This window comes from Columba livia, chromosome 3 (assembly GCF_036013475.1).
Source record: "Columba livia isolate bColLiv1 breed racing homer chromosome 3, bColLiv1.pat.W.v2, whole genome shotgun sequence".
Classification (NCBI taxonomy): Eukaryota; Metazoa; Chordata; class Aves; order Columbiformes; family Columbidae; genus Columba; species Columba livia.
Genome location: NC_088604.1, coordinates 84,847,547 through 84,919,635, shown reverse-complemented (window position 1 = coordinate 84,919,635; position 72,089 = coordinate 84,847,547). Strand labels below are relative to the sequence as shown.

Below are 72,089 nucleotides of genomic sequence, written 5' to 3'. Positions count from 1 at the left end.
ATAAAACAGGATTACTTAAAAATGTAATGGGATCAGAAAACAAAAATTATAGCAAGAGGTGTATGTAATTAAGTGTAGTACATCATAGGAATTATTTTATTTCTATAAGGAAAAGATTGATATAATAGTCTTAATGGAGAAAATTACTTAAGATGTGTTTGATTTATTTACCTTTAATATTGATATAAATGCTTGATTGGAAAGCTACTTCAAAAAGAAAAAAGGCGGCTGAAGGAAGATTGTGTAGAAAGAAAATAAAATGATTCTACAAATACAAATCTTTATTTAAAGATTATGAAAAACAGCAACAGTTTTATGTTTTTCATGTTTTGTTTAAATCTTTTTTCAAGGACCTTGAAAAGTTAAATATTGCTTTAAAAATGAATAATGTTTTCATTGGTTTAAATATTTTGTTTTATTCAGCTTACCATTTTCTGGCTGTTTTTTTTCTCCTATATGTGTAATAGTAGTGCAAAGATGCTGTAAAAAGCTATAAAAACAAAACAGAAAACATAAAAAAAGTTTTATTAGGTATTTTGAATTGTAGAAGATGCATATTACTATAGAAAAAAAACGTTGTTCCACCATGCCTTCCTTTTTTGTGCCATCAGGGGGCCTACATCCCTGAAATTTGTATTATCTGTAACTTTTGCACATTGATCAGCTGCTTCCAGAAAATGTTTGCTTATACAGCTTAGAATGATACTTTTTTATTGCTTTTAATGCAGCCTAGCATAATAACCTGTTACTTGTTATAACTCCATCAGACCAATTCTTCATCTATTACTGATGCTAATATAATTCCTACCTTTTGTACATTTCTTTGCACTTCTTTAGAACATGAATGAATATTTGCCTAACTTGCAATACTACAAACAAATTATTATGTAATATTAGGTAATATCAATAGGTGATATTAGTGCTGCCATAATGCTCTGGTTTAAGATACAGAAATAGAAACTGCAACACTTGGCTTCTAATGATAATTACAAATCAGAAAATTAACTTTACTGCTACTCCCGAAAACTCACACTAATCTGTCTGAAAGACACTTGATGACATGGAATTTTGATTATACTCCTTAATCTCTTTTTACTGGAGTTATTGAAGTAAATCTGTGATCTCCTTCTGGCATCATTGTATAAAGATTGCCCACGAAGACAGACAGATTTTAACTATCATTTTTGTAGAGTAGGGGAAGGAAACTCCACATAAACAACTTTTACCAAAAATTTAATTGACTACACAAAGTTTTCCATTTTATTTTACTTATCAACTGACTTGTGTTTAAAAACATATCTAACAATCTTTTATTTAGTCCTGTTTGTGGAAATGTTAGGCTGACTCATTTATACATGTGAAATCAAATACTTCAAAATACTGCTACATCAAATTAGTTTCCTTCATCTCTTTTGAGATTCTGTATAATGAAAGGGACATTTTTCTAAGAAAGATTTTGCATTGCTAGAGTATCTTTGTGACTATATCCTGCACAGGTCAAATATGCAGTTGCTAATGGTGACAAAAGGAATGCCTGGTGGCACAGTGTATAGTTTTATTATTAGAAAAAATATAGAGAAAACTATTCTCTGCAGGAAGGTACTTTGCTTTTTCCCTGTACTATATTACAAATATATGAATCTAATATATGAATATATGAATATAATATAATACAAATATATGAATATAATTCTCATCATGGAGAATTCCTCCTTGAAGGTGATTGCACTGTATACTTAAATCTCTACTCTTTGTTCAGAGAAATTGATAATACCTTTCTATATACCACAGGACAAATACTTAAATTCATCAGTCAGCTTTTGTTCAGTTCTTGCTCAGACATATCTCCTATTTAAGTTGATTTTGTTGTGTGAGTGACTAGAATTGACAGTAGAATTCAAGACATTTCTATCACAGAGCAAATTTCAGATTGTAATGTTGCTAAATTAAAGAGAAACTGATTAAATGACATCATAGACTATGAGATTTCAAAATCATTGATGTAAAATGGATGAAAGTATTCATGGATGTGAGGTAAAAGAAAAGGCAGTTCCATGTGACTGAGTTACATGGAAAGATTTCTTCACCAAAAGGAAAGTACCCTGGATCAACATAAACAACAATATAAAATCCCCCTCTTGCCTGCTCCTACTGAGTAAATGTCAATACCCAATTAATCTGTCACCCCTTATATATTTCCATTCTTACTGTAATGACAGGTGAAGGCTAAGACTAAACAAATCTAGGTACTGATGAAACAAGATGTTAGAATTTCTATTAAAATGAAAGGTAAAAGAAATTCAAAACAAAACAAAACAAAACAAAACGACCAAAATCTCCAAACCAAAACCATGATCTTTTTCTTTATTTCAGTGATGCTCTGCCTATTTGTGCTGATGTTATAAAAGTTCATCATTATGCAGCCTGTTAATGGGATGTGCTGGAATTTTAATCATTCTAACTGCCATTTTTGTAGAGGATTCAGCAGATGAAGAATGAATGGATAAAATGAATTATTATAAAATAATAGCCTCGATAGTCTCACATTAACAAGCTTTAGTATTAGAACAAATAACATTGATGACACTCTTCCTAACTTTTCATTTCAGCTACCGTTCAACCCCCAAACCATTCAAGACAGTAACATCAAAATACAGTGTAATATGCTCCTGCAAATGCAACTTCAAAGAGAATCTACTGGTGGTGTTCAAAGCAAGTGAACACTTCGAGCAAGTGAGCCTGGGGAGCCTGTTCAGTGCTCCACCACCCTCTGGGTGAAGAACCTTTTCTTAATGTCCAATCTAAACCTCCCCTGACACATCTTCCTGCCATTCCCCCAGGTTATGTTATTGGTCACCAAAGAGAAGAGATCAGCACTTACCCTTCCTCCACCCCTTGTGAGGAAGCTGTAGACCATGATGAGGTCTACAGTCAGTTTCCTCTTCTCCAGGCTGAACAAACCAAGTGACTTTAACAGCTCCTCATATGGATTCCTCTCCAAACCCTTTACCAACTTTATGGTCCTCTCTGGACACCCTCCAGTACCTTTACATCCTTTTTATCCTGTGGCACCCAGAACTACACACAGTGCTCCAGGTGAGGCCGCACCAGTGCAGAGCAGGACAATCACCTCCCTCACCCGGCTGGCAATGCTGTGCTGGATGCACCCAGGACACAGTTGCCCTCTTGGCTGCCAGGGCACACCGTTGGCTCACGTTCAACTTGCTGTCAACCAGAACCCCTAGATCCCTCTCCACAGAGCTACTCTCCAGCCTCTCGTTCCCCGGTCTGTTTGTACAGCCAGGGTTGCCATGTCCCAGGTGCAAAATCCAGCACTTGCCCTTGTTAAACTTTGTGCAGTTGGTGAGTCTTAAACTTCATGCTTAAAGAAGAAAACAATATGGTACATCCGATCAAATTGTTAAAACACTGGAAAAGTTACCTTTCACAGTAGCACTTTGAGATAAAACTGATACTTCAGAAGTTCCTAAGCAGATCAAAATTTTCAAAACCAAGCAGGATTTTCTTTCATCAACTGGAGAAAGACTTTACTTGTGTTTTACAAGTGTTTTTCATGTGTTATTACCCTATGATATAGCTTTATGACTTTATTTTTATTTACATCAAACATTTGCTTAAATAATATAGATTGCAATAAAATATTGATATTAAATGGATTTTTCAGCACGACAATTCTGGTTTTTGCTTGATCTATTTTTACAGGAAAAAGCTATGACATATGACCTTATTTGATGGAAACGCTCTAGATAAGCTTATACATAAGTTCTAACATTGGTCTGTTTAAAGCTCTGGATTTGAACTGAGATGTGACCTGTGTATTTTGCAAAAGCGATAGGCCTACTCACTTTAGGATTGCTTGTGAATGTTCTGTCTCCTAGCAATCTGAGATGTTCAGCCTTTGTTTTAACTGAAAAATGCAAAAGACATATATTTGGCTCTGCATAACACACAGCTAACCCATACTGACCTCAGAGAAGGTAATGCTCATAAATTAAACATTCATGTTTACACTAGCAAGGAGTGTGTCATAGTAACATTGGTGTGAAGTAGATAGCATAAATCTAACTCCATGTAAATATCTGACAGAGAGATTTTAACTGAATGTATGTGACAAACCAAAATCATAGTTATCAGGCTTCTCTTACAAAAGTCCAGTATAACTGCTCTGTGCATGTACCTTCAAGGAACAAGAAATTTAATCCAACATTCAGTTAGACAGTGTATGCAGTGTAGTCAGGAATGTTAAAATTGATTCAGTCAGGTGTAATGAAAGAGAAAAACTGCACAAAATAAAGCAGTTGGCCAAATAATCAGGTCTGCTTTGCAGACTGAATCAAAAGTAAGTGTCATTCTACACTAGAAAGGGACAAAATCTTAAAAAAAGTATGCTGCTGGACTAAGTATGTGGCATACCAGTGCATGATCATGAGCTGCAGCTGTCTGCCAGATTACATTGCAGAAAGGTAGGCACATAAATGTCTGTATGTAAAAACACCTTTTATTTGCCATTTCTGTATCATACAGTATTAAATAAGCAACACTCAGGATTAGTCTACCCAGTTGTCTCATTTGAAATGGGAAATAGCAACTGGAACAAATGTTCTTTATTGCTCTTAACATCTGATTGCTGGTTAATAAAAGTTTCATATTAAAAAAATAATCAAGGAAAAAATGCTTCTATGCACAGAGTCCTGTTACCTGACTGCTGAAATGATACCACAATGATGATAATATTGCACCTATTACAACTGAGAACAGCACTTGTGTTTTGGTAATGTTTACTTTTAAGTATATTGGCAAAGCTATACAAGACTGAGAGGTGTAGGCAGGCTTGTCAAGGGCACATTAATTTTTAGGACACATTAAGTTTTACATGTTTGTGGAGGTGGAGGGGAAAATAAATAAAAAAATAAAAATCCAGAAAACTTTTATTGAGGTGAACATACATATTCCCCTTGGCTTTAAGCTGGACTAAATACTTCAAGCTCTACAGGGTGTCTAAGGCAGACTTGGTCCATTATTCATACTTGATTGAAGACTAAGAAGCAATTCAGAACTCACCACTGAACTAAGTAAAGAATCTATCCATTATGCATCTAGGACTCAAAATGGGAGAAGAATCAGCTAGACATCAAAGAGGAAAAAGAATCCAGCTATCTAATAATCTAAAAGATGAATCTGTGTCTTGCATGTCAAGCATGTTAGAGAGATGTCCCTGAAGTAGCTCAGAAGTGCACTTTTTGCTTTGTTCTCATGTGACGTTGCCTGAAATATTACTGAAATGTGAAATATGAATGAAGTTACCTTCATGATGTCCACGTTGGACAAGATTAAAAGAGAGAGATAGAATTCATTATTCTAGTATTTTTAATCAGGAATTTAAGAGCAGCTATTGTACATGTTTCTTCAGCCCAGCATAATGTCCTCTGTGGATTTTTTAGTATTTTGGCTTGAGAACAGTCCGTGATTAATTGTTTGTTACTCATAAGCAGAAGGAATAACCTGAAGACAGTCTCTTTCCCAGTTCTCCATACAGATCCCTAGCAAACTGGATTCCTTTGCAACAACGACATCTGTGTGGCCATTGCCTCTGTCTGTGCTGATGTTTGTGGCTGGGAGAGATTTAATATAGAGACATGGGGACAGGATAACCCGAATGCCTGGGGATAGAAAGGACCACAAACTTTACTCTCTTTAAAGCTAATGCTCTGGCTCTGTATCTTAAGAGATTGGGAAAACCCTGTTTTTTAAGACTGTACTGAGTCTAATATAAGAATATTGAAGAAAAGTGTTTTCACAGAGCTTAAAGCTTATTTAAAGTTTTCAACCACTCACATAGACTTGTCACTCAGACTTCTGCAAAGCATGTAAAAATGCCAGCTTAATATCCTTCCACCCATTTTCAGTAGTTTCAAAACATTTTTATTTTCTTCAGTGCTTTTTCCCCATGCCTAGTGAAAAGGCATCTAAAACGCCTTAGCACAACAGCCTTCTGTATTCCAGGTGATGTTGTTTAATTCCATGGAAATTTTCCACAGAAATTACAGTAGGTGTCACTTTAATTATCTTCCCCTAACTTTCATTGCAGTCAGTTTCCCAAAGCACCATTTCATACATAGTGAATTGAAGTGATCCAGTAGATTTTTGGGTCTTCCAGCCTATAACCTTACCATCCCTGGGTTTTTACACATCTAACTCTTTCACTCTAGTCCTGAAGGATGTACCTCTTTTGCCTTGAATCTGTGCAGTTCTCTGCAAGCAGGCAATCATATTGCACAAATGGGTGAAATTGCAGGTTAGTGGCAGGCAGGCAGAGGAAATAAGACTAACAGAGAATGAAGCCGAGATTAAAGCCCTGCAGGGTAGCAACTTGGAAAGATTGCTAAATGCCTCATTATCTCCCATAGTTCTAGCTAACCAGTTGATTAGAAACAGTCTCCATGGTGGCTTAAAACCAAGAGAATAGGGTAGGCTGGTAATGAGGATGGAGAATATTGCAGGGCAATTTCAGGCCTATAGAAGCAGTAATGTTGGTGGTCATCAGAAAGCAGCTTGTGGTGACCAGAGAGGAATGTATTCTGAAAACAGGAGAAAGTGAGCACCATTTCACCAAAAGCACTCAAGGCTCAGAGAAAAGCAACAGAGACGCTGGCTGAGCCCCTTTGGCAGAGTAGCTGTCAGTACAGGGTCCTCCTGAAGGAGTTTGTCCAAGGGGTGGACAAGGAAAGATATGGAAGGAACCCATGACAGTGTAGATAAATGAAGATGGAAAGGATCGGCATTAATATGTCATATGTCCTTCAGGAGTCTGTCATCAGATTTTTTTTCTGCAATTGCAGGACATCTATAAGCCAGCTGTTCTGCACAAGGCAGATCCTATTTTCTCACTGGGACACTTATAATAACTTCAAACTATAATTTCTGCCTAACTTTTACCTCACAGAGGTTTTCACAGAGGTTTTTCTACTTTAAATTTCTTTTTTTTTTTTTTTTCTCCAGTGTACATTTTAACATTTCCTGCTTTCTGAATTCCAACGCTCTGATCATCCAGGTCTATTTAGTGAGGAGAGCTACTGCCAACAGATGGAACACAAAAGCTTATGTGCCTTCTAATGAAACGAATCTTTCTAATTTACTTTTCCCTGCAGAAGGTTTTTATGCTTTCCTCATTTCTTTAGAGTGCAACTCTCACAATCATCTGTTTGACCATGTTCCCAGGGTGGTATTTGTGATATAATAAAATATACACATAAAAAAAATATAGCTATGCTTATTTGAAAAGTCAGACAGGTTTCACAGGTGTTGCTGAAGAGCCTTTAATTATTTAGAAGTGACACAGTAGCATCACAATTACTGTTACCTTGGATGAATATTCATGAACGCACTGTATATTGTAGGTTTGCTGACTGAACTTCAAAAGGTTTAGAGTTAAGTTCTGATGCAGAGAAACATTCAAAGTTTGGATGCTTATCTGAAACAGGTAACTTGCCTCCAGGTATGACTCAGGCATTAATCTGAGAGATCTGAAATCTGTGCAAGTTAGACCTCTGACACAAAATCTAAGGCTAAGTCACTGACTAACTAATGAAAAAAAAAAAAAAAAAAAAAAAGTCTGCAAAGATTAAGTACCCTAAAATAATAAATACCTTTGAAATACACTACACCAATTTCAGTCATTAAAAGCCATGTGTACACCATTCAAGTTTAATGAAATGTTTCCCACCATGAGGATGATACATCTTTGTGGACCTCCTCTCTCTGATCTCAGGAACTTTTGGGTATGTTCCTTCTCTGTCGTCTTGAATAAACAAGGCAATAACCCACATTTCTTCATCTATAGGCAGCATTGAATGGCTTGTCTGGACTTGGTGGTGCCGAAGACCTGTTTTATCCAGAAAAATGAGTTCATGAAAATAGCTCCAATAGGATAACTAAAAATAAAGTAATTCAAATTACATCTTTTTGATGTAACTTAATTGCAATGTCAAAGGCCAGCTTTGATTTATCCTTGAAGCAACAGCGATAAAGGTGTAATCCTCTTTAAATATCTTCACCTCAGACTCAGGAAGTATTGTGGAATGAGTCTTGGCTGTGGTCAGTGCATCTGAATGTCAATCAGGTCAAGTAGGATGTCATATTCCTCTTCAATGCAAGTCATCTTCAGGGCAAATAGGAAAGTAGATGTGCTTCCACTGAAAGCACGTCACTTTGTAGATTTAACAATGGGAAGCTCTAAGAGATACCATAGTTCGGTAGAGCTAAGTCCTTGCTGATATTTCCATTAGTAACAAACCTTGGGCCATGCTAGGCTGTCTTGAACCTATTTAATTAATTTAGTAAAGTATGGTGACTGAACATTAGCCAAAGGTTTTTATCTCTGCTCTTTGATTGAAGTCCTATTTCTTTGGTTGTGCCCACATTTTTTCCAGAAGTTGTCAGGTCTTCCTTATGTACCCTGGATGGATATTAAAGAGACATCAACCTATTCTAATACTATTTTTTTTTTTTTAATTAAAGAAAGAACAGATTTATTTTGTCAGGCAGGACTTCACCGTTTGACCTCTTATTTCCATTTTACTACCAGTGGTGTTGCTGCCCTGTTTCTGAGGATGGCTAGGAATTGATTCTTCTTCAAAAAGCTGTGGAACAATAAAAAATTGCAATGATCTCAGTTTTGCAGCTTGAAAAAGGAGAAAGTTCAGAACTCTTTCTTGTATTTAAATAATCGACTAGCATCCTAAAAAACTATTTAGATTTTTAGTCTCAAAAGTACCATCCCAAATCTCTTCTGGCTATATGTAGGATTAGCCATGTAAAGAGGAGTTCACTGCTAAAAGGAGTGCCTTAGACTTTCCAAAAACACAATGAAGGAATGGGGAACTGTTTATGGCTTTTTTTTTTTTTTTTTTTTTTCCATGTGAATACTCAAACGCATTCACTGAGCAACAAGAAACATCAAATTACCACTCTTGTGGCGATAATGTCTTCTCAGTCTTTTAATCTATGAGAAAGAAAATCAAAGGTAAAATAAAAGGTCAGGCTTTTGTTCATGCACCGGCAGGCAAAAGAAAATCTGTGCAAGCTCTAGAGGATAGAATCTGAATTTTCTTCCAGTATCACAGTGTCACAGAGGCTTCACCACAGTCAAAGGAAGAGCTCTGAACTGACAAACAAGGAAAGCAAGATCAGGATCTTACCCATGATGAATGATGCATTTTCAAGCTGGAGAGCTGCAATATGAACTGACAACATTTTTCCCAGATGAAAATAGATAAACTCATTGAACCTTCTGGCAAGGCTCCACTGTTTCATCAGTTACGCAAATCATTGTGTTATTCATTGGAAAACAAGTAGATGAACCAAAATGAAAAAATGCCAGCTCCCCAATGAAAATTTAATATGCTACACATGTATCCATAAGCAGTAGAATCATGATCAGGCGTTAGGTTTATTTTCCAATGTTTTTTGCTGTTTTGATGAGGTGCAAGCCTGACACAGACTCTCTGAGGTTTATACACCACAAGTCCGGTGAGGAATTTGAGCCTTATGTCCCTTGTGGGAATTCCTCAGCTAAGAAGGGGCTCATATGTGACTCCCTTATGCATCTTGACCTAAAGCCACTTCCTCCTAATTTCCAGTTGGGATAACACTCTTTCCACTGAATCTTTTCTTCAAATAAGAGCCTTGACTTTTTTGTGCCCTGCCCTGACTTCATTTTGCAGCTATATATGTCATCTGAATGCTTGATTTTATGGTCCTTGGACACAACAATGTTCTGATTTCTACACGCTTACAGTGTTTTACTTTTTTTTTTTAACCCCAGGAATAGACACATCTCTGCTATTCACCTTTTTCATTGCAGTCTCTCTCAAGCTGTTTCCTACTGTCCTTTACCTTTCACCATATTTCTGCATCCTGTCTTGGGCATTGCATGTGTGGCACAGCACTGCCAGAGTGCCTGGGAAATTCAGAGATTCTCCTGTGGGATGTAAAAGGCCCCTCTCTTCCAGGGCTGAGGGAGAAACCTCACAGTGCGCATTTCTGCACTGCATTCACTGGAGTCACCATGACAGGGCTCAGTTTGGAAGCTATTGATGTTTCACAAGATATTGAAGGGGGGGTGTGAAAAAGATTTGTGAGGTGGAGGCCATTCCAGGCAGAGGCAGAGGAAAAAAGGGAATGTTAACGGTTTCAGTTGAAAATAAAATAACTGGAAACTAAAGATGAAATGACAGTACCATCTAAGCCAGAGAATAAGAGAGAAAATACTTTGCATATAATCTTTAAGAAATAGGATCCAGTGTTTGGTTTACAGGCATTATTTTCATTTGCAAACCATTTTCTTTGGCTGCAAGAGGTTCATGAGCTACTTCTAAGAAACAATGAAGGAAGAGCTAAGTTTAAGTTTACTATAAAGATGTCTGCCATTTCACTGCACTTTTTTTTGGAGGCAAACTGAAGACTGAAAATCTCTATTTCATTGATACCTTTTTGAGCGTCAAAGCCATGGTGTTATGGTGGTTTAGTACTACATTACCCTGAGGAGAAACTGTTGTGACGGTTCAGTTGTGTTAGACAGCTGTATACCTCAGAGTCCCCACCCTGAACACTTTGCATCTCATGGAGAAAAGTCCCTTTGGTCTTCCTCCAGTAAGAATAAGAAAGTGTATTCTTTCAGAGGAATGAAAAGTGGAAGGCAAATCACAAATCACAAGGGAGAAACTGGTGGTGTGTTTTTTGTGAGGTTGTTTCTTCTGTTTTGTTTTTTTTTGTGGGTTTTTGTTTTGCTTTGTTTTGTTTTGTTTTGTTTTGTTTTGTTTTGTTTTGTTTTGTTTTCCCTGAACAGTTTATTAGGTATGTGGGGATACTCTTTGGCTGAGTTCATGGTTGTCTGAGAATAAGGAGAAGTAACCATCAAAAAAGTCACTAGAGACATGCCTGTTTGTTGTATTTCACCTGAAGTAATTTTAAAGTGATTTATAGGTACTTTGAACCTGAAACTTCTTGGTAAAATCACAGATCTTTCTGCACTGATTAGCAATGTGTGCACTTTGGATCTCAGGCTGAGGGCTTCACATCTTCTGAGTTAAAGGCGAATTACTCATCTAACCTCAGATGAAGGTACTACAGAGCATTGAAATGTTATTAAATAACACTGATCAGATTTAGAATAGACCTGTACATGCATGCAGCAATTCTGCAGAAAAAATACTAACTGGATTTTATGATGTTGGGTTTAGGTTTATTTTTGGTGGTATTGTTGCTGTTTGTGGGGTTTTTGGTTGTTTGTTGTTGTTGTTTTGTTTTGTTTTGCTTGTTTGTTTGTTTTTCTTTAAAAATGAACAGGAATCAAGGCAACATAAAATATTTCCTAACTTGAAGTTTACCTAACTAGGTGGACTCAAGTCCAGAATTCTGTATATGTATTCCTAACTTTGTCTTTCTTGGATCCTTTCTTACATTTGTGCCACTGAAAATCCATGTGAAGAGGAAAATGGAGCTGTCTTGCAACCCTTGTGGTCCTGTGTGTTTATCACACAGTAATAGTTTGGTTTGTACATTCTACATACAGGGTTGTTTTCTTTGTACAACAAAAGTCACATATTTGCTTTCTGAAGAAAATATCTAAGTAAAGAGAATTTCTTGACTAATATTATGCACACAGTGCATAAAGATGTTTAAAGCAACCATATCTTCAAGGAAAATCTCGCTTATGTATCAGTGCAAGTAAACCTAAGACAGACATACACAGTCCTTCTTTTGCATGCAAAATCCTGCTGAAAATCCCAGTTTTGATGAAGCAGTAAGCGAGGAACTCAAGGGTTTTCTGGAGCACAGGTCTTACCTATGGGCATCCAGCATTATTATCCAGAGAACCAGCCTTGCTGTCAAGAGCTGCAGAGACAGTCAGACACCAACTGAAATTTGCAGAGAACAGCAGTAAACAGGTAATTAGGTGTTCCTAAGAGCAGGCAACGTGTACAGATCCATATATGCACATTTAGAGCACCAGAACAGGCAGCCCTGTGATCATGTCATTCCCCAAGGAAAGTCTACTCGCATGCATAATGCTTTTGGCTGTCCACTCATTGCTCTATGCAGTTTCTTGTATATCTTAACCTCACAAAGCAAACTCCTCCATACCTCCCTAACAATGGGCAAAATGTTTCTTCTTCAAGAGGAGAAAAATGCTGATCCACAGCTGAAATACCCTCTCCATATGTCAGGGAGATTGGGAAGGTGGGCTGCTCTTCCTACTAAAAGATACACTGTTAGAGAAGACAGGGGAGTAGGAAGACAGTGGTACGATGCCTAGATCTCCACAGGCTTCATATCTTTTTTCCATCTAAAGTAAAATGGGGACCTCCAGATCCATATGTCCAAACCACACATCATAATTTCCAAGCTAGTGGTGAGAGTACAGTGACTGTCTTCTCTCCCTTCAGAAACTCTGTTGTGATCTCAGGAATTCAGTTAATGAAATTCCTGTTAAAAAAAAAAAAAAAAAAAAAAGGGGGAAAAGCTGATTTACTTTGATATAGTCCCAAGAGAAGTCAGCATGGTAAAACCAAACCAAACCAATCAATCAACCACAACAACAACAACAAAACAAACCACAAAACCAAAATCAAACAAACAAACCAAAACAACAACAACAGCAAAACACCTCAAGCTCAGAACAGACGCAATAGTAGGAAACTGGTTGGAAAGACTGTGTTTAATGCAGCCTCACAGAAAAGGAGGGCTACCATTTCCAGAGCAGTTATTTAGGTTTCTCAGTTCCCGGTCATATTCAGCAGAGAACAAAAAATATGACAAAACAGTTGTGTTTGTACACATGCAAATGCAGCTTCTGGATCTTCAAGAAGAGGAAAGGATGCAACACCAAGGACATAGCTCAACGTGACTCCAAAGAGAAGCCTAGGCAATTCCCTGTCACTTCAGGAAACAGCTCTTCAAAGTGCAGCTTTGAGGTGAGCTCATGTCACCAGCCACCACCCAGCACTTCATAGCTCTTGATTCTAACAAGGGACTGAAGAGCATTGAAAAATGAAGAGCAATGGAAAAAAGAGAATCAACTAATAATGAGCCTCCAACCTCGATGTTAAATATCCTTTTTCTGTTCAAGAGAGAGAAGAACAAATATGGGCTTTTATATTTCAATATTTGTCTCTGTACTTCTGTATCCTCAGCCTGGCACTGTTACGGAATGCTTATGCAAGTACATTAAATTTTAATGGTAATTGAACACTATTTTTCCTAGGTTACATGTTTTAAATTAATGTGTAATTCCACTGGAGGCTAAGAAAAACTGTCTCTTCATGTACCTTGGTGCACACAGGCTGAGAGGTAGGGCACACTAAACAGTAGCTGGGACAAATTTTCAGGAAATTAATCTAGTCTCTTAATCAGAGTCTGTTACAGATGCAATAAAAGTTAATTTTTACTGATAAATATCACCATTCTCACAGAATTAAATCAGGATAGAAACTGGTTTTGCATAGTAATAAGTATGTTTTCTGCATTTAGTATTTAAAAAAAAAAATCCATTTCCAAACACATTGCTATGCTTTCACATGTGTAACTCCTGTCTTAGGAAGAGTAAACATCGTTATAAATTTCTGAAAGAGGAATGCCAGAATAATTCCCAGCAGACACAGAGGGCAGGGCAGGGAAGGGAAGGGCAAAAAATCGTTATGGTTGGGGGATTTTACAAGGCTTGGAATCAGGGACAGGGGAAATGTCAGGGAAGAAGAGGCTCTTGGGAGCACTTCCCCTCAGGTAAAACTCAAATACAGAAACTCATTAATACTTCATGTTTATGCTGTTTGTTTGCTTGCAATAGCCATGCAATACTCATATAAAATTGTGGTTTTGTGCTTATACTTGGCTAAATCTTAAAAAAAATGTTGCTTAGATCATCCAGGGGGAGCACAATGTTGATCTTTATGGGATCTGATGGGAAGGAAGATGGTTAACTAAGGTTGGGGCAGAGTTAAGAGTACAGAATCATTTCTAACATTAGTATCTACTGACTTCTCAAATAGTCTTTAAACTTTGAATATCTCCTGGGCCTGTTTTCCTTTTTCTCAGAGCAGAAGGGAAAATAAATTCGTGTTTAAAACTTAGCAATACTTTGTAGGCATAAATCAAAATATTTGTGATGGGTTAATGAAGTCTCTTCTCATTAGGTCCCTTCTCATTTGCAACCCATTTTCTTCAGATATACCTATATCTGGAAATACAGCATCTATATTTATAATGAAACGGACATCTGTTTTGACACTGATTAAACACCTTGTTGCTAATTTTTGAGGGCAAGCATTGCCTAATAAGGTATTGTCACTTCTTCTATAGGGATACGAAATTCTCCTAACAGATGGACAGAGTTCAATCTGTCAGGGACTTGATTACATACAATATAATAGTTTAACAGCTAGTTTAACAGCTGTGTAGTGGCTTATGTGCATTATTTGCATGAACAGTTTTTCAACAAGGTAGCCTACAAGCTTTACTGAAACTTCTCATAGTAATGTTCAAGAAAGTTGTGTTATTAATTGCAAGAGTTTTTAATTAATAATGCTTGCTTTTCTCACAATTTTCTGACACAAGCAATAAATTGGACTGTAATTATATCACATATTTATACAGCTATTCTTTAACAACATCTTGACAAAAAAAAGCCTGTCAGGAAAAGGCTGTCTGTCTTTTAGGCTGCTCTGTGGAAGGGTATCCCTGAAAGACACCAGTTCAGGAAGCTACTTCTGGCTTCCTGAGAAGCAGCTCCTCAAGATATAAGAACTTAAATCATTGCTCCATTTAAATAAATTTTAATATTTCCATTGATAGCAGTGCACTTAGAATTTCACTCAAAACACTTTCTCATGGATACAAATATGTGGTAAGTTTGCAAGTGTTTGGAAATGTTCAGTTGTACAGGGGCCAGACTGGTGTCTTTCCAATAGTGTTATAATAAATATGGGTGGATGCTTTGTTGTTGTTGGACTTGTGGTACAACTCTTGTGACACACCAAAGAGTAGAGTTCAATATCAATAACTACTTGAAATCTGAGAATGGCATCCCACTTTTCACTGTAACTCTGCAGTTTTGTTTTTTCTTTCTTTTTATTTAGCCAGTTGAGAATATAGCAACAAAATACAGCTTTTATACTAACTTGCCATTTTAAATACTAAGAAGCCTTAGCAGCCATGGCACAGGGGAATGTTTTGCAATTTGGCATGGTAGATATATAAGAACTAATCTTTTACCTGACTTAAAAGAAAGGCCTTATGAGCGTCAAGTAGAACAAAACTTGCAGATGACAAAACATTAATTCTTGAGCACATTCAGACACATCATCTCACATTTATAGAGTGAATACAAAGCATGTCCATGAAAAACAAATTATGAGCCTCACCATGAGGCACCATTGATCTGAGCCCCAGAGATTACTCTAAACACTATTCTTTAGATTAATCTAAACCTGCAACTTCTTACAGTAATGTGGAAAAATGCAGGAGGAACAGTAATACACAGCCCTTCTTCATATCCAACAACCTACCACAGACTCACCCACTCTTCAGGAGTATTAGAATGAGGCAATATGTGCTAAAAAACACATACTAGTCTTTAAAGCAAATGAAAATGAGACCTCTTGCTCTTCCCAAGCCATCCTGAAATCTTATAAAGATCTGAACTCTGTTGATAGCATGATTGATAACACCAGAGCTCTTCTCTGCTCTCACTCGGTGGAAGCACCTCAGAGGAAAATGACAACACCTTCCTACAGCATTATAGTCATCACAGCCTGGTGGAGATTTATGAGACAATCTGCGGTGCAGCCACAATTGTCACAGTGTTATCCACACCACTTCCAGAAACTGTTAATCACTCAGCTTGAAAGCTGGTCCCTGGGTGCTGTCTGTCTACCTTTTACACAGCTGGACTTCCAGGCCTGTAAGTGAGGCTGCCCATTTCTCCTGAGATCTTCTCTTTTCAAGGGATAAGGGTCAGATGAACTACTTAGCAATGTCCTTAACAATACAGTTAAAAAATTCAGTGTCATCTCAGCTGGATGAATATGTGTTTTACTTTTTCTCTGCCTCATCTTTCCAAAAAGGTTCTTGTACTTGACTTTTATTTCTGTTTTCTCGTCTGGCTCTTCCTTCCCAGATTTGTCCCACCACCTGCCTGCCCATCCCCCTTCACCCTGCACATTCTCCTCCCTTTCCTCCTGCCTCCTCATGTACTTCTCTTTCTGCTGAGCCCCTTGGATAGGCTCATTCATGGCTGGGGAACCTTCCTGGTCTCAGACAATCTGCAGCACTCTCAGATGTCTCCCATGTCCTGCTCTGCATAGGGCAAACTGTCACCTAAAGCAGAAATGGAGCTAGGCTTGGACAGATTCTGGAAATAAGCTCCCATAGCCTTCTTGCAGAGGTTTTCCACGTGGGCAAGACCAGGGATGTCCAGCCCTTCACTCCTGCTTCCTTGTGCACCATGTCAGAGTAGTTAATGTTCTAGGTCTAATGTAACCAATGGCAGACTTCAGCTTATTGTTTTTCTAACATTGAACATAATGAACTGTGTTTTCATGTGTTGCATTCGAGTTTATTTTGTTTCTGCTGACACTCAATATCCATAGATATTAGAGAACAGAGCTAAGATAATCTCTTGGGTTATTTATTCTATCTGCCTGTGCTACTAAAATTTGGTATTCATAGATTCCTACACAATCCCCATTAGTTTACCCTGATTACATGCAATGATAGTGATTCTGTACCTTCCTTCATCTGACTTTATTATAATGTATTATTTATAAGAATTCTTCATTATCCATGGCATGCTATAATCAAAGCAGGGACACAGCGCTTCCACAGAAAGCCCTAACAAACACAGCGGGTATCAATGGTGCCTCAGCACAGCAGGAGAAACACAAGGTGCTCAAATGTCATGCCTGTTCGAGCCCACTCCTCTCATAAGCTGTGAAGCACATCTGCACACGGATTTGTGGTTTCAGGTAGCAGTTTGATCTGACTTTAGATAGCTACAATATAACTACAATAACTACAATAGCTCTGACCTTATTGTAGTTGTTTATTTTTTCCCCATGTGCCTAATTTTCACCCCTCAATTTTAATTTTGAGTTCAAACACAGGCCATGGCCTAAAAGCAAAACCTACTGTCAGCCCAAATCACAGGTGCACACAAGTCTGAAGAATACATAAAGACAGCTGGTGATAAGCACACCCCTGCAACGGTGGGTTGGGAATCCCCCATCAGTCCTAAAACTGTCTGTCTCTACAGAGGCATTTTGAAGCCCAGTCTGCTACCTTCCTCAGATCCCAGGTGCCAGGCTGGAGCTGGCTGAAATTAGGCCCAGGTGCCTCTCCAGATCTGGGATCCTATTTATGATACTGAGCCAAGTTTCATGCTCTTGGTAAAGCACCAAGACACAATATATGTTTTATACATCTGCATTATATACCTGATGGATTCCTATGTGATAAGAACAAAATTCAGGGAATTCCCCTCTTACCAAATTATCTGAATTCCCCCACATATATCACTATAACATTTTTCCATCTACTGCCTCTGTGAAAGGAAGGTTTAAATTCCTTTCTTTAGCTCTTCTATTGCAGTAATAAGTCCTATCACAGTGAAAATATGATGGAGGACTGCTGACAGGCTGGAGACTCTCAGGAATCAGTTTGAGAGACATGTGGAGGCACGCTGAACATGCAAGCTATCTGTTTCGAAGTCTAGCAGCCCTAAGGTAGGCTTAGGGTTTGCCTGTAGTGGAGAGTGAAGAAATGGGGACAGAAAGACAACTAGACCTAATAGCAAGAAGGAAAGAAGTAAGGAAAACACAATTATATATTTGGATCCTGATCTAGGAATAACTTCAGTGTTGACGCCAGATTTCAGAGTAAGGTCTTGATTCTTCACAGAAGCTGCATTCTCTAACTGCACCTAAGAATTTGTGCTTTCAGGCACTGATTTACTCATGCATTGTGAAACACTCACGACATCAATGTTGATACACTAAAACTGGCTAAAAACTTCATAGCCATTATGAGACCTGTATGGATTAACACCAGCAAAAACTTGTTCATGATTACTTTACAGAATTCCTCATTACTTTACAGAATCAGCAATCTCAAATGTAACATAATTGCCTTTTCCCCATAGTTTTTAACAAATGAAATATATAAGTAATAAGATTAGACAATGATTCCTTGTTTCTGACACTTCCCTCTGGCATTTCTTACCTTTTTCTACGGGCTTTCCAGGTTTAACTAGTAATTATTCCAAATGCTTAAGAGTTTTGAAATGCCTGGCCTCAGCATTCCCTCAATTTATTTGCTCATCCAGACCGCACAAGCTGTATATTTTATAAGCATTTAAATATTTAAAGTTTGAACCTGCAGGGCTTTTTTTGCTGATTTCTGGAAAGGCAGAGAATTTAATGGGAAATCAACTTTAATTGCATTATCTTAAATGGAAAAAAAGATTTGTCAATGTGCATTACTAGATTTTATTTGGCAACACAAATTCTTCCAGTGTAATGACTGTGTTGACTGATTTAACTAGGCATACTGCAGCAAACGTTAATAATTTCAAAAGCAGATAACGTAATCATCTTGTGTTCTTGACAGAAGTGCTTTTCATGCTTTGTTTAGAATAAAGAAGCAAATGTAAACCCAGAACTTTGAACTATCATTAATTTGTGAGAATTTTTTCAGGCAGTATTGAATTGTTAATTTGGTATCACCTACCACCAACCTAGCAACTGAGATAATTAGACTTCTAATTTGTTTTCAATGAGGTCTCATGTGAAACTCTAATCCTATGGGCTTTTGTAAAAACATATTGCATTTTTGAACTTCATTGCTCTGCTTAGGTAACATCATTGTATTTATAACAAAATGTAAACTGAGGCCTCTGTAGAGTTTATTTTATGAAATGCACTTTTAGGTCTACCCTGTTGCTGAAAGGGAAGAGTTGGACAAGAACTATTAATATATATTTTAGCAGATATTTACTCCTGAAAAATTAATACCTGAGTGTGTGTCATTGCAAGGAAGAACTCACACATTGCCAGCCCATGGTGTAAGGTGATATAAAACCAGAAAAATATACACTTCTGCCAATGCAGAACAGACCGAAGATGGAAGAAAATAAAAGAGTATGAAGGCAAATGGTATAAAACAAAGTCAGACACAGTCATGTTAATTCATCTTATATGCCATATATATAGAAAACTGCCACAAGCTACTCTACATTGTTATTTTCTACCAGTGAGATAATTAACTGCAAAAAGTGAGGAAAGCTATAGTTGTGTCTTTGGATACACTCTGATATTTGTCAGCCAAGAACATCACTATGTTTATAACTACACAGCCATGTTTACAACTCTTGCCAGTTCACCCTGGTTTGAAGTCCTTTATTGTCTGATGAAATTACCCAACTTAAGTGTATGGAATATCTCTTACACTAGTAATCTTCAGATTCAAAATATAACTGGCATGGATATTTATAAAGAATGTGTTCCTCATTTAAAAAATTAAATTTCAGTCTTAATAAAGAGTTTACATTAACACAGAAGAAACAAACATTTCACTAATTTAAATTAGCAGGGATCATCATGTCAATAAAACATTTATTTTTTCATTTAATTTTCAAAATAAGTGAAAAAGGAAGAGGGAATTTATGAAGATAAAAGTCAAGAAATCTGTGTTTATAAATTGCCATCTGTCCCAGAAGAGTACTTTTATATCATGGAGGGATTGCAGTTATAGAAAATACACTATCTTTCCTCACTAATGTTTCTGAATACTACTTTAGCAGTAAATTATGTCTGCTGGCATCAAGTCTGTTTTAACTGCATATAAATGATTTGCTTAAGTGCTTATGCTAGAAGATAACTTTCCTTAAGCTTGCAAATTGCCTGAAAGCAATATTATGAGGTGGTTTTTGTCGGCATAGATAGTTAGAAAATGTAGCTATAAAATATACTGGCAGACGTGGTTCTGTATGAACACTTTATATGAAATCACATCTGGCACAAATCAGATCTCAACATATGAAGACACTGGTGCCCTGAAAATGATACCAAGACAACTGAACAGAGACATAGAGGATGGCTGTCCTTAGTGCACTGTGCAGTAGGACAAGGTAATAAAGGAAATTCATAGAAAGGGTTTATTCTTTCCAGTGCTGTTGAAAATATTGCAAATACAATCACAAAGTGAGGAGACTTAGACCATCACTAAAGTGTTAACATGAAGCTTTTATCAAAATCTGATTCAGTTACTTTTATTTAATCAATATTTTTTCTCTCTGGAAGGAAAAAGCTTAGGGAAGAGCCAAAAGCTCTCATTAATTTGCCCTTTCAAAAGCATTTGGAGCAAAAAGTTTGGAAAAAAAGCTGACTGACAAAATCCAAATGTGCTTCATTTGCTATGTCCAGGAGAGTGATTCAGGAAGCCAACCTACTAACACCGTGTAATTCTTAGTCCCTGAAAAGTGGAGTGAGACTCTTATAGGCACCTGGGTATAGCTATTCATGTAGACTCAATTGCACACTGCCCATGGCACACAGACCCTAAATTCAAGCCAAGCTTTGATATGACCTGGAGTTCAGGTAGCCCTCTGTCTAAATTCTTCGAGCATTCCAAGCTGGGTCCTATGACAACGGTGCTGATTTCATACTCTCATGTACGTAGCAAGAAAAGGGCTGGTAGGAGATGGCTGTCTGCTCAGCACGTAAATCTCTTGGGTTACCTTTCAGGGCAGCCCTGCTCCATGTGCTAAATGCACTGGGAATGCGGTTTGTCTGATGAAGTTGCCCAACTTAAGTGCATGGAATATCTCTTACAATAGCAATCTTCAAAGTAAAACCATGATTCAAAATATAACTGGCATGGATATTTATAAAGAATGTGTTCCCATTTAAAAAATTAAATTTCACTTGCTCAGGTGGTCTGAACTGGCCCAGTGAGCCCACGCATCTGGATTTTAGGCTTCATTACACATAAACAGAGAACCACTGACATACATTTGTCTGAACTATTTGCTGTTGACATGAAAATATTGGATGTTAGTTAAAATGAACTTGTATTTTTAAATTAATGTTAATTTACAGTTTAAAAAAGCTCACTTAATATTTTTTAGGATCCAAAAAAAAAAAAGGTGGAAAAATAAAATATGCCTTATTTACTAATGCAGCTTAGAGGAAAATCTGTGAAGGTGTTTTTTTAATCCAACATGTTTTAACTATTTCCCATGTATTCATACACATGCTAGGAAAAACATGCAGTTAACCCAGTATCAGCATATTAACTCTTATTTAACACCAGTGGTTCTCAGATGCATATTACAAGTGCCCTTTTCCCAGTGCTTTTGAGGCACTTGTTTATAAGGAGGTAAAACTCCAGGACAACAGATTGTGCTGGGTGTCCTACTCATTTTAGAGCAGTCTCCTGAACTCTGCATGAAACACAGCACTATCCCCTAAACGTAGGAGGTGCTAAACAGCTCACAATATAAAACTTATGGTAAAAAGGATCAAACTAAATAATTTACTCTGTCTACTCAGTTCCCTCTGGCCCTGGGCAGCATTTCAAACACTTATTTGAGCTTCAGGTATGGACTTAAGAACCTATGTTTCTCTGAAAAGTCTGAGCAGCCAAACCAGGAAAAGAACTTACACTGTCTGACAAAAAGCTCATTAAAGAAAATTCAGAATTATTTTTATTTTTATTTCAAGGAAAGTACAATATTATTATTTCAATGATGTTTATTACCACACTGGCTAGATGCATCTAAATAGCAAATTCAGTCCTCCACTGGTTCATTTAAACATACAAATAGTTTTGATTCAGCATGTATTTCTTTACTTGGTCCCTGAAACAATTTCATATTCAGTATAAATTTCAAATATCAAACACTTTAGGCAATACAGAACATATACATGAAGTCGATTTGAAAAAGGACACAGTATCTATATTTTTTGATTCATGTCTTCTGGCTCATTTGCTAAGCTATATAATTTTAGTCTTCAACACATAGTTTTCTGTTGCCTTGATGTTTATCTTCAGAATCCAGGGGGCAATGAGAAACATACAAGAATTTTATAAATGCAGGGTTTTCAGCTGGCATGTTTTCTGGAAATATTTCTGTATTGTGGAAATTCCCAGTTCAGGAACTCATAAATCACTTCTGCTTTTTTCCCGCACCTCTCTGGGAAGTGTAAATAAGAATCCAGATGACCTGATATGATTCTCTCTTTCCTTTCCTTGCCAAACTCATTGTTATGCTATAAAAATTTTCTGATACTTTTAGTAGAATAAAACTTTAATTTAATGTAGGTTTACAAAATAAGGAAAGAAAGGCAGAGTTATGCATATAGCAAAATCATAACAATAATAATTACTTTTCTTTCTGTTCTGACTTCATCTGCCACTGACACAAGAGCATTTGATGTGGCAATGCAAAGGACAAAAGGGTCTCCCAAAAGAAAGTGCTTGTGTGCTCCTCTTTCAGTTGCCTCACTAGCTTTAAAATGGAGTTTGGGATTCTGCATAGAGACGTGATGAACTTGAGAAGTTCATACTGACAGTTCACCCTACCAGCCATGCTTGGTTCTCAGTCATGCCCCATCGAAACCCACTGAGGCTCACAAAGTGCAATTTACTTCAGATTTAAATAGTGATCTCACAGCAGCAGTGAAGGTTACACAGCACTTGAAGTAACTCTGCTACCAAATTGTGACAGGAGAAGAACAGATGATGAAGATTATCTTGACAACTCTGCCAATATTCAAGCCAAAATCTTGTTGACAGTGCCTCTTTACAAGATTCCTCCTGAGTTGCGAGGATCAAATCCTGTTCTCATTTACACCTCTGCATTTTCCCTGAATCCATCAACCTGAAATTATATTTACTCAGTATTTAATCCCGACCTCACAGCAGTGGCAGGAGTTATGCTCCCCTTTGGCTGCAAATGAGCTGGTCCACTGAGAAGTGACTGAGCAGAAGGACTGTGGAGTAGCACTTTGACACACCGCAACATGGGGCTAAACAAGTTGACAGCTTTTCTTCCCAAGATTTCTTTTGATTTTTTCAGGTCCAAATTCTACTCTCACATATACCTCTTCACACAGTGATGGTAAACAGAGCAGAATTCAGTCCTTAATATACACAGCAAATTACTCAAAGAGGAGTTGTCAACCCTGTTTTACCAGATGGAGTTAAAACCATTCAGCCAACAGCTATCAGCTGGATCAGCTGCTAAGAAAAGGAGATGGGGTCTGAGTGCTAATGAAGCACAGTAGTCATTCAGAGCACATTGGGAAATGGCAGCAAGCAAGGCTGAGGCTGTTTGGGATGAACCGTGAGCCACAGGCAGCACATTTTCCAGCTCAAGATGGAAGCAATAAGTATTAAATTCCTACAACAGAATTATAAGGTAGTTAAGACACACAGTTATCGTTAAAGTAGTCCTTTTGTCTTTTGCCTTTAGAAAAATTGTAAGAAAAAGTATCTAGGGAGATACCTACATTAGTGTTAAGTGCTCAGTTTTATACCTCGCAGTTTAAAACACTTCAAGTGAAATAATCTATAAGCTAGCATCAGTAGAGATGTAGAGATAGAAGGAAGAGTTTACATTTTTAAGGTAAGTAGCGCTCATTTAACTAATCTATTTTCAATAGATTAATTTATCTATTAATATAACAGTCACTCCCTTGAATTTTATGAATAATTTCTTCAGAATGCATCCCACAGTTTACAGAGACTGAATTAAATTTTAACACTAATGCAGCAGCCACTGTCTTTCTGTAGCAATATATACCTGAACAAATACTAGTGAGCTTGAAAGAGTAAGCAAATGTACTCCTGTGAATACGAGAAAAAGATCAGATCAAAATTATATATGTATATGTATAAATAATGTCTTGACCTTATCTGCTTTCTGAAACCTGTTTAGCACAGTAACATGGTTAATATTCAAAGTTAGTAAACTCACTTTTAACTATCTATCAGTATTTAATTATACATCATATAAGGCACAGCAAACCCAAGCTAGAGTGTTCCAGAAATTAACTGATTGTACTTAAATTATTATTTTTTTCTATTTTTTTTTCCTTATCGATTTTATAAAAAAAGGGGGGGGGAGGGAGTCAAAAGAAAAATATTTTGGCAAATGAATCACTGACAAACTCTGATTTTTAAGGTCGAATCTCAAAACTCCCTGTCCAAGTAATTTTTTTGGTGGTGGTTTTGGTATTGTTGTGTTTTGGTTTTATGTAGATTTTGAACAGAAGCAAAGATCAGATTATTTCTAATTATAGAAATTAACTAAAAATTTAAAATTATTTTGTAGCTCCCATTCTATGTACTATCCTGAACATGACTGATAGCAAAGCATGAAATCTCATCAATAATTGTTTAAAGAAGCATGACTAATGAATGCAAAAGTGTAAAGCCTGTTTACCAAGCCAGACTTTGCAAAACATTTCTGAGAGACATTATCTTTGGTGCAATTCATACCAAATGCATAGCAAGACTGTAACTCAGTGAAGCCCTGCAAACACTGAACAGAAGAGTGTGTGTAGGACATATTCTTAGAAAGGAACAGCCCTTATTCCTTGAGATGAGTGTTTGGTTTTGTTTTGTTTTATTTTGTTTTTTCCTATTGCTTAGCAGCTTCTCTGGCTGTTGCTTGAAGGTGTGTGATTTGGCAGTAGCTTACAAAGTTTGCTTTAGTCTATGTTTTCTGAGTAGCCCAAGAACTTCACAGCTGAAGGCACAACAAAAATTTTCCGTCCCTAATCACCGTAAATGGATGTTAGCTAAATCAAACAGAGGATGCGACTGGCAGAGGCAAAAGACTTCAAAAACTGAGCAGTACAAGAAACTGAACAATAAAAAACAGAAGCTGTAAGGAGGGAAGTTGTTTAAGGTATCTATATAGCCTGAACTGCAATATTTGGGTTATTTTCTTAGCAAAATGAAGGATGAAAGAAGATCTAACTGCTCTGTATGAAAAATCAGGAGGACAGGAATGATCCAAGCTAAAGGCAAATGACCTATGAAGACATTTAAACTAGAAACTAGGTGAAGACCCTTTCTCAATATTGGAGAAGTCCTGTCTGTACTCAGCTGTCTTGGAGTGGCTTTTCCATATGTATGGAGGACAAGAGAATAACTACATAATTTTAAGATGAAATTTGAGCAGTTTGTTGAACTTTTTTTTTTCTTTTGATTCCATGTGATAGCAAAATTTTGGACGGAATGTCAAAAACGGTTCCTTTCACTTCCAGGTTTCTAAAGAGATGCTCACCGTATCTATATATATTATGCATATATGTACATCACCCTGAGATTTTAAGAGAGGCATGCAGCTTAATTTGTTCACAACATTGCTTCATGGCCACATATAGTCTCTGTTACTGGGCAATATTAAAATAGCATATCTAAATTGCTCATTCTTGCCTTTACTCATTATCTTGCTTATGGATCTAAAGCCATCAATGACTTTTCTCTTGATCTCTGCTGACATTGTTAACACGTGTTTTGGCTTGTCAAGCACAGTATAACTCATTAGTGACTATTTGTCCCTGCTATCTGAAAAGAGGTTTTCCTTTTAATTGAGTAGCCCATCCTGTTCAAAAGCAATTAAGTAAATCACATACTTGGTGTATTTAATTCCTTTTCCACATTGCCGTGCTACCCAAAAATGCCTGAACTTTGTTGTATATAGCTTACAACATATTGTGGTGTCAGCTGCTGAAAATACTTTATATTTGCAATTAAAGTGCTGTTACCTGTTCCTTGCCATTTTTACTTGTTCTCTTTTGCCCATCCCCCGCCCCACAGAAGAGGCCAACCAATTTTTCTCTGTTGCACAACCTGATACAATCACTCTGTTCAGTAAGTGTAATATTAACCCAAGAGTGACCAGTGTGACCCAACAGATGATCCTATTTATACTACAGAGCTGCTGTTCCTCCAAATTCACTCTGACTTCTTCTGAAACTATGAACAAAATCTGGCTTTTTGCTGTACAGTGGGGTGGTCCCCTGCCTTACCTTCCCCTTAGCACAAGCTTCTTAATTTACAAACACTTGCACCATGACAGAAATCAGTCTCATTTCCTCAGAAGGGATTACTAGTTAATCTCCTGCAAATGCTCACTGAAACTCTACCCTTCTTCCTCTGGGGACAAAATTATGGCAAAATTCATGCAAAAAGGAGTTTTGCCACAGAGTCCAGTGGAGTGGGACTTCCTAACTTCATCAAACCCTACTCACAGTCAAAGCTCTGTGGACAGCAAAATTTACAAAGACTATCAGGATTTCCTGGAGGTTGTTGCTATTATGGGTACGCTGACGTTAAGGGTAATATCAGAAGCCCCCAACACATGTGGCTTCCATTTTGTAGCTTTCTTCAGGTAGAGTTTTCCACAAACCAAGAGCAGTTTTAGGATCTAGCTACTATGTCAAATTTGGTTAACCTTTGCTAATAACTTCAAAAGCTTTTTTTATTTTTTTTATTGTGTATCTCATTTTGAAGTCCACACACAGAGAAATTATCATGTAAGCTTTACTCCCTTAGGAAACCAAACATTGTAACTACAAAACTCTTGAAAAAATTCATTTTAATTCTAATTTATCTAGTTAAAACTGTAGGACTTCAGAAAACCATTCAGGCAAGAAAGGTAAACCACGTACTTTAATGGATAAAAAAATAAATAATACTTTGAAGTACATAAGAGAAAAAACAAGATCAATTCATTTCAGTGCATATTTGAAATAGCCAATGTCATAAACTGTCTGACAGGTATAACACAGTATTTTTAATGGTTTCAGATTTCTGCAAACAGACAAAGAAACAACAGAGATCAAAATATATTATAGGTCAGGGTCATAATCATCGTAAAATTCTCTTTGCCTCTGTAAAACTGCCTTGTCCTCAAGTGAATTAGCAATTCCACTGAAATATTAAATATCTGATGATCAGAAAGACCCAAGTTCTTCTCTCATTCATATAAATAAAACACAGCAACTCCAGTTCTTGGGACAAGGTATCAATAAGGGACTATATTTGTACTGATGAAACAGAGAATACAACTTGATCCTAAACTCACTCTGAACAAAATCAGGAAAGTATTTGTTTTGCTGGCTATTTTTCTGGGTTTGGTTTGGTTGGTTTGGTTTGTGGTTTTTTTGTTTGTTTTGGGTTGGGGTTCGTTTGTGTTTGAGAATGTTTGTTTGTTTGTTTCCCCCCCTTAACATTTGTTTGTGTCTTCTGGATACAATCAATATCTGGTGCATATCTGGTGCAAGGCTGGTGCATTGCCTGGAGATACGAGAGGAATAATCCCTCTGAGGCTTCTGAGATATGCAGGGATTATGCACATTATCTGCCCCACACCTTTATGGCCCCACCTCTTCCTGCCTACAAAAGAGTTGGAAAGAAAATCACAGAGTGCATGGGCTACAATTATATCTGTTCTTTGCAAAAAGTAAAACTCCTGATCTCCTCCATGCCAAACTGCACACCAGCTTAAGAACAAGGCAGGAAATAGCCGTTAGTTAGAAGAAATACCATTATTAAATATCCTGGATCAGAAGCTGGGAATGGCTACAGAAGAGAATATCTGGAAAAGGAGGTTCAATTAGCAGTATGAAGGCAAATCTGAATCTAAGTTTTGCATCTCAGTTGTGACCTGTGTGCCATATGTGGGATCCAATACTGTAACAGGCAACATATTCATTCCCCACTCAGACACTGCCATTAAGTCCTGGGTTACCTGGAGATGTAGATCTGACCCTAAATGGTAATTTCTGTGCCCTTGAAGCATTTGTAATGTGCCTCAGATTTTTCTGTAGTATTAAGCCTGATAGTAACACATCAGACAAGAACTGAAGCCAGAAAAAAATGTTGTGATTTAAGAAAAAAATGATGGGAAAATAAGCCTACTTCCACATGGAAATGTGTGGCAAAATGTTAAATACCACTCTTCCCTTACTCCCTACAATCCCATTAAATCAGGAAACCTTTTTTGTTGTTTTAAAATCTTTAAAATGACATTTAAAAATGGTTGCAAATATCTCAAGAAGCTTCACCAGACCAGACAGCCCAGATGATCCTCCTGTGTGATGCCACTATTGCAAAGCTCAGCAGGCTTGTGTTCCCAGCTACAGGGCTCCCTGCACCATATCATCCCTGCAGCTTTAGAAATACGGCAGGGATGTGCTCTTATGAGTGTAGAAAATGACAAATGAGTGTTTTGTTTTATTTTACTGTCATTCTTGCAGTTCCCAGGTTTGACAGAAATTAAGAGTAAGTGGAAGCAGTGATGAGACCTAATGCCAGTGCTCTTTAAAAGACAGCCTGCTTTCACAAATCCCACAGCACATCCAGCACAGCAAGGCAGAGAGCTGTTTGTTTCTTATCAATTCTTTTTTTGCATTTGTTAGTAACTTCATATAGATACATAACCACTGAAGATGAGACAGAGCAAAGACAGCTAGAGCAAAATGAACAAAAATCCCATAGAATAACTTGGAAAAATGCATTCCAGCATACCAATGGGTTTGATTCTTCTAAATGGTGAATGATTCCACTGCTTAAAGAAGCTATGTCCATAGGTGATTCAGACGTTCACAATGCAGACACCACTACAGAAAGATGTATTGCGTTTCTAATAATCTGAAAAAATGACTGGGTAGTGGATATTAAAGTATTCAAGAAGCTGGATCCTGTTGTTCAGTTTCTGCATGGTACAATAAAATGCGATAGCAGATAAATTTGTTTTTACACAATGTATGTTTAAGAGAAAAGGAGGGAGTACAAAGGAAGATAAAGCAGTTAAAGTAAGAGTTGTGTTTCTTATCTGCAAATACTTTCCAGTCTGGGGAAATAATTCTCCTATAAGTATTAGATCAGACTCACACATAGGCAAAGAAACAATCTTTGCTGAAAGAATAAATTATAGACCAGAAAATATAATTTGTATTACCTGATGGGAAAAGAGGGTTTTTGTTTATCTGCTGTTCTATTTTAAATACAATAATATTTTAAACTAAGGGAATATTTTAAAGCAGTAGACTACCCCTTTCCTCTGGGGTAAATACATACATTGCTGAGCAAACTTTTATGATCCAAAATAGCTTAATAATACTACTATGAAAAATAGTCAGCATGAGAAAAGAGACAGCAATGAAGTGGCTGGATGATTTGAATGATTAGTTAGATTAAGATTTATTAACTGGCTTTCTCTTTTGAAATCCAACTGCAAAATGGATATCGAAGCAGAGCAATCACATAGGGATCATATAGGCAAATAGGCAATAATAGTTGTCTCTGAAAAGAGAAGGTATCAGCACTACTATTCTCAGAGGTTTTATGTACGTGAGATCAGAAGAAATTGCTGTGTAGTTACTATGTGACGTGGATACTAACTGCATCTGAAGCAGACCTGGCAAGAATCACTGATAGAGGAGAAGCATGAAGGAGCTCACTCTCCTTTGTTCTCACTTTAATCCATAAGGATGAGAGCCATCTCCAGGTCTGGCTGCACAGATGAAATCAGCTCCACTGGCTGTTGAAAACAAAGCTTTCGATTTTCATTAACAGGTAGCATCCAAAGGACCAAAAAGGGTGGAAAAAAGAAAGGAAGCTTAAACTGTGGACATCCTGCTTTCTGGATGGATATCGAGGAGCCAGACAGGTACAGAGGGGGAAGAAGCCATGTTTCTCTCACCAGCTGGGAGGTATTCAGGACTAAGTCGAGATAACATGACTCATGCTGTGATTTAATACTTGTAGAGACATATAATTTTTCATCAGGGCAATCCAGGTACTTACACATGTAATTTTTTCTTTATATTTTGAAAGATACTACCATGTTTATGTTGAATTCTGCATTCATTTATTTCTGGAAGACATTGGCCAAACCTCTGGAGCCTAAATATTAATATGTGAGTAAAGCTGCAGACATAAGCACCAATCAGTGTGGTAAAACTGTGCCAAGCCAAGGAGAGCTTCAATGGATGTCAAGCACCACAAAAATGCTCTCAGCAGCCACTGTAAGACACTTGTTATAGAAGTAGATCTGGCATTTTAAGGTTCTTACCTATCTTCTGTTACAGATTGTTGCCCACATGGCTAAGCTGACTTCCTGGCCTTACAGGACGGAGTTCCATGGGCTTTGTGAAGGAATTTGCCAATCTACTTCCCACTCTTCTTAAAAAGTCAGGGCGAACCCTAATGAAATGCATGGGGTTGTCTCAGAAAATAGTGTTGATTTTTTTCATTGCCTTTCTTCACAGGATTAAACCATAAGGGAAAGATTTGCCTACAAAATATTCAGACATTACCATAGTACTTTGACTGTTACTTTTCATATGGGAAAAGTTATCTTCGAAACACTTTAGTTTCTAATGAGCCCTAACATCATGGGGACATTGACAGTACCCCTTAGTGTCAGTTTCTTCATGGAAGTGTTTCTGTGTGATTATGAGACTGGACACCTTCTTGAGAAATTGCCAAATTAATCATATAAAAATTAAGTTCTTGCATGGTTGCCTGGAGACTGCAATTATGTTTCTAGGTTTGTGTTTGGGGCTGGAAGATGGTAATCATGGTACAAATGAAGACTGGAAGCACAGTTAGGATTTTAATTTACTTTCTGAGTAGCCTCCACTGAAATCACTACTTCTCCACTCATGTGGCCAACCTCCCCAGGAAAGTCATTGCAGGGAGCAGAAGCAAGCTCAAAGATTGATTTAAAGGAAACCTTAATCTTTATTTTCCTTTGAAGGCTGTTGGAAAGGTAGAATCTAGTGTTGAATTATGAAGACTATTTAAGAATAGATATAGCAAAGGAGATTGCAGGGCAGGGTGGAGTTCTGTGGGTGTTTTATTTAATTTTTAATATCTGATTTTGCTGATATCAGAGAGCTAAATCTGCTTGCCATAGTGCAGGATGAACTTCCAGAGAAGTACCCAGTCCAAAGGGAGTTCCAAAGGGAGAAGTAGAGCATTTCAATCCTTGCCTTTGACAGTGTGTCTGCCATTGAGGTTCAGCTCGAGCACAGATCCTATTCTTAATATATTCATAGCATGAGCCGTTTTAGTTGTATAACAAGGAGCCACTAACTGAAATGTGTTCATTAGCACGTTATCATCAATAAGCTAGGGTGCAGTTTCCCAGCTCCTGTTGTAAATAGACTAAAATCTAACAGTAAGATACTCTGTTCTTCACATCTACCTCCACATTAAGCTTTTATTGAAAAAAGTCTGATGGACACACAAAAATGTTTTTAAATTCTTCGAAATTGCAATGTCTATCTTGTTTGGTGCATATGAACTTAAAGTTTTCAAAAACACAGTGTATCAGACACAATTAGCATCCCATATTCAAAAAAATAATATAAATTATCTTGTGCTAGAAACTCAAAAAAATTTACCCAATTTATAGAGAAATCAGCAGGACTCTTTCTTGATTTTGACATGTTTTCTCGTAGGCCTTCAGTTTAACAGCAGACCTGTGGTTTTTTTTTTTCCCCTAGTGTTTTTGCTAAAACCATTTTTATTTTTGACATAAGCAGCAAGTGTCTAGGCTTGTGAAATCAGAAGTGCTCTGTGTATTATTTCAAGTACAAAATACAAAGTAAGTGGACAGATAACATATTTATTTTTAAAGAAAGTATTGCCTTAGAATCAAAACCTTTAAAATGAAATCTGGCACTGCTCCTGAGCTAATGGTGTATATAAGCAAAGCAAACACAACTAATAACTTTTGAATTTATGTTTGATGCAAATTTAGATCAAAGATAATTTTGGTATGCCCTGAAATACATTGTATACACCTTCAAAAATATAGTTCACCTTGAAATTAAGAATTTAATCACACTTTTCATTTTCTCTTCCACCAGTTTTATAAACTGACTAACATGGGCAGGTCCTCACAGCCTTTCTTTTGTACGAATGATGTGACTGAAAACCTCATCAAGTGTGTTAGGTACAACAGAAGGACCTAGAGAACATGTGAAAAGGAGATCACTGAATAGCAGTCTTAGGACTCAAAAGTGCAATGACTGAGTTGTCAGATGGTCTCTTAAAGAATGTCTGGCATTATTTCTCTTTCCAATTGAATCTTCAGAGTTGAGAGGCCTTATTGTACACTAGAAAGACCCTCATAAAATCTCTAACTAGAGGTGAAGAAGGAGGTAGAGCAGAGAAATCACATATTGGCTTCTTTGCAAAGAAACTTCTCGATCGAGATAGAGACATGCTAGACCATGACTTGCTCTGCTGGTGGTCAGGTGCCTCTCTAGCAAGGAGACAACCTTCCTCCACCTCTCCCCTTTTTCCAAGGAGAAAATAATCATCATTCAAATAAAACTTTTAAAAAAAGGTCTTTAGCACAGTGTGTGTATGTTGGTACTTAATATAGCACCATCCTCTGGGACACAATATTGTTAAGGCTGGTATTGTTACAGCTGTGGGGGCCTAGCATGAAGCTGGAGAAGTGTCACCTTAGTAGAAAAATAAACCACACATCTTCATAAGAGAGGTTGTAAGTGGCAGACATGGCAGAACTTAGTGGCCTTGTTGCAAACAGTATTTAATAGCATGTAACACCAGAGGGAAATAATCACGGACATGGAGTGTGCTGGAGAAGTTTGCAGGTTCAATACTTTATTTTTTCCTGTGTAATAAATAAATACTTTCCAATATTTTCGCTAGATAGAAACAGCACAAATGAACTGTAGATTTCAATGTCATCACTTAAGAATCATGGAGGAGTGAATAGAAATGTGGTTTTACGTTAGGACTTTGACTTCCAGGGATGCTGGGTCAAATCCTCAGCAAGGAAAATGTTTAAAATGTTTCATTTTGTCTCCAATAATATGTGAACTAAATGAAAAAGCCTTCTAGTAGGAAGTATTTTCTGCCTGATGAGTAGCAACTGAACACAGGCAAAATGAAGAAAAATTTCTGTTATAAATGTTTTCTCTTCAAGTACCCTTGTCAAAAAATAAGGTTGATCCACTCAGTATTTCTAAACTTCACTGGGTAATTATAATCTTCCCACTGCATTTCTGTATGCTCTTTTGATGTTGGCACAGATTTGCACAGCTGGTCTAGTGAGGGTGGCGATGAAGGTGCTTTTTAGCACCTTTTTAGAGTAGGGAAAGCCAAAGATTGCCAGACACTTCATATGCTGTACTTTACAAAGTACAACTAGTGTTTGGGAGGCAGGAAGTCTCTGTGTGGACCAGGGTTCATTTCACCTACAGATCCATCTTTTTCTTGCCCTACATTGTAATCTCAAAATGCATACCAATACATACTCAATGGTCTCAATGGGTGTGTATAGATATTTATATAAGCTGTAGGCTGAAGAGATGTTAATTTTTTTGTTTCTGTTTTTGTTTTTTGTTTTCTGTTCTTTATCTATTCTCTGTTCTCTAAGGAGACAGAACTAGGAGATTCATTCACTTACTCAGAACCTACACTTCACAATTGCTTCTCAGAAGACTGCAATCTTAATTCTTATTTTAACTAGATTCTAAAATCCCAAATGGTCAGGTCTGGCAGATAAGTTATCTTATAACTTTTAATATAAGTGTAAATGGTAAGCAGTATGAAGAAAACTGGAGTGTCAAGTATTGTAGCAAGTACACAAATGTAGAAGAACACACTCTTAAAGGCTATCAGTCTACAGGTTATTACAACAAGTCCTGTGCTGAAACAAAATTAAAATCCTGCAGAGCTAAGAGAAAACAGGAAAAAGTCAATTATTTCTCATGCATTATGAACACTTGAATAGCAAATTATCTTTCCCTAGTTTCTGACTTCTTTTCTTTTGTCTTGATGGGATTAAGATTGAACGTCTCCAAAAAAAACCAAACAAACAAACAAACAAAAAAAACCAACAACAAAACAAACACACAAAAACAAAAACAAACAAACAAAAAACAAAACAAAACAAGACAAAAAAAAACCACACACAAAAAACACCCACCGTATTTTAATTAATTATGTCTCCTTCCTGGATTTCATAATGAGACATTTACTGGGCATCATTAAATTTGTACACACACTGTAACAGTGCAGTGGAAGGGGATCATCTGTTTTTAAAGCATAGATTTTTACTGACATAAAACCATAGAAGGAATATGTGAATACTTTTGAATATCTTTAAGAAACAAAATATGATAGGCAGTTGTAAGAGTTAGGGAGCAGAGATATATCCACAAGGGTTCACAGGTCAGCTTTATCCCTTTTTTCATGTAACTACCTTCATTTTTCTAATTTCAGTCTAGATGAGACATGCCTTATGTACTTAACTGGGGTCAGACCATGGTATTACACATGGACCATTTCCAACAGGAATCTTTACACTGGCATCCTCTTATAAATCTGGCCCTGATTAAACACAGCTCCTCCCCTCATCCAAACATTCTAAAACAACCAATTCTCCTCTCCCTCCTCAGACTGCTCAACTATCAAAACAGCTTAAAGATAAATATTCACCTGTTTTCCATGATAAAGGATCAAATAGATGATTAGCTGGTCTAAAGAATGCACTTAGCTGTGAGGAGTGGTAACTCTACCATGAAAAGCAACCAACAAATACTAAATTAGTTCCATCTAAAAGCTCAAGTCCCAAAGTTTTGTACTGTACTTGCTGGGCTTTTAGCAAAGCGGAAAAGACTGCAGGTTAACTTTTAATGTGTGCATAAAATGAAAATTGTTTTTGGCCTTTGTACTGCTTTTATTGCAGCTGCATGGCAAATAGAGTTATGTTGATGCTCTTACTAACTAAAGCTTAAATTCTCATAAATATAACACTCCCATAGACAAGAAAACAAGAAGAGTTCACAAGAAAATGGGTATGACTTGCTCACATCTGATGACTGAAATGTTCATTCCTCAGTATTCAGAACTAGAGGTTTTAACAGTAGTTGTAATCATTTGAACAAATGTCTTTGAGAGAGTCTCAAGTCTGACAAATTACACAACTGCAGCATGAAGCTGAAAGTTTTACAGCTACATGGAAACTTAGAAATGAGGACAGGCATCAGTGCAGAGACTGAAAAATGAGTGAAAAAAGAATCAAAATTTTAATGGTGGCACTTTAAAGATGGCTCTCAGGGTTTCTTGGAGAAGAGCTGCATATTCAGCTTAATTTAAATTGCTTAGAAGTGTTTTCCATATACTTTTTTTTTTTTCAAATTTTAATAATACATTACTATGTTATTTAGTAGCATCCTACGTCGCAGAAATGAGAGGTAAGCAGACAAAGAACCACTAGTGAAAGCCCTTTCCTACTACCTGAAAGAGCAATTTTCTGTCACTGGAAATAGTATATTTTTTTCAAAGTATGAAAGTGGACGTGATTTTCCTTCAAATCTAACTGCTTTGGTGGTGTCTCTTGACACACTGTCCCTTCCTTGGTATTTGCAAGCACTTGACTATGAGAGGGTGAGGTGCTATTGGCCACATTTATGCAGTTGAACCAGATTATCAGTTTAGGCCCCTTCCAACTGAAATTCTATTCCATTCCATTCCATTCTATTCTATTCTATTCTATTCTATTCTATTCTATTCTATTCTATTCTATTCTATTCTATTCTATTCATCCCTTTAAGTATCCACTTGGAAAGCTTTGGCTGAGCCTTCTCATGGTGGAGAGGCAGCTGCACCATCCTTCAGACTACATTTAAGTAATAGCAAAAGCTGTAGAATAGCCAATTCGCAGCCATCATTACCATAGTAGATGACAGGCAAATGCCTGGCAAACTTGCATAGGAGGATATCTGCTTCAGGCTTCTTATTCTTACCTCCAAAAGGAAAGGGAAAGGGAAGAACTACCATAGGGAGTAGGCTACTTAGTGCCTATTAGGTAGGCAACTCACATGTTTAATGTACATGGGACCCTCCTCCACCAGTGGAGGAACAGAACTAACAAGGAAATTCACAGGTCCCAGGTGGGACTTATTCCCCTCTAATACCCTGAAAACAGAACAGAACCTGACTGCAAGCTCTGCAGAGGCCACTGCATGATGGCACTTTACAGGATTGAGACATAATATTTTCTTACCCATTAAACAGTGCAGTCTTCTGTACTCATTTTCATTAACAAATCCTGATAAATCTGTTCATTATACAGAAATGTTTATTGTATATCAATAAAGTGAAAAGCTTAAGGAGGGAAGGTGAAACATTTCTTTCAATATCTGTTCTGGAAACAAAGCTTGCAGAAAGTGTCTTTTTTTGAGCTTCCTGTTTTTCAGAATGAAATAGTAAATATGTTCACCACCTTTTTAATCAAAGAAAAACACTTATTTTTCTTTCCATTCAGTAATTAATCATATTCTAGATGAGAGGAAATTAAGAAAAAAAAAAAAGAAAGAAAAAAAAAATAATCCCAAAAACTCTCCACTGCCCTAAAGCAGTCATGCTAAGGGAAGCAAACCAGCTTTCAGAAAAATAAGCTTCTTTGTTCAGGCTTGTTTTGCCTTAGTGAATTCTGGAGAAACACGTATTTTCCCCTAGATATGAAATACTTCCTTTACACTTCCTGATTTCATTCATAATGTGGTCTTTATCACCATCTCAGAAAAACAGAAGGATTAGAAAATAACAAAGCCTGCTTTTTTGGAGGGAAAAGTCTACAAACCATAAAGATGGGATTAAGCTCTGTAAGTGATTCTAAATTTCTCTGCTGTCTAAAAAGGCAGATCAAGGTTTTTCAACAGGTGAAAATTTTTCATACTGAAAGTGAAATATTGCCTTTCTATCCCATTCAAATCCCACCTGTAGCCTTCAGGAAAATTCAGTATTCAACTATTACATCTCTTAATATTTTATTTTCTTCTTGTCTTTAATAAGATCTCTGCCAAGGGTTTTGGAGAGTCCCACTTGAAACTGTAATTTTCTCTCCTCAAAAAATATTTTCATATCTATCAGCTGAAATTAGTGTTCCCCTACAATTTTTCTCAATGAGAAATCTGCTGTGCACACTTATAAAATCGTAGAATTATAGTATCTTTTAGCTTAGAAAAGACCCTTAAGATCATTGAGCCCAACCATAAACCTAACACTGCCAAGTCCATCACCAAACCATGTCCCTAAGCACTACATCTACACATCTTTTAAACACCTCCAAGGATGGTGACTCTACCACTTCCCTGGGCAGCCTGTTCAATGCCTGACAACCCTTTCCATGAATTTTTTTTTCCTAATATCCAATCTTAACTTCCCCTGGTGCAACTTGAGGCCACTTCCTCTTGTCCTATCACTTGCTGTATGGGAGAAGAAACCAACACCCTCCATGCTACAACCACCTTTCAGTTTGTTGTAGAGAGCGATAAGGCCTCCCTAGAGCTTCCTTTTCTCCAGGCTAAACAGCCCCAATTCCCTCATCTGCTCCTCATCAGACTTGCAGTCCAGACACTTCAGCAGCTTCATTGCCCTTCTCTGAACTCACTCCAGCACCTCAATGTCTTTCCTGTAGTGAGGATCCCAAAACTGAGCACAGTATTCAAGACGAGGCCTCACCAGCGTGGAGTACAGGGGGATGATCACTACCATAGTCTTGCTGGCCACACTATTTTTGATTTAAGCCAGGATGCGTTTGGCCTTCTTGGACATCTGGGCACACTGCTGGCTCATATTCAGCCAGCTGTCAACCAACACCTACAGGTCCTTTTCCACCAGGCATCTTTCCAGCCACTCTTCTCCAAACCTGTAGTGTTGCATGGGATTGTTGTGATCCAGCTGCAGGACCTGGCACTTGACCTTGTTGAACCTCATACAACTGACCTCGACCCATCAATCCACCTGATCCAGATCCCTCTATAGAGCCTTCTTACCATCCAGCAGGTCAACACTCTAACCCAACTTGGTATCATATGCAAACTTGCTGAGAGTGTACTCAATCCCCTTGTCCAGATCATTGATAAGGATATTAAACATAACTGGTCCCACTACTGGGGCCTGTGGAACACCATTTATAACCAGCTGCCGATTGGATTTGCCTCTTTTCACCACAACTCTTTGGGACCAGCCATCCAAACAGTTTTTTATCCAGGAAAGGGTATGGCCATCCAAATCATAAGTAGCCAGTTTCTCTAGTGGAATGCTGTGGGAAAGAGTGTCAAATGTTTTACTAAAGTCTAGATAGATGCTATCAACAGCCTTTCCTTCCTCCTCTAGTGGATCAGCTTGTCATAGAAGGAGATCAGGCTGGTCAAGCAGTACATCCCTTTCATAAACTCATGCTGACTGGACCTGGTCACCTGATTGTCCTACTGGATTGCTCCATTGTTTTTGTTTGTTTGTTTGATGCATGGCAACATGGAAATAAGAGAGGTGAAACTGGGGCTTTAAAGAAGGAGACGATCATATTTAATATATGGTCTTTTATCAAGAATTGAGCTGGGAAATCTGACTTGATGAAAACCCCTTTTCTGCTGCAGCACTGACTGGTAGTCACCAGAATCTAATAAAAAGGCTTTCTCCTTTTTAAAGTCCAATCTGAGAAATTACTCAAGATTAAGATTAGGAAAAAATCTATGCTAAGCAAAATTTAGCATAGAGGATTAACTTTAATATCTGTATATGTTCCTGGAGTAAAATAAACAATGATTAATAAGAGATGTGATTTACAAACTGGGATATAAATACATTGAACATTAAACAGCAAAGCCGTGTAGTTCATGCTGCCCAGGGCATTCATGAGTTACTCAAAGCAAGTATAGTTCATGCATGACAGATGTGATTTACCACTCCACTATTTACTTATGTCCATGTATTATAGCAAAGTTGCACACAGTAGAAAGCTAAAGTAGCATGGTGGCGCATCAGTACTTATGAGAATTAGATAGTGAGAAAGAACAGAAAAAGCTTAAATACCATCAGTTTGAGAGATTAATAGGTAGGAGGAATGCTCTGGATAAAATATATAAGAAGCGAAGCAGTGGAGATAAGATTACATGTCTGTACACACCTAGTTAATATATCCCAAGGAAATTCACCCCCATTTGAATCAGTCAGACATGTTGGAAAGAGAGCTTTGAATTAGAAGAAAGACTATGGGGCTCAAAATACATTTGAGAACAATCCTAAATTATTACCCAACTATACCCTGAAGAAGCAGGTTGTGGCTTTGCTCTCCTGTGCCAGCATGATATTGGTGTAACTGTACCAGGGGAATAGCCAGTGCCCTAAAGCTGATTTAATACAGAGCTGTAGCAATCCAATACACTTCAGCCATAAACTTCCTAACTGCTTTTTAATTGTTCCTAATGACTGCTGCTATGATTTGGCATTTCATTTACATTTATGAAAAATGTTAAAAAGGATGATTCATTCCAGTTTCAGGTCATGAGGAAGGAATACAATGTCATTTTTTAATGCTAAATCTGTTTAAGTGGTTTTGCCTAAAAGCAAAGCTTGTGATGTTCACATCTACAAAAGCCTCAACCTCTGCACAAAATACACACTTTTGCATTTGTTAATGTATCAAGACAGCCTCTGGAAACAAGATTTCATGTCCAAATATACCCCTGGTCAAGCATTATAGAAACATTTGTCTTGCCTTATATGCTTATAAAAAGTAGTCACAAAGACTTTCATTCCTCATCCACTTCCCCACAGTTATAAAACTTGTCATTCATAAGTCAGTTAGTTTTTAAATTGCAGCTTCTACTTATTTAATGTTTGAAAGTGCACTTTGTTTACTGGAAATGGCCAAAAGGTCATAACTTGTCTGATTATAGATGCAATACATTTACAATTTCCTTTCCCTTTTTTCAGTGGCTCATACATCTTCCGTAAAGAACTCATTAAACACTCCCAGACCAAAGGCAGTTTATATATTGATGTTAGATAGTCCCAAAGTTGCCAAAAATGGAGGAGGCTAAGCTATTAAAGGTTACACCTCTTATAAGGGTGTGATGACTTACACAAGTATCTGAACAGAAACTTAAGTATCTAGCTTTAGAGCTGAGGGTTGTTTGTTTGTTTGTTTTCCTCTTGTTGTGTTTGTTTGTTTTTAAATATTAACACAAGCTTGCACATGGTAGCTGTTTCTCAAAAACAACTGCAAAAATCTCTTAGTTACATGAAGACAAAATGCTTACCACATACTTTTAAAGACACCCATTTGGAGACTCATTCTGACTCCATAGTAAAAAACACCTCAATTTTCTTTTTTTTTTTTCTGTTTAGTGCCGCTCATTATCATCCTCCTTTTGAAGGACACCCAACAAGGTTATAGCCTTCTTTTCAGGATACTATTTCAGAATAAGAAAAGATATTGTTCTTGTGTTCCTTACAGCTGAATTCTCTTCTCCAGGCAATTTGCTTGATTCTCAGAGGTTCCCCAGTAACGTGGCATTCAGTATCTAATGTCACATCTAACTCTATCTAATCTGTAATCTTATAAAGTAACACAGAAGCCTGTTTTTCTTCCATGCTCAAAATCTTCAACTTCCAGTAAAACAGACAGGCTACTGAGCTAGGTATTCCTCTGCTCTGCCCCAAAGACTGGCATTTTTCCAGTGTTAGTCAAGTCTGCTATGAGTATTAAGGTTCTAGGAGCATACTTTCTACAATGCTCTCCAGCATCTCATCCCCCAGTCTTCATGTACAGACAGGGTTGCCGTGTTCCAGGTTCAAAATCTGGCACTTGCCCTTGTTAAACCTCATACAGCTGGTGATTTCCCAGTTCTCTAATTTGTCCAGATCCCTCTGCAGGGCCTCTCTGCCCTTGAGAGTGTCAACAGGTCCTCCCAATTTTGTGTCATCGGCAAACTTACTTAATATTCCATCAAGTCCTGCATCCATGTTCAGAAATAGCCTTCCATATTGGAAAAATACTGAGTGGCCATGCACAGATTGTGCAAAAAATCTGTGGGAAAGACTGCAGAAATAAATTAATTCTGGTTAGGATAATCTTATTAATAACAATCACATGTAATTTAAATAATCTTAAAGGGGAGGGTGACAAGGGTATTTTCGGGGTAAAACCCTCAGTAGCTGACCTCAGTCAGATTTGCACAGTTCTCCTTGTAGGGGAAGACAGCCATGGTTACACAGGACTTCAAGACCAAAAGCCTTTGGTAAATTACAATTAAAGAAAATAAAGTATGGGTTTCAGTCAATGGTCTGAGAGGAAATCTCAGCTTTTACCTGGAGTTTATTATCTACTCTACTTTTTCTTTCTTTTCTTTTTTTTTTTTTTTCTTTGCTTTTGTGGATCTATGTCTTTTAAACCAATGCAATTACATGATCCTTTGAACAGATTTTCTTTGCAGTCAATTGGTAAAATGAAAGTCCCCTGCAAGAGATGATATAGTAATGCATTCCTCATCACAACAGGTTACAGGGAAAATATAGACAAGCAGTTGCCCTGCTGCTTTAGATATACCAAGCTCACCAGAAGCACCAAACAATCAAATAATAATAAGTCGAAAAATATGCTGTAACAGGCTGTATCTCTGTGTGTGTGGGTAGTCAAATCAATAGTGCCTAGAAAATATCCTATATTGGAAAAACAATGACTGTTTATACACAGATTACGAAACAAAACCACAGGAAGAAGCACAGAAGAAAATTACTTTCTGTTAAGATAATCATATTGATATAAATTATGTTTAATTTGCTTAATCTAAAAATAGGAGGGTAAAAAAAAACAGAGGGGGAGTTCTTTTTCCCATTTAATTGTCTTAATGAAGTCCCTGAAGGTATATGAGAACTATAGATTGGACTGTGTAATTAATTTTAATTAAAGGATCTACCCTTTATGAAAAGATCATTTACTGTTTGTTACTTCTGTCTCCTTCAAGACAATCACTGTGATGAAAAGATTTTATCCATACTGAGGTATGCATTTTCTGAATCTAAAACCTGTTGGTGTCCCTAAATTCCAATGACTTGTCAGGCTGCTCATCAGGTGTGTCCAATTTAGCATGAGAAATTTCAGCTGAAATGCACAAGGAAAATGTATTAAAGAATCTGATTTATAAAATAGGAGAAGGAGAAGGAAGAAGAAGAGGAAAGGGAGGAGGAAAAGGAAACGGAAAAGGAAAAGGAAAAGGAAAAGGAAAAGGAAAAGGAAAAGGAAAAGGAAAAGGAGGAAAATATAATAAGCTTTTCTGGCTTGAAGTCCACAAGTGTTGGCTAACATAAGCAGAAGTTCTGTTATGTGTGAGACTAAGCATATGCTAGGAAAAAGATCCTCCTTTATCCTTAAAAAATGCAAATATACATTTTCTCTAATTTCCTAAGTCTCAGATTTACTACCTTTACTATCTTTTTTTTTTCTTATATGAGACTGTGAATCCAGAATGAAATTCTCAGATCACTGACACAAAGTGGTTGGATCACTTTGACTTTGAAAAACACACCTAATATGAAACTATGAGGAAAGGCAATAGCTGATAATCAGAATTCAGGCACAGAGTAACCGTGCGGAAGATAAGAAAATCTTTATTTTGGCAGGACCATTTTGCTATAAATCTTTTAAGAAACTTAATTCCTTATCCTTTGTAGTAACAGAACAAAATAGGAATTGAGTTTCATCTTGATAAAGTATATCCTGCTTCATTCAGTGTATTTCTAGCAGTATTTTAATTTTCTACCTTGTCAGATTTCTTAATTTAGTCATGGAGTCTGTGATTTTCCTATTATTTTGGTATTAACTTCAAGGAATTTGCCATACAGGAAATATGTTATTGTACTATCAGCGTCTATATATTTGATTATGTTCTGTGTTAAAAAATCTGAGTTAAATCAAAGAATACTTAATAGATGAGTACAACCCTAAAATAAATTATAGGATTCAGTTTTATTATAACAAGAATTCTGACACATTTAGTCACCTCACCTGTGAGGGTCATAATCTGCAGGTTTAGAAACTAATTTGTAACAAAAATTAGTAGAAAATTAAAACTTTTCTCAGTTTTTCTCACACTTTGGTGGGAAGTGTCAGAATGTATTTAATAAGTGTCTCAGTCACAGAAGTCAGAAATGCAATCTGGAAAGGGTAGCTCAGGCAAGGTGCTGTCCCGTGACACAGGGAAGGAAGTAGAAGGTGCAGAATGTAATTTCATTCATGAGCAGAGGTGATTGAGATGTTTTACTTCGAAGGAAGATTTTGAAAAATATTGAAATTATTTTTAATGGACGGTCTGCAAAATCACTAATAGTACCATTATGTCCTTGTGCTTTATATGAATTACTCACTTGGAGTGGTTTTGGTATTAAAAACAATAAGCAGACAAGAAAGAGTGAGAGGGAAACAGAGCAAGAGAAGATACAAGACAGTCTTCAAGGGGTATTTCAGAAAAATTCATTTTAGGGCTTCAGGTTAGTTGTTGCTCCTATGGATGTGGAGCACAGGGAACCAGCAGAGAAGTTATCTTCAGCCTTGTTCATGCCGTCTTGCTTCAGTACTACAAAAAGCTTTGCTTAGGGACAAACATGGTTTACTGAAGTGAAACCAGCTTTATCAAAAGCCTTATGGTGATTAACTTTCAACTGTCTGTGTTTCAGCATCTGCTTTTGGAAAGCAGCTGGGCAGAAACGCAGAGAGGGGTGCAGGCTGCTGGGAAACTTGGAAGGTCCAGGGGCTAAACAACTCCCAGGCCAAGCAGCCCGGGCCAAGCAGCCCCGCCAACTGCTGCTTGGTTTGGGGCAGTAAGTGCTCTGGGGACACAGCTGTCCGTCAGCAGGGTGACGTGTGCCCACACATGCAGACCAGCCTGCAGTGTGGGGTCAAAACACTCTATTGAACAGTAGAAAACACAAGACAAGCCTTCCCTTAAACGGAAAGCCCTCTCTGAGTGAGGTGTACCTGAAAGAAGGATATTGTTTTCCATCGGTGACTGAAAGGCACTGATGAACTTTTCTGTCAGTAATGACAAACCCAGTGACCTTTGTGAAGAGTTGCCAAACCTTTGGAGGAGGAAGAATCCGTTTTACATGTGCAGTTTTCCAAAGTAAATGTGCATTTAATAGACCAGATGCAAGAAAATAGTATAAGCAACTTAGAATAAGTTACCCCAAAATAATATTTACTTGTCTATGAAAAAAAAAGGTATAAAAATATTTTCAGAGGTATCAAGCAGAGAAATTGCCAATTGTGTAGTGCCGAGGGGGATTACCAGTAAGAAGTAACCCATCCACCATGAGCTGTCTCTAGAGTCCTTTGCTTTATGTGTTCATGTAGAGCAGTAGAAATCAAAGTAACATTTCATAGGAATATGCCAAATCCAAACCATTATTCATCGTTTACATTCTGCATGTAAATTGGGTGAGTCACTACGCAAAGTACTACACTGCTGAATTTTCAATATGTCAACTATGTGTTTGCTTTAAACTCTGATAGCAGTTTGGCAAATTCATTACCTTTTTCCTCAGTATTGGCTTTTATGTGCAATTATGGAAGAAGCTGAGAGGCCACGAAGGTTAATTTCAGACTCACTTTCCCAATGAAATTCAACCTTCCGGTGTCCCATCTACCTGCTCTCAGTCCTTCCCCAACATAGAACATTGTTAAGGGCCACCCTGAGATGTCATTTTTCATACCAATTTTTTCCTCTGTCTGGGTCAGTTAACAGTGTTACTTCCATACACAGAGACTTCGTATGGGACCACAAGTCATTTCAGGCTTTTTGTCACACACTTCATTCACAGCCTGAGCTTCAAAATTTCTCACACAGTCTAACTGGCCTGACGGTGTGCTCTCAGGGTCTTTTCCAGCCAGAGCACAATTTCAGTCTTATTTGTCTTGCAGGACTCTTCTCCTAAGAGCTGAATAACAGCTATTGAAATAAAAATCCCGAAGTCTAATGAGGTGTCTTTTTATTTTTTCGGGGAAGACATTTCTCAAGAGTAAGATTTGTTGGAAACATGACAGGTTTCTAGCTTAAAGTTGTTGGGTTTTGCCTCATGCCAGTTTTCTCTGGCAAGTCATTGTGATACTGATGCATACAGTGTGTCTGCACCTGAACCATGTTGTATATGGGTGGATTTGATCAACAAAGCCAGAGACCCTGCTCATTTCAGCAGAGTAGCAAGCCTGCAGAGCTGTATAGATAACACAGGGATCAATTCCCTGGATACTGCTTGTATTTTTCAAAGTAACGTATGAAGGCACATGCCTGAAAGATTTTCTTGCTGACCCTTCCAGGGGGTGGGGGAGTCTCAGCCTGCTTGGCGGGGTTTGAAATGCTCTACAATGAAGTTGGCCGGAGTTTTTTATCAAAGTTGTTTTCTACCTGCATATGTACTTGGAGCATTACTCCTTTGTAGTGGTTGGACGTCACCATTCTTTTCTTCCTGATACATTTCACGTATGTGTTGAAAGCTGCAGGTTTTCCCTGCTTTATGCACTCCCTGAGAACTAGGCAGGCAAATGGGGGCTTCTTCTGGTGCCATCACAAGCTGGTTTTTTTAAAGGACCTGGACAGAGGAGTCCTTACAGAAGGTGAGATAACTATTCTGGCAACCATGAGAGTGACATGAAAGTCACACGCTCTGTTGCCACTTGTCAAAGATATGACTTCATTGCTGACTCAGCTTTGTGATACATTAAATTAAATGTGCATTGACTGCAAACGGGCAGTGATGGTGAAACGCTTTATGGGATGGTGAAGCAAGGTTTGATGAGACCTTACCTGTTACCACAGGGGAGTCTGGGTGTCCTTGCTGTTCCCTGGTGCTCTTCCTTGGTGGGACTCTTTGTCTCTGCTCCCTTTTCTCCAATACCCTCTCCTCCACTGACCTCCACTGGCTTTGCTGGGCTCTGTGGAACTAATTCAGCCCAGGGCTTCCATCTTCCCTCACCTCGCACATCCTGCTGTGTGTTACAGAAAAAAAAAAAGAAAAAAGCCTCAATCTAGTTTTATGTTACCATTCACTTCAATGCAAATAATACATTATTTGTTACAGAGTCAGTGTGTTCTCATTTCTTTGTTTGCCATCTTAGCAGTCTGTATAGTTTTGAGAATCTGGGATGAAAATGGAGCCAGTTTATATTTTCCAATTTATTTAACATTTTTCCACAAAAACACTTAGATTCTTAATCTGTCTTAAAAAAGGTTTTAAATTACTTCTGGTATGGCAATATAGTTTATTTCTACCACACTGCTCATCTTTCCTGTCTTTATATTCTTTCAGTAGAACAGCCACAGCCATGTTTGGGGTCAAAATAGGAATTAAAGAGGTCCACAGTTTCCCTTTATGAACTTTTGCTTCAAGAAATCTAAGATTTAGCTCATATTTACTTGGTTACAAAATATCTGGTCTCAATTAGTTGTTTATCTTTCACACTATTCTCTTATCCCACCTCTTTTCTGCAACTGTGGATGTTTTATCGTTGGCGATAAACAAAGCATGTGTAAGTGATATTACCTATGTGCCTTGTACAGTCTTCAAGGATTTAAAGCACTAGAAACAAAGCATAGTTCTGTGCTTTCCAGGTAGTCTTTTATCTGCAACAAATAAATAAAAGGTTGATCAACAAGATGTTCTTTCATATTTTCCTTTTCTGTCTCAGGAAAATGTAAGTTGCCATCCAGACACTCAGCTGCATGGTTAAATAAAACTGCTTCTAGTTTTATTTAAAAGTGTTGTATTTTTTTCACGAGATATGAAGTTGTACATTTTGGGCTCTATCTGATTTACGTTGAAATAAAAAATTCAGCCTCTTTCATCTGAGAGTGACCAAGTGTCCCTATATCACAGTGCTAATTAGAGCAGGATGAATTCTTCAAACTAAACAAACTTGTGAAAGGCATTTAAAAACTTAGTGCTACATTATTTTTTTCTTTGTGAAATAATGAGTTTGAGAGCTGTTTTAAACCTCTTTCTCCCCATTAATACCTTTCTAGATAACTGTTCATGAAATAGTCTTCAATGTTTTAAAGTAGATGGCTACACCTTTCTCTACTGCAAAATTCATATGTATGTGGGATAGAGAAATTTTGGTAGCAAATACTAATTTTTCAAGTACTGGATATTCCTTTTTTTTTAAGAAAAAAAAAAATGCTCAGAATCCTGAAACATGCGACAGATGAAAATCTAATTTTGTACTGAATGGAATTTTAATGTCACTGCAAATAATGTAATTTTTTACCCTTAATTTTAAGTAATATATTTAGCATATATATGTACATAAAATTTTTCCAAGCCACAGAGCAAAATGAACTTAAAAAAAGGGAGGTTTCTGATCCTACTGTAGAAGAAAAGGAGAATATACAGTGTGGCAAGCACAAACGTGCAATACAATTTCATTCTGGTACAATTCTATATAAAGCTTTCAGTTGCATCATTTTGCATTTCTTTGTAGTCTGCTTTTGTTGAGGGTAGTAACTGGTTCACATGAGCATATTTCCAGGAAGGTGGGAGTGTAATTAAAAAGAAACATTAAATGAGCAACCTTGACAAAATATGTTGTCTTGTCATTGAAAGACTGTGGGAAGTGAGAACGATCACAGCAGATATTTCAAATATATCCACCAAATGTACTAGTGTGCATCCTTCTGTCACACTAGTGCCGTGATTATTGGTCCCACTGTGTGGCCATTGCCCGTTCTGCCTTCTCTCCCTGGGCATCCTGTCCTGAATCACGTGTTTCAGTTCACAGAGGTATAAAGAATTCACATACCAAAGAAGCAATCAAAGCAGCGAACTCTCAAAATGCCTTTTTGTTCTCTTAAAAAAAAAAAAAAAAAAGGCTAGTTGTGTAGGCCTGTTTCTCTTTCTTTGTTTCTGGCAACATTAATTCCAAATTTAGACAGAAGATGAGTTCCCAAAAGAGCAGGATACAAGTCTTCCTGGCTAGCATCCCTCAACCCCACAGCTCTGAGAGGCATGTGGACCTGAATTCAGAGACTTGAAAGGTTGGTATCTGGATGACATAAATTCAATCCACCTTTGGCAAAGCTAACTCTAATATTTCGCTAGAGGAAGCCTGTGTAGCAGTGCTGCAAATCCCTTATTAGATGGTTACCCAGAGTTTTGAGTTCACATGTCTGTGGGAGAGCATCTGGAAATTCAGAAACCACCTTCCTCCCTTCATCCCTTCTTTCTCCTCCTCTGCTCCCCTGGTTCCCAGCAACTTGTTCCCACAGTGTGGTCCTGGCAGCCTTGTGGACCCAAAACCTGAGACGGCAGCGCAACCAGGCTGCCCCACAGTTCCAACGCTGTCACAGTCCCATAGCTGTAGACAGAGGCTGGATGCCCAGGAGAGAAGGGCAGAGACTCAACAGAAAATAGGCAAGACATGAAACCTCATTTGATCAGAAGATTCATCAAAACCAATATAGCTTGGGATGGTATTTGACAAGTCAGCCCTTAAAAATGAAGATTTCCCAGGTAATTTTCTTTTACCCCAGCCTGTTCTAATTTGCTGCACTGTGTTTTTGAAGGATAAGTCAGCTGGAAAATCTCAAAAAAAGTAGGTTCCTGAAGAGACATCTTGGTGCCCTAACTCCTTGCAAATTAAGTGCAACTGAGTGAACTCAGTCAGACAGGTCTTCTCTAAGCATCAGCAATGCTATAACAGTAAGGGCAAGCATAAAACTGTCATCACTGTGGCTGTGCCTGATGAATATTCTGGGAGGGGAAAAGGGTACTTTTTAAAGGTTTTCTGTATATCTAACCTTGTAGTTACTTGATCATTTGTGAAAAGAGCAAACCACTGTTGACATTCATCCACAGAGAAAAGTTTAAATTTTGCACACTTCCGCACCCATTATAGCTCAACCAAAGTTCAAGCTCTCAAGATCATCCTTCTATGTAACTCAGTCAAGAAAATCCTTTTTTTTCTTGCTCTTTATGTTGTTGTTGGTGGTGGTGGTTGTTTTTTTTAAATAGAGCTCAAAATTTGTCTAGTAAATATGGCTACAGGCATGAATTAAGATAGCAATTTTAACTTTCTCTTGCTTGAGAAAAAAAGTGTGGAGATGGGAAAGACTGAATGGAAGACCTAAAGTGGATGAATCTGCCAAAACATAAGAAAATAGATACTTGTGAGACTAGGTCTTTTCACTTAACATGATCTTTAAGTAACAACACTTGACATATTAAGCAAAAACATCGCTGCTATATAATTCATAAGTACATTAAAAAACAGTGGATTATATTTTCAAAAGTAGTCAGCAAATCTTATCTTGGCTTTTACATATGGATCCTTCTTTTCAAAAAGCAACACATTAAGACTTCAAAAAATTTTAGCACTTTAGAAGGCATTGTCTACAGTATATTTTTCTGTGTTGTATTCTTCTTATTTTTGTTAGTGCAAAAGGTATTTAATGACAACCAGAAAAAAAAAATAATATAAATGTAAAGATTTACCCTATCATAAATGAAGTTGATTTATGGCAGAAAATTAAGTTATAAAATAGAGATTGATTAAATATCTTTGTAATATCTGACAAATGCAAAACTGGTATAAAAGCAAAGGAGAGGTAAGAAGTGCTTGAGATACTATAGCAAGCTACAAAATAAAATCCAGCGAAGTATTATTTAAAACTAGGTTTTGTGGAAATTATCTTAATAATGCAAACTGATTAGACTGAGAAATAGCATCCTAGCGGAAGTAAGAGAAACCCTGATAAAGCACTGGAGAACTTACTGAAGAGACCAGTCCCACCTTGCCAATATGATAGTCAAGCTTTGCCGGTAGTTATCTTTCTGTCTCTCCACAGCTTTTGTGATCCTGCTTCCTGTGAGCCTTTGATATCTTTGATGAATTGATGTTTCTTACCAAGTACAATTTTAAAGGATTCTAAAGTTTCATCGTTCTGCCTTTAACATCTGCACAATTGTTGTCCACCTGACCAAATGCATCTCTAGCTGACTATTTTTTCAAAAAGCACTGAGCTGGAGTCTGCTATCTGGACCAGCAGACACACTTGTACCTTGGGAGAGGCTCTCTCAGGAGCATCCTTAATGGTTCTTTTACTCACGATCCTGACTCTATGGAGTAGTGGTTGTGGGGGCCATCTTCCCCACAAGATGCACATCTTCCAGTTCTATAATTTCATGTTGTGGGGTTTGAGGGTGAATAGAATGAACAGAAAGTCAGAATGTTGCCACACTGAATACTTCAATTCTTCCCTAGACAAAATCATAACAGAAAGCATCCAGGGAATGGCTTTTCGACATGGAGTGATGGGACACTTCACTATTCACCATGACTGCCCCAGGTGAACACAAATGCTTGCTGTCCATTGCAAGTCTTCTTAGCAAGGAAAGGTTGCAAGCTAGTTATGTTAAAGAAACTACCAGGAAACAACAGCTAACTTCAGTGAAAAGGCAAATATATGGAGTCATGATTGCTCAAAGTGAAAATAATTACCTTGTACTTTGCTATAAATCAGCACTGACTGCAGGAAGCAAAATAACAGGGTAAATAATATGTCCCAAAAAAAGGAAGTAAAAGAGGAAAAAAACATATTTAATAATATAGGATTAAATCTATCATGACTTGAGAAGAGATACATTCAACAGAATAAATAGGAATAAGGTTAACTACATGTTTTCTCCTCTCAGAAATCAAAAACTGAAGGCATGAATAAAATTCTATTAGGACTGAAACATTTTCATTTATTTGAACAAACTTTGTGCTAGGCTTTTACAGCATCAAATAAAAACAAAGACATTGTGGACATTTAACTTTGTCTCCTTGGTTAAGGCTTCCACCAGCTTCTTTATTTCATATAACCTTTAATGCCTGAATATACCCAGAATTCTTTTGGAGGTAAAACTCCTTTTAAAATCTCTCCCGAGAAATAGTTATTTTATGGTTACCAGTCATTAAAAATTTATGCTGGTTGTGGCCCCTTCATAGTCTTGCTGTTGCAATGTTTGCAACTGGACTTTCACTGGGGGCTTCATTTTATACTACTCCAATACTCTAATGCTAGTAGTCACTGGAGAAAAAAAAAAAGGTATTTTGGGGAGGATTTTCCCAAGAGAAGCCTCTGATTAGAGATTTCTAACTTCAGTAAAATTATCCAGTAATATTTTCTTAACTGAAAAATAAGGTTTTCTTTTTTATTGGATTCCTAGTTTTGACAGTTTGAGAACAGTAACTTATTATGGGAATTGCTCTCACCCCACATTTTTATGAGATTGCTTGTGATCACTTTCTCTCAATTTAAAGAATAGGACTATGAGATCCTTTTAAAATTACTTCATCCAAGGTGAAGATAGAAAAAAATGAAAAGGATTAAGTTTTTCTACTATAAGAAAAGGGAGATCAAACTTTTATTCCACATTGACAAATTGTTAATAGCAGGGTAACATAAAAAAGAACATAGAGGGTGTTTGAAAATAATTAGGGGTCTTTGTTAATATTTCAATATTGATATATCTTTTTTTTTACATAAAAACTACTTTCAAAAAGCTTCAAAATATCAGACCAAAACAGTCCTTATAGATAGACAACATTTTTGAACATTAAATGTGAAAGAAAAAAAATGAGCCTGAATCCTCTTTGGTAATTTGACAAGCTAAAGTACTAAATCTTAAAAAGATTTCTTTCTCAACATGTAAAGCTTAATTTGCAAGGGATAAGATTCAAAGCTAATTTTCAGAACCCAAACTTAAAATATTTTAAATCTCTTGCAAATACTCCATCTCTAAGACAGCATTTGCAGCTGCAGCAGCAGCCCCTGAGGTGCTGCAGGCCCTACAAAGCCCAGCTGGGTTGGGGAGCACAGGGCAAACCCTCCCTTTTAGACATCTCACAATGCTGCCCCCACCTCCCCTCCCTCCTTTGTACCCAGTGCTGGCTCTTGCACTTGGTTTGGCCTCTTTGTTTTGGAGCTCAGCTCAGGAACAGAGGGGAGCAAGGTGTTTATGTTTTTTATGCTTTTAAAGATGAGAAATGAAGGTGGAATTTCAGTGGCCTTGGGCACTCCAGCAGCTATGCCTGCATTACATCCCGTTGCATCCCCAACCTCCCTCTTTTCCTCCATCTTCAAAAGTTCAGCCAGTGTCTGGGAACTGTGGAGGAAAATAGACTGATTTAACTGAGTCCTTTGGCTGCTAGTAAGAACAGATCCCTTTTTCTATTTGCTTGTTGTTCCTTTTTTATCATCTCTACATTACGCTTGTTTGAGGTGCATTTTGCAGCACTGTCTTTAGTTCTGCATGCCCTGATTTGAACATTGCTGACATAGGCAATGGCACCCATTACAGGAGCTGCTCAACACTTCCCATTCTCTGGATCTGTTTTCCATTGCTCATGGAAAATCATAAAAATTTCAGATTTAAGCTGAACTTCCCATGCTTGGTATCTGCCTCAGGCTGTGTTTTGTTTTAATCTTCTTCTTTAAGTATTTCAGCCAAAATAAAGTGTCTGTTTCCAAGAAACAAAATTTTTAAGGAAAAAATACATTGTTTTGTTCACATTAAAAAAAAAAAAAAGCCAACAAAAACCTCAAAAGAACAACTGAAAATCCAAACCAAATTATTTTGTTGAAGTTATATTATGTCCACGCTGGAAAAGCAAGCAGACAAGCAAACAAAACACTACGCAAATGTGAGAACAGACTTTGCTTGTAACTATTTTGCTGAAGTTAAAGCTTTACTGTATTTTGGAGGAATGTCAGGCATGCTTGTCTTTCTACATTTTGTGGGGTGGATCCAAACCTTGGCAGGAGGTGAGTGTGCCTGCCATGGGCTGTGGGGGATGCAGCTCCGTGTGGCCTAGACAAGCCTTGCAGCATGAAGACAATGTCTGCTGGGCACCACAGCACTGGGGAGGAGGGTGGAGGAGCAGACTCCTGCTGAAAGTAGAGGTATGGTTTAATTTATTAGAAAAACAACACTGGAATAATATAAAGTTGTTCTGATGGGGCACATCACACATAAATACAGACTAAAATATGGGGTTGTAATGACAAATTCTCAAAAATTAGAAGTGGTCCTAACAAAGGCAGCTTGTACATCCCTAATGCAGCGCCTTTGCACATACAGGTTCTTTGATGTAAGCAGTATCACATCCAGCTGCAATAATGTGACAAAATCCATTCAGTTGTCCCAGGGCTCTGGCAAGATTACCAGCCCCAAGGATCTCTAAGAAAATTATAATGCTGAAGTAGAGTGAATTCTCCACTTGAAGACAAGGAACAAAATTTATCATTTTCAGTGGATTCAACTGGCTGACTGAAAAATCCTACTCTGCATGCCTTAGAGCAGTGGTAAGTGACAAAGAAGATGCTCAAGCTACTGCTTCCTGAGAAAGCAAAAAAGAGATCTAGTTTCAGTTCCCATCTCCTCAGTCATGAACAGTAGGGGATTCTAACTGCATGGTGCTAATTAAAGAACTGGACCTCAGCTGTAGTTTCAGACTTTGGGGATTCCTTCGTCATATGGATCAGTTGTTGCTGAGTTGCCCAGGTTGTTGCTTTTTTTCACTGTGCTTTCTGTTGGCTTTTCAGACTCTTTGATCCAAATCTTCAGCTGGTGTAAATTGTCTCTGCTCCCTAGGGACTTAGTTTTTAAAGATGAAAGAAAAATGCTATTTAAAAGCACTGCTTTGTCATTTTGACTGTGATATGAATAAAAATGGATGCTACTTGCAGTATACAACTGCTTGCCTTAATAACAAAGTCACAAATGTATTGAAGGGACCCTGTATAGAACCAGTTCCAGAAGTGAAAAGATAACCCTGGCAGAAAGGTTCATGGCAATTAGATTGAAAATGGTCATCACAAGAACAATTAATGTGTTCTTTTGCTGCTCTTCAATTATGATTGAACAAGAACAACTCTGGCATTTTATATTGGGGCTTTACTCATAACAAGAATTATCTGATCAGATACAGCTACTGACACAGTGCAGAAGTGAATGTAGTGTGGATGGGTTAATCTCAACACCTATGTCAGATTAAGCTGGAATCCCTTTTCCTCATCATGGTGCAAATGGAGTCCTTAACAGTGGTGTAACAGCATGTTTCTCTCTGTTACACATGAAAACGTGCTGTGAATAATTTTTTGTAGGTAATAAAACAAACAAACAAACAAAACAAAACAAAACAAAAACCAGCAACATTTTACTGTACAGTTTCTGGCAGAATTGTTTACTTATTTGAAGGCACAGTCACTAATCTTTTTTTCCTTTGGTGTAACTTTTGTAATTTGCTATATACCTTCAATGTGCCAAGGCAGTTAGGACTAGCAATATTAGGCGTACAAACACACTTGCAAATCCAAAGGGGATGGGTGATGCAGGATATTAAAATTTAGGATATTAAAAAGCCTGCTTCCTGTGGCCTAGGGTGTTGCAGATTTACCAGATTCCCACTTAGAATACTTTTAGGAAATTTCCATTCTGTGGGAAATGTATAGTCCAAATGGGTGTCCTTAGAGATACTTGGTTTATCAGTTTAAAGATATGTGTCAGACTTCTGTCTTTATCCCCACATTTCACCGTCCATAGCTTTGCTCTGCCAGGCACTGTGTGCTATGAATCCTTCTTCAGTAGTAAGGGCTCCAGTTCTTTCAAAGGCTCCAAAATAACTTTTTGTTTAATTAAAAATAAAAGTTTCTACCTCCACCTGGATTCTTGATGTAAAACAGCACTCATAGGGCTTTCTGGCACTGTCCCCACCTCAGTCCCCACCCTCTTCTCCTTTTAGTCTAACTCACTGCCTTGGGGAGTTCCTCCTGGAGCCATGCCATCAGCTCTTTCTGCAGCAGGAACACATGGCTAACCAGCAAAGAACTATTGGAGAGGGAAAGCTTGCTCTGATACATCCCAATGATGGGGAAAATGAGAATGTCGTCAGCAGCTTTGCTAAGGTCTAAATGATGAGTGAGAAATCCAAAGAGAGGATGAACAGGTGCAGGTAGACTAACAGCAAACTCAACATTTCCATGAAACACATTTTTTCCTCACCTGAGGTCACAGAGAGTCCTCTTTTGAACAGGTATCTGATACACCTTGTGAGCTGGAACTAGTCAAAAAGAAAAATTATATACCAATCATGCTGACAGAGTTGCAAACACACAGTACACCTCTATTCCCAGTGGAGCTTTTCCTGGCTTAGAAATTCTCTAGAAAGGGATTTAACCAAAGCTGAGGACCTTTCAATAATCAGAATTAAATGTTATATCAGTTGTTAGTTAAAAACATTTCAGTACATAATATTTGCATATTTATGCTAAAAATTATGCTAAAATACAAATTTTCCTAGGCACAGGAGGCAGAATCCAAGATTTCCAACTGCTTCTATGTGTCTTCTACTATTGGTCTTTATCTTTCTTGCTCTCCCTTCAGTTCAGTGACATTTATCTTTCTTGGCCTAGGCACAATATGGAAGGAGAGCATTCTCCCACCTTGCAGTGTCATGGCTGGTGAGCTCAGAAGATCTGGAGAGGTAGGTAGGAGCCCTACAAGTGTCTTCACAACCTGAGCATATGTGGTTATAATTTTATTATCAATGTGTGAACTTAATGCTCTTTTTGAAACAAGCAAACAAACCAAAACCCCACCTCTATACCAAAATATACTGGAGAATGTAAATTACAGATTCTAGGTATCTTGTGCTTTGGATCATAGAATTTCTTACTATGTCACAAATTTTCCATTTGAACCCCATATAGAAACAGTGGCTTCTTCATAATAGACTGATCCAAACTGAAGTTCATGTTCATTTAATTTATATATTCGCTTCTGTGCAGAATGAATCAACACATCCCCTTGTATTCCAAATAGAGAGTCTTACATTAGAAACCAATAATAAAGTACATCTGGGAAGATTTAGCCACTCAAGATTTAGCCACAAATTATGCCTTGGCATAATTTGAATAAATATCAAAAAACTGAGCATTCTTGAATTTAATGGAAAATGTGTATTTCCATTACATAAAATCAGTACTTCCCAGTCATCCTATTGCATTAGTAAAGTCCCTTCTAGGTAGGAAGTTTTTTTATTAAAGAGCTATTTAAATAGGTAAAACAGTTGTGCTTATATCGTGTTAGTTAACCACTTCCTACATATAAAATGAGGAATATCTTTCATATACAGTGCCTGGATTACATTATTACAGAAGTATTAAAAAAAAAATATTATTATGTTACTAAATGTATTTAAAAAAAAATTCCAGTAAAAAGTACCAAAGAAAACCTTCTTTAAGAGGCATTTCTCTCTGCTTTATTTGGAAAGATTGACTTCTGCATATTCCATTTTATTTCCACTATCCTAACACATAAGAAAATGTATCTATTATTTTAAGTTTAGTTATCCATAAATTAGTTCTCTAAGGAGCAGCTAGAAGCCTTAAAATATCATGTTTTAAAATTATCTTCACTTTCTGCTGTTATCCCAGAAATAATATCATATTAAACCTGTTTTTCAAGTATCCATTAGAATCAGAATGTTAAGTGAGTCATTCTTTCAACATAATGGGAAGATTTGGTTACTTTTGTTTGTTGAAATTATAATTATTTGCATAGACAACCCTATGACTAGTAGTTCAAGAAAAAAGATTTAAGACGTGATGGTGATTTGAGACAGACTGATTAAATACAGCATTATAGCAGAGACAGCGCAATGTCCTCTAGATGATGAAAATCTTGTTCTAATTATGTAGTATTTGCAACACAAAAAATAGATGGCATTGCTCATGACTCTGTACACAGTAATTTCAGTTTACAGATGGTTTAGTTTTATGAGTCAGGTGACAGCTTCTCAGCAGACCTGATGGATCCCCTGAGAGGTACCAGTGAAGCTCATATCATTTTTTTCCCACTTCTTCTACAGACTAATTCAGGTAAGATTGGAATTGCCTCTGAAAGTGATCATGATACTGTAGCTGCTGATGACAACAAAGGCAGGAACAGAAACCCCAGTCGCCCCAGTCATTGAATTTATACCCTAGCTGAGTTTACTACTGTAAGTGGCCTATTGAATAACTGCATGACAAAAATTGTATTAGCTTTGCACTGTTTTTTCAATCCTTTCAATTGAAAGAAAAAATATTATCATAAATTTAACTTATCGTAAACATTCTTAGCCTATATTTCATGGAGCTATGAGGCATAGTGCATGTGGATCCACACCCTCCAGGATCTGTTCTTTCTCCCTCTTTACAGAAGACCTTTCTTCTCTATAGAGTCAAATGCACAAAGCCTTGTTGACATGCTTTTGATTACATGTAAGTTTTAGTTATGCATAGTCCATTAGAAAAAGTAAGTTAAGATCAATCATTCTCCTGCATTATAGGTAATACACCAACCAGAGCACATGAATTCCCTTTCCAGTATTTCTCATTATAATTGAGGATTAGGGCAGAAGATGAGTTAGGCATTGTCTAGGAATTCATACATTAAGAGACACATATGTATGATAGGCTTGTATTTTTTTGATTAGTTTTTTTAGTCAAGATTGGCATAAAGAATGTCATTGGGATAGTCTAGGAGCAAAAGAGAGATGTATTAAAAGTGTCTCCCCCAGATACAAGAAAATACTTCATTTGACAATACATACTTTTAGCAAATACAGTGTTGTGCAATTGAAAATGCTCTAATTTTATTTTTCTATTGCTCACGACCCTATGCTTTGAGCCAGTGCGCCTTCCCCCAGCCTGAGAGGCAGCAGCTGGTGTTCACAGAGATACAGAGGGTAGTAAGAGGGAGTAAGCAACACCTTTGGCAATCACTGCTTTGATGTGATGCCTCTTTCCCCCAGGAACTTCAGCAGGTGGGCTGGCATGCCTTCATTCCCACCATGTTACAAGGGGCAATTTCAAGGGTTTAACAATTTCATTGTGGCTAGGTTCCAAACTTGGACTTTGACCTGGGCTAAACATACCCTGATATTTAATTCAGGGCTGCAGTTTTGCACTGCACTTGTGTCATGCTCCTGGGTAGCAGTTGTGGCCATATCTCTTCAGCTCTACTCCTCTGCAGCTGCCCACAAATGAGGGGTCCCAAAAGGCTGGCAAAGTCAGACCCCAGTCAGACTTGTCACAGGTGGCATGAGAGCCCCTGAAGGTAGACCTGGTTGTGTTTTCCTGCCTTACTTCCCAGTGTTCAGAAAAAGTGAGTTGCCTTCTTTTTTCTTGCCTATTTTTTCCTGCCCCGAAGAATTGCTGTGCAAGAGAATTCACTGGCTGAATCATTAGCATGATAGCATCATGCAGCAGTTGCTTTCACCTCCAAAGCACTTTGCAAGCATTAGTTTAATTGATCTTTTGCATGAATTGAGTAGAGGGTTATCAGTGTTGCCTGAACATAACCAGAAGTTCCTCCCTTTGATAAACTGTTATGAATATTTCTGAGATTTTCTGCTCTCAAATCTTTTCCTAGATTGCACTTATAATGATAGCTTTCAAGGACTTACTCAAAATATTAAAATCTTTAATATAAATTACAGCTTGTATTGATTTTTCACAGGCTTTTTCCTGGCTGTGTGGTTTTTGTAGCTCTGATATTTGTTCTCTTTATGTATTTACATTCACAGCTTTATTCTTCGGATAGCTCAGGTGGCATTGCAAATTATTTTAAAGATTCTGTTTTAAGAGATAATGTCCTAATGTCAGTTTAGAGCATAAAGTCTCGCCTAAGGATTCTGTGAGTGCTGAGCTATCAAATTCACTTTGGCATCTGCTACCTAGGTCAAAAAGTGAAACTTCCATTGACCAGCTGATTACATATGTAAGCTTCAGTTACTCAGTGGGAGTATACTTGCTAATCTTTAAGAACTCCACATGAAATACGATGACATCTGTTCCCATCTTTATGAACTTCTAGTAAAAGTGGTGTTCTACACAAGCAGTGTAGAAATACCCAGATTATTTTTTTTTTTTTCGAAAAAGCAGATATTACCATAATAAGGACTAAAAAAGCAGTTGATATCCACAAAGTATGTTTTGAGATTCCTGTTATTTCCTAATCGGGGAAATACATTGTTCTGTTTCCTATATCTGGGACAATTATAGTTCCTATGGCATTACTATGACTATTTATGTCACAGAAGATTTAAAAGATTGGGGTTTCAGGCTACAAAGCTTCATCATGTAAAAATATACAATAAAGCTCCCTGTCCAAAATAATTTACTGTATAGGAAATAACATGTAGATGTACCAAACAGATACAGGCATAAGAAGATAGTAAGTTTTTTGCACACTACAGCAAACAATGGTCATCATGCGTGTCACCCTCTAGAAGAGCTATTAGCTCTAGTAATTGATATTATTAATAGGGTTTAGAGTAATATCATATTACTTCATTAATTTAATATTTCAGATCCTCAGTAAATTAATATTTATCAATTAACTGATTATTTGGTTCTCTGTTTCAGTCCTCCAGGGTCTGGGGAAATGGACTGATGAGGAATTTTACTGAGAATTAACTACACACATTTCCAATAGTGATCTAATTTCTGATATTGGACCTCTTACATGCCTAAGTTATGGATGCAGATGGGAAATTACTGTATGGGACCTATAGGGAAACAATAATATATCTCAAAACCAAACATCCCAAATATGAATGCAAAAGAAATATATGGATGAAAAATAAAGATTACTGGAAGCAGCGCCATGAAACCTCCACTACTACTGAACATCAGCAAATGCCCTACTTACCTAAACAATGTAGCTTAGTATCCAAAGACTCTATATTTTATCCAGATAATTTTTCTTACTTTTGAGTTTTAACTTATGTTCATTTTATTCTGTTTAACAGTCTCAGGCAAAATCAAGATTTGTGAGCAGACTTCATATGCTATCAATAATCTTTTCTTATGTTTTCTCTTTAAAAGCAACACAAAGATACAGTGAACAATACCTGCTTGATATGCTGAAATGTATTATTACTTAGATTGAGCCTTTTGTTATGCAAATTGCATGCTATTGCATTTCAAACCAAATCACGGACAGTGAAATGAAAAGGAAAGAAACAAGAAGATGGACAGGAAATAAGTATTATTCATTTGACCAAAGACTGAAAATGCACAATTAGAAGTAGGTACAAGGACAGGATAATCTTGATATTTCAGATCAACACAGACTGAAAGTAAGAAAAACTAGAACTGAAACAAATAAACACATTAATCAACATGGTGTGCACAGAACACATTAAAGAGTTTGGCTTTTCTTTTTTTTTCTTTTTTTTTTTAATTAATCACACAAGTCTTCCTAACTGTAATATAATAAGGTAGTAACAGGAAACGTTTTCACTTTTCCTTTATTTGTTATTTCAGCTGGTACTGACCCATTTGCCCTTCTTCACTATGATGTCATCTAAGTCTTAATAACTTAGTAATTGCTGACTTCCTCAGTTTTCTAGCAATAAAATTCTACTTTAATCCGAATGCATTGTCTATTTCTACTTACAAATAATGACTAATATTGCCAATTTTATTATTCTAATTATTATGTTTATGTAGAGGATAATAATCCCTAGCATCTAAAAAAAAATTGATAGTGTTTTACTGACTTTCTTTGTCACAGATCTCCTCATGCCAAGTACCTGGAAGGAATTTACAATCCACTGTGAAATGCTCAGTCTTCCTGGCCTTTTGTAGGATATTCACTGGAACATTGGACACTAAACCAATCCACCTGTGAGATGTGCATTTCTATGGCTATTTTCCTCTTCTAGAAAACTTACCTTGTTAATATTTACAGTGCAATAATGATTATCTCATTCCTGCCAGGGCAGGGGAAATCTATCAAGCTATTAGTTTTGTGAACACTTCAGGCAGTTCTGGCTCTTAAAGCAAAGAGTCTATGGAGAGCAGCAGTTCACTCAATGTTATAGAATTAACAAAAACCTCTTTTTCTCCTGTATTTTCAGATCTGCTTCTTGCAAGCATAACATGTACATAGATAGCTCTTGCAAAGCAAACACCATCAAGTCTGCATAACTGATCTGAAGTTACTAGTTCCATTTTTTCTTGTTCAGTATTAGCCTCAAAAGCCATTGCTCCAGCCTGTGCCAGCTGGCATACAAGAATGCAGGAGGGAAAACAGATTCTTTTCTTTCACTATGAAATCCTCACTGTTCCTCCATCAGATTTCTAGCCAGCCCAAATAGAGCTGCACACTTGGTGGTGTGGAAACAACCAATAGGTTCACTGTACTAATCACTGTCTTCTTTCATTAACATAATCTCACTGATAACTACTGTACTGCAGAAGGCAATCTAGGAGAAAAGCTCCTAAGAAAATTTGATTTAGCTACTAGATTCAATACTGGTAATATCCAAGTGAATATAACTTAAATGGCCTGGGCCATTTAAGGAGTGAGACTAGGAGACCTAAAAGTCATCTCTGGCCTTAAAGGTCTCTGAATTTATGGCATCACTGAGAGGACAGTATGTTAACTCTTAGCAGCCAATCTTGACAAAATAAAATGCCATCTCACTATTTTTTGCCTCTTCTATAGTTTTTTGCACCTCCAAAAAAAATCAGAAAGCGGGATGTACCTTGTTATCCAGAACCCTTCTATAATGAGTAGTTTTCGCAGACCCTCCACATCCATACCTTACCCTGCAGCACCTTGTTAATTGTTTCCTGAACAAACTGGCCTCATTGCTGAACTTCTGACACAGGCCTGTATTTTTACATAAAGCCAGGGTTCTCAAGATAGCTAGAATTTCAAGGCATTTTTTAATTGGATGTCTTCTGCACCCTCTGCATGCCTTCCCCTTGCACCTTCTTTCCCCTTCTACTGAAAGACAGTACCTTTCAGCAAAGATACTTCCTTAAGTGAATATCAGCTTCACCACAATTCAGTAAAAAAATTAAACTCAATTTCATCTTGTTTTTCTAATGTTACAAGGCTGAGCATCTAAGTGAACATCTGTTGTCCAAGTACAAACAACACCTCAATTATAAAGGAAAAAGTCTTCAAAATCCTAAGCAGACTCAGTACTGAAAGGAAAGAAACAAAAAAACCTCACCACATTCTCATTTTATTTCTTCTACAGGATATTTTTTACTCCTTCTTGCAGAGTGTCATCTGCCCTGGGCTTATTGCCTCCATGTATTTTCTTGAAGAGGCTGAGCAGTCAGTGTGAGCATAATGCAGTCAAAATCAGTGGAGCTCCGCTTGTGCACATCAGCGGAGGATATATATAACCTGCAATATTAAAGTGCACAGACACTCTGTGTTATTGAATATGCTGCTCTGCAGTTTTGCTGAAAACACTGTAGATAGATGGGAAAATATGTAAATGAGAATTTTCTGATACTGCAGCTTTTGATTAAAGTGTATAGAAAAAAAATTAGAAACACTGGCATGAACACAGCAAAAACAAGTAGACAACATTTCAACATGACCATTCATATACTTGAGAGGCAGTATCTGAGGGTAGTTTACATTTTACTCAAACTTTACATATAATGGCATAAAATCTCTGCCACTTAAAAAAAAAAAAAAAAAAGAGAGAGAGAAAAAAGAGGAAGCCTTAACAATGAAATGTTTTTGACAGTTTTCCACTATCCTAAGTTAGTATGAATTTTTTATAGACCTACATCCAAATTGGCTGTATTATTGTGCATGAATTCTCCTAATAATGTTGTTGATGATATTTTAAATTATGGGTCATATTGTAAACCATGGCTCACACAAACATTCACATAAACTTATTTTTCAAATCAGTGACTTAGATTCCTTCTGATACATTTTGTCTCACTGTGAAACCTGGAGGAAGTTTTATAATATTTCTAAGTACATTTTTATATAATTCTGCTTCAGAGATTTCTACGGTTCTCACAATATTCTATTTTTGTGTAAGTTCTTATGTCACATCCCTCAGTGGAATATCTGAGTGCTTCTCAGATGCACAGAGCAGAACATAACTAGCATCAATACTATGCTATCTATTCTCACGTACTCTCTCCAAAGGGAGAACAGGGTGCATTGGAGCATTTTATCTTGATTTGTTCTTGAGTGCTGATGCATTCTTACCTGTTTGGTGGAATGCTATGCAGTATGAAAACATAATCAACCTTATGGCACAGGAAGGTCCTGGGTGAGAAACCTAAAGGTTTTTTCATCCAAAGTGGTCCTTCTGTAGAAAGCACCTGTAAAAAGACTGAAGTAAGAAGTGGGTTAATTTCAGCAATGAGTGGCATATCTGAGCCTCTGGATCATGGGGTGAAGTACAATGCTGAAAAGCAAGTGTCATTAGTTATTCATTTTAAATAAAAAGGTTTATTTCCTTCCTTTTCCCCTCTACAACTATTTTTCAATTGATGAAACCATCCCACATAATGTATTCTCTCTTACGTTTATAATCATGATTTGCAACCCAATTCACATATTCTGAAGATATCAGAATTTAAGCATCCTTGAGTATCTTCACAAGCTGTAGAACATTAAATTAAAGCTTTTTTTTTTTTTTTTTAACTTGGACCTTCTTTCTTTGATGAAGAAATAACTTGCATTTTCCTCTCTCATTCCTTGTCTGCCACGTAAATTGTCACATATTTCTAAAATTGGTTATTTTGGTATTGCTGTTTGAAGTTTTCCTTTTAAGTCAAAGAGAGCATAAGTGTTCTCTAATGCTATGCTTGACTCAGACACATGGCTTCTGAGCAAGCCTTGGTCCCACTTGGAGATTCGCTAGGCCCAAGGCAGAAGAATATAATGTAGAACTTGGGGTAGGTGTGAAAATCCAGTGGAATCCGAATTACACTTGTCATCTGTTTGGCTTATCTCACATATTCTTGCAGCTCTGATAGACCTTATTCTTCACTCTGAATTTTTGATGGGGTTGGATCTTCTACTCTTTTATTCTTTATTCTCTTTCTCTTGCCTTTTTAATATGGTTTCTCAGGAGAAATTAGTAGTGCTGATCAATGGCTGGGTTGCTTTGAATAATTCTGTTGCATGCAAGTAATCAGATGTGGGATTTCAATGGGATGCTCATTAGGCCAACATGAGTCAATTTAACAAAAAGTATAGAAACTTTAGATACATATTGAGAGAAGCTGGCAGATCTAAGCACTCCCTAGGCAGAGAAGAATGATATGTGTCATTCTGCACTAACAACAAAACTAAAGCTGGTGTTTTTTAAAGAATTGGGATCCACAGGAGAAACGAACAGCAAAGAGCTGTAATAGGATCTTCTTTGTAGTCGTCTGTAATAGTTGACAGAGTTTTGAGGTTTGATCCTTAAATACATGCAAAATGAAGTGTGTTTTTAACTAGAGACAAACTGGAGCTTGTCTGCCTCTCTTTTTTTCATGGCCAGAATTGTTTTTTTCAAGCAGATGGCTAAAAGCTTTTTGACTTTGTGTGGACATAGGCAGATACTCATGGCCTGATCATCAGAAACTGTTCCTGCTTCATTTAAATTTGTTCACAGAAGTAAAATAGTGTTTCCTTGTACCCCAGATTTATGTAGCTTGCACATGATCAGAAATATGTTTTTATCAACAAGCTCTTTTGAACATAGTAAGTAGACTTTGTACCCCCCATAACTTTTCTGACTTTTTTCCCTTAAGCTTTATATGGTAATGTCGCATAATGGATTTCCCTAGAATGGTTCAAAACTCTATTTGAAAACACAAATATCAAGAGTAAGTTGCAAAATATTATCTAGTATGAGAAAGGAAAAGGAATAAAAGGGTGTAATGGACCTTATACATATGTAAGCGTAAGCATGAGCTTCAGCATTTTGGTCTTCTGTTTTGTTTCTCCTCTCAGTACCCCATAGACATAAGCATGACATGGAAGTCACAGATCTAAATCTACTGATGGTAACATAGCCACCATTTGAAATTAATTATCATCAGGGTTTGTTTTTATTTTATATACTCATCAAATCTCTGTTCAAAAAAAAGTAAAAAAAAAAAAAAAAAAATCTCATTTTCTGAAATAGCTCTGTTCCAGGACTGGAATTACTGTTCTGCAGTAAAATCTAAGAACAAAACAAGATCAAGGTTAGAAGAGCTCCCAGGCTCCCAAGCCATAGCAAGGAGCTATGACATTACCGAATCAGGTTCTTAGCTCTGCCTGAGGAACCCAAGGAGGTCAGGAGTCCTTCAGCTGTGGGATGCCTGGCACTGGAGCTGCCTCTGCACTGCCAAGAGTATTGGGAAGTGGGGATCGTTGTTTCTCAAACCACAAAGACCTGCAATGCTTAATCCTGGGAAGATAGCTCAGTCAGAAATTTCAAGGAGAATTGGACAATTGAATCACTGAAGGCTCCTTCCTCCTAGTGTAGAGGAAGGAAACAAAATATGGTTGTTTTTACTCAATTAAAAAAAAAAAAAATTGAACTAGTGGTTACTTAACACACTGTGACATTTAGAACAATTGGGTATTGCTTCTGAGACACCATATACACGTATCTACAAAATTTATTTTCAGAAGTTAAAGAAGTATTATGGATCCTGGTAGATTACCTGAAGAACAATGGAGAAAGAAAAGGACATCAATGCACAGACAGAAGGTACATGCTACTAATGAACCACGATCTTCATTCATGTACCTCACCCTCAGGGCTCAGCAGTGGAGCATATTCTGTGCCCTGGAGAGAGTACTGAGATGAGGTCCAGTCTGACTGGCGATAAACCAGAAGGTGATGCCTAATCTTTGTGACCTCTTGCCTGCCTGTTTCTGGCCGAGCTGGCTGAGCATCCTTGGCTATGCTGGGCTGGAAGGACCCCCCCGTCCTTTGAGGAAGATTTGTGTGTCACTCAGGGACTTGTTTTGGACTCACTGGACAGCTGGCATGTGTTACCCCTTCAGGAATGTTTCGGTCATATTTCCAACTCTTGCATGCAAACAGCAATTCCAGGAACTCTTTTCCTTTTAATGAGAATTTCACTCCTGAGTGAAGCAAATATTGCAAGGAATTTGAGACCCTAGGCATAGGCTTACAGTGCTTCTGCTTCAGTCCAGCCCTGTGAACATTTGTAGACACATTAGCAATGCACATTTTACCAAACCTTGCCTGGGGGTTCTCAGTGAGATCCAAGCACACAAAAACTGGGTTAATCTAACCTCCAATTTATTTGAACTTCAGGGCACATAAGTCCATAAAATGAGGAAAAAAAAAAAAAAAAAAAGGAAAAACAAACCAAAAAGAAACTACTGCTTCTAATGGTGAAAAAAACAATCTGTGAAAACATTAAGCTGAACTTGGAAAGATTCATGTATCTGTGAAGAAGCAGAATTGTACTTGTTCCTTCAGCCCTAGCAGAACCAAGCCTCACACCATTAATAATAAATCTATAGCTTTAGTTCATTTCTCAGGTTTTTATTTAAAATGAGAAAGCCCTGCAACAAAGAGCAGAGGCCAAACAGCTTCACCTATTAATTCAGTTTTAATAGGGATTGTTATGTACTGTAGCATTATTCTCTGTACACACTGATGCTCCAGTTTTCTCTCCACTCCTCTCTTGTGTGAAAGCTGTCTCTTCTCACTAATTAAATTTCATTACCTCCCACTGAAGTGAAGAGACTGAGAGATTGCTGGCTGACTGCCTTTGACACACTTAATCAATCCCTAGAGAACAAATAATGACCCTTTTTTGTTTCTTTTTAACTTGTAACCTTTTTTCCATGTCCTGAGACACAATTTCCCCAGTCATTTCAATTTATGCCCATCTTCAGTTTCAGAATCGTAATTATAAGTAATTCTGTGGTCATGTAAGTAATCAATAAGAGGATAGTTATTCATCTCATCTTTGGCATTAATATTAAACTTGCAATGTCATTTTACCCTTAAAAACTTGCTTTAGTATTATTCATGGAAAACCCTGGAATCTTATTGTCTGGGGATACCACCAACACTTTTCTTTACCCAGCCTTATCTACAAAGTTCTTCACATGAAAGTTGGATTTCAGTTATGTGGATTCTATAAACCGTATCACATTTTCTAAATATGAGGAGAAATCAATACATGGTGAAGCTCTGCCGATTTAAGAGAAGTGACATCACGTACAAACTTTACTATAATACACAATTTATGACAAATGGAACTGGGTGCTAAGGACACTTGTTGTCAGGTAGTAAGTCTGACTAGTTTAGAAAAAACAAGTGAAAGAAATAAGAAACCTCTAACAAAGAATTGTCTTTATCAAATTCACTTCTAGGGGTGTGTAATGAAGGGAGCACATGAATCATTTTTTTCCATTCTGATAGAGCACAGCTTCTACCTTCAGACAAGAAACGACCAAAGAACAAAGATTAAATTTCTTCTTAACTTAGTAGTTCAGCTGCCGTGTAAACTGTGACAGCTCTAACTTAGTGAATGAGGATTACAGCTTTATTTGTGTTTTAAAGCATAAATACACAGAATATTTGCATTTATGTTAGTATAGGCATGGGTCATTTTTAGCTCCTGAGCTCATTTCTGTTTGTCTTGGGTTGATTTCCAAAATGAAGCCTTTAAAAATTTTCAGTTTGTCAGCTGGCTGCATGAGACCACTTCCTCTGGTGAGACTTTGTGAGACTCAATTACATTTATGTGAGCACTTACCATAGGTATGTCCTGTCTGCTGTCATAAACTACCCAAATGTCTAAATCACTAGAGTATACAATTTGTCACGATACGGCTAAAAGTCTATATGTCTTTGTTGACACACAGAACTAACGCTGTATCACTATTTGCAGACTTCTCTTTTGATTTAGAGCAGCTTTCCCTCTCTGGTCCACTGTCTTTGTTGGGATACATACTTTATATATCCAAGATATCATTTCTGTTGCTAGGGTAATCAGTGTGTTAGACCTGATGGATTTTTTTTTTTTTAATATATGATTGCTTAATGGATTAACTAACTATCTGATGGTTTATGGAAGTCTCAGTTGTGCAAATCTTCCCACAGTTTAATGAGAAAAGTATCAGCATATTTTGATTTCAAGACCTGTCTAAATCCTCTTCTTACTATGACAGGTGTTACCCACACAGTATGAACCACTCTCCAATTAATTGTAAAACAGCTATGCAACCTGATAATTAGAAGTGGTAAATATTAATTTAGAGTGTTTCAGAAGACAGAAACACTCACTTTCAAGTCTATTGAAAGGTCTAAAAATAAGAAGCAAAACCTGAAATTTTCATCCATGACAAAAGTAAAATGAAAAAAAAGGTTGTGTTTTTTTTAATAAACTAATATGAAGAGATTGATGAAGTGAGCTATGCGACATTGGTCTATCAATTTGGAATAACAGCTTGCTTACATTGTGCAAAGATTTAGAAGAAACCATGTGAATCCTTTCTTTCAGATCCACAGTTACTGAAAACAACACAAGGCTGCTCACAAGCCATGTTTTAATTTTAGACCTCTTTTCACAGACTTCCTGAATAAATTAAAGACGGTTTCTTGATCTCTTTCTAGCTATTTTTTATTGTCTGTACACAGATGTTTAAAAACAAAACAAAACCACCTGTCTCACAGGATATCTCAGGCATAATAGATTACATGATGTTACATACCTAAGTTATTTAAGAGACATGCAGGTATTACCTGGCTAAAACAGGGCTGAGTATTCTTCCTTTCATGAAAATGATAAGGTATTTATTTTGTCCTCATAATCAGGACTCTCTATAAAATCCATATAAAATATTAATTTCATCTACCAATACAGAACATTATCCCATGCTAACCTTATGCAAAGGGAGAACACAACTTTGCAATAGAAAGTGCAGAGCAGCATGCATATTTTCAATTCTCCCACTCACGCAAAACTGCTTAATTTTTTATCAGTTTGTATCAAAGAATTCAAAAATTAGTTTAAGTATGAAACATTCTTCTTATTTTGTTGGATCCCCATGTAATATAATTGGATCTACATGTTTTGCTATGTATCCCATTTACATTTATTTAATAATTTATTTTCTTTGTGTATTCTGAATTGCACCAAGTCAGTTCATGGTGATTTGCTTTCAGCATGCACTACAACACCGATTGTGCTACTGACCTCTGTGCTGATAACCACTGTGGAGGGAAGGTAAAGGTTCTTCACGCCTACTCATGACATGTTCTCATTCACTCAGTTTCCTGAGACCAAATTTGACTGCTGCAGCACCGGCTGGGTGTGCTGCACGATTAGAAAGAGCAGAAGCACTGCTGGAGTGTAGGTCACCCCAGCTTTTCTCCCTTCCCAACCCACTCAGCTGCACTCACCAGCACCCATACAGCCAGAGGTGATGCAATGCAGACTTGGACATGGAAAGGCAGTCCTCACTGTTCTGCTAGTGCCTCTAGAAAGGTGTGCTGTTAAATATGGACAGATAAATAAATAATAATAAATGTATATATAATAATGTACATATAAATAAAAACAAATGTATGCCTGGGTGTTCACAACATATAGACACAAATGGCTCATTTCTCTTCTGGCATTCAAAGAGCAGTGGAAAAAAAAAAAAAAAAAGCATGGTGATCATGGTGGTGCTCCTGAAGGGCTTTTCAGTATAACAGTATGGATATCACATTTTTCTGGACAGTAAAACCAGCTCTGTGTTGTATCTGCAACCACTTCTGGCACCAAAAGTACTTCAAATATGAGGTCCATAATAAATGTCTTATTTTCAGTATACTTTTAAGAAAAAATATTTGAAATTAATTATAACTGAAGGAGAACAACCTTTTGAATCTTTTTATAAATGTTGCTCCCTTACTATCTAAGGTAAAAAAGTGACACAACCCCCCACTCCTCCGCTTAAGTCAGTGCAAAACTCTCATGAACTTCAGCAGGGCTGAGGTTTTGCTTTAGTTGTTTGTTCAGTAGTACCTGCTTATCTTTATATTATTACTGTCCTACATCATTACTTCTTTTGGAGCAGTTAAAATACTTGTCATTCAATACTCCAGTGAAATTGCTGTCGATATTCATTAAACATAAATTGGAAAGGAAAGCAGCTGTTTTACACAGTGATTAAATGATATCAGTTAGCCAAGTAATTTTGAGTCAAATTTGCCTGTTTATGTCCACTTGCTATTGTCAGTCATATTGTTAAGTGGAAAAAAAGATTCATTCTTTCCCTGGTTAAAGATGCATATGAACATTTCTTGGCAACTGTGATCAAAATTGCTGTTTGATGATGCTTGAAAGATGATTGTATTTTATTTTAAAGTCTCATTCTGTGGTAGCATCATCAAGCTATATTTCAATTTCATGAGACTTCTGGAATAGGAAGAAAATGTAGTAATATAATACACAGCACATTTTGACTCATATGCCCAAGGAGATACAACAAATCACATGACAAATTAAAAAAAAAAAAATAAAAGAAAATTTGAATCCATAACTAAGTCAATTTAGTTTAGCATTAATATTTGAAGGAATAACAGAATGTAGAGTTTCCGGGGTCTGTTTTACTTTTACTGAATGGCACTATTTTAAAATAAATAGTGCAAATCACTTTGAGTTTGTCACTGACTACAGGCAAAGGATGAAACCCTGTTGCAAAACATAAATACTGAGCACAGTTCCATGGTCCCAGTTCAGACAAAAGATCCACTGAATTCATAAGAAATGTTTGCTTGAGGAGGAATTGAGAAAGCACTACCCTGGCTTGTGATAGCTTATGGTTTTGAACTGTAATTATGCATATATCTGTAGACGAGAAAGGAAACAAACACACTGCAGAGCTGACAGATATAGGTATCTTACTATTAACTACTTTCTGATTTATGATTGCATTATTCAGTGCCTTATGGTTTTGCATATATAGTTTTTAATTCTTTTGGAACCCAAGAAGGGGACTGAATTGACCTAACTTTGAACTTCTAAATCAGAGCTGGTTGTCTAGACTCTAGATTTTTGGCCAAAAAAATAGACAATTTTGCAATACAAATCATCTTAACTTCAGGCAGATACCTGAATTCGATAATACCATATCAATCGTAAACAACTGTTTTGTTTTTTTTTCTCTTCAGTCATCATGAAGAGTGTAGACTGCTGTTACAGATATAGACAAAAGCATTATAGTTTAGTCAGTTAAATCTCACCCCATGGTGAATCCAAAGCTTTTATTACAACAGCAAGCCACAAATTTAAACTGAAATCCCCCCCAAAAAGGAGGAAAGAAAAAAACTACTTAGCCCTTTGGACAGTAAACATTTCTGTTGGTAATACCTCTTACTGCATTTCCCAAGCTACAGAGGACAAGAAATGGATTGGTCTATAAAGACTACATGGTTAGGCTTTGTAAGCCCTCTGTGTGATGACGGTGAATGCTAGAAGTGTCAGAAACAAGTATAGCTATTTCACTTTGTTGTACCAGGGACTCAGACATGGCACAGCACTCCTGGGGCTGCTTATCGGAGCGCCTGCCTGGAGAGCAGCTCCCTGGCAGCTCCTGTGCAGCAGGTGGCCTGGAAATCCCTCTGCTCGGGTGGGGAACAGCTATTGGTGCATGTGTTGGTACATCACCAGGATTAGCTGTCATAACTTTGGAACGACTTGGTTTTGATTCTGATTTTATCTCACCAAATGGACTTTTCCCACTTGTGTAACTGTAGCACCACTAGCCTTGTCATTTCTTTCAAATATCCTCACAAACTCTCTGTTCGTGGCATGTGTAGACATTTGCAATGGAGTATTCCTATTTCTTTTCTTTCCAGTTAGAAAAAAAATCTTTAAAGAAACATACAAAATAAAAACTATTCTTAAATAGTTTAAAATACAGCGTTCAGCTATACAAAGTGATCCTTGTGATAGACATGAAATCACATGAGGTTATCTCAGGCCTGTCAGGTCATATCATATTATGTCAGCAGTGATGTAATATCTTTAAGCTGCTATTATCCACAATGATTTGACAAAACATGGCATACATCATGTCTTAACAATGTTATTAGAAAAGGAAGGATTTAGAGTCAAACTACAGCTGCATTACATGTGACTAGTTCAGATCTACTTGTACTGTGTAAATACTGAATGCTGTATATAAAGGTTTTGTAATTTTTTTTCTGTCTGTTTCTTTAAAAAGTGACTGCTACTTGCTCATAGACTGCCTATCTACAAATTTTTACAGAACGTCTTCAGTAAACGTTGAAATACAGCTCTCAAGCTACCAGTGGGAAAATAATA

The 72,089-nt window shown here is 37.2% G+C and overlaps 2 long non-coding RNA genes across 2 annotated transcripts; one reads left to right on the top strand and one right to left on the bottom strand.

The window, feature by feature from the left end:
- The first annotated feature begins 23,087 nt into the window (after positions 1–23,087).
- On the top strand, positions 23,088–61,984 carry LOC110359796 (uncharacterized). Its single transcript, XR_010471518.1, has 4 exons — positions 23,088–23,701; positions 29,671–29,764; positions 55,386–55,456; positions 60,538–61,984. It is a non-coding gene; the product is annotated as an uncharacterized LOC110359796 (long non-coding RNA).
- LOC135579093 (uncharacterized) lies at positions 33,995–56,478 on the bottom strand. The gene is made up of 4 exons (XR_010471519.1): positions 54,976–56,478; positions 46,474–46,553; positions 45,738–45,916; positions 33,995–40,978 (listed from the first exon to the last, which is right to left on the bottom strand). It is a non-coding gene; the product is annotated as an uncharacterized LOC135579093 (long non-coding RNA).
- Positions 61,985–72,089: the final 10,105 nt, after the last annotated feature.